Raw genomic sequence first — 70,104 nt, 5'->3', positions numbered from 1 at the left:
GTTATTTTTAAATAAGTATTTGTTATTTTATGTAAATTATAAATAGCATGAGTTGAGATTGAACTTGATAAGTAAATACGAGTAACATATTGTTGTAACAAAATAACACAACATTTAAGCAAAATAACATAAAGTGTACGCAAAATAACTCAAACATATTGTGTAAGGCGTACCATGATCCATAGTACTCTAGTGTCAAAAGAAAAAAAAAAAAAAAAAAAAGATCCATAGTACTAATTGCTTTCTGAGTACATGCTTTGACATGGTAGTAAAAAAAGTTGATTCCAATAGGGGCATTCCGAGAATTGAACTCGGGACCTCTCGCACCCTAAGCGAGAATCATACCACTAGACCAAATGCCCATTTCAATTGCTTATAGTATTTTGTTTTAGGCTGGAAATTTGGGAAGAAAAAATAAGAAATCAATGCATTAAAAAATGGGGCATTCCGAGAATCGAACTCGGGACCTCTCGCACCCGAAGCGAGAATCATACCACTAGACCAAATGCCCACTTGTTGATCGCAATGTTTTTCTTTTATCATTTACTCGTATAAGATTGATATGTTTCATTCACCCAAGTTATACAATACAATTCTGGGGAATTCTTGGGTGAGGAGATTTGGCAACTTGACCACGTAAGAGGTTATGAATTATGATGAACAGATTTCTGCCTTCAGCACAAGTGATTTTACATTAAATATATTAACATACTCGAAAAAAAAATGTGACTACATAGTACATACATGTACATATTGCGTTATTCTATTTATTGGATGAACAAATAAATTGATGTGCAGTGGACATGAGATATTAAATTATTATTAAGAGAATTTTGACAACTAGATGCTTTTGGAATTCACTATGATTCGTATATTTTCAGATGATTTATGACAAATTTAAAATTAAATTAAATGAAGATATTGCTAAAAAGGAGCGATTGTCTTTCTCATTGCTTCCTCATTATTTACAACTAGATTTATCTCCATATAAGTCGACTTAAAATTAAAAGTATTTAAGTTACTTTATAAAAAGAAATTGTTATTAGCAAATCTTACATCAGAAATTGACTTGTTACTACTATTTAGAATAAATGGAATAAAAAAATCATCATTTTATAAAGATTTTATTACTACTAGAATACTTTGGAAACACCCAACTCCCGGAAGCCATTAGGCTACACTCTACAACACCGCCACATATCATTCTTTTCTTTTTCTTTTTTTTTTTTTTGAGCAAAACCGCCAGTCCGCCACATCATTTTTCTTTCTTTCTTTCTTTTTTTTTTTTTTTTATTATTTTTTTAAAGGGTTTTACGAAACCTTAACAGGTGTTTGGTTCACGAAGTTTTTTTCCCATTCACCATTTCTGGTAAGTGTATCGTCTTCTTCCTCGCGCATCCCTTTTCATCTGGTATTTTCTCTCTCTTGATTTGAATATCGTCTTTTTTTTTCTGCATTTTGTTCTGTGTTTGCAGTACTCTTTTTTCATTTTCTTTTGAATTTTGTGAATTTTCCATGTTAGCTGGTTTCTTTATTTCATTTCTCTTATAATTTCTGTTTATACTGTTATTTTATCAATTGAAATTGTTTTGTTGAGACGAATTCGAAATTAGAAGCTTATTGTTTGAAATTATTCACTATGATTTAGATGATTAACATGGAATTTTGATCATTGATCAAAATTGCAGGGTAGGATTATCGTAGATTGGATTCTTGTGATAATGTTGAGATAATTTCTAGTTATTGGGAAGTATTGAAGTAAGGAAGAAGTAGGGTTTTTGGTTTTGGTTAGAGTTAGAGAAATGGCGTCGTTAGACCCGGATATAGCTAAGACTCAGGAGGAGAGGAAGAAGATGGAACAGGAGTTAGCTTCTCTTTCATCTCATACCAATGATACCGAACTTTACGGGAATAGTGCGAGGGAGGATTATGTTCAGTCGATTCCTGTTGATGATGATGAGGATAATGTTGATGCTATGGACAATGAGGTGGCCCGGAAATTGGCTTCGGGTGTTGGGGCTGATTATGAGGATTATTGACCGTGAGGATGATTACCGTCGTAGGAGGCTTGATCGGGTTATTTCTCCTGCTATGGATGTTGGTACGAGGAGTTATGCTGAGGTGATGAGGGAGGAGGCGTTGAGGAGGGAGAAGGAGGAGACGTTGAGGGCGATTGCTAACAAAAAGAAACAAGCGGGGAGCAGAAGAAGGGTCAGGAAGAGGAGAAAGGAGATGGTGCTGGTGTTGCTGCTCAAGCTCAGCCTGCCCAGAAGAGGAGAAATAGGTGGGATCAGCAACCTAAAAAGAGTATTGCAGAGAAGGCTATATCTTCCTCGGACTGGGATATGCCTCATTCTACTCCTGGCATTGGAAGGTGTGATGCCACCCCAACACCAGGTAGAGTTGGTGATGCTACGCCTTCTGCTCGAAGGAATATGTGGGATGAGACACCAACACCTGGCCGTGCAAATGATTCTGATGCCACACCAGCAGCTGCTGCGGTTACTCCTGGTGCCACTCCAGCTGGAACATGGGATGCCACTCCAAAAATCACAGGGATGGCAACACCAACACCAAAGCAACAGAGATCAAGGTGGGATGAGACTCCAGCTACCATGGGTAGTGCAACACCCATGGCTGGGGCTACCCCTTCTGCAGCTATGACCACTGGTGTGACACCTGTTGGTGGGGCCGATATGGCTCACGTACTCCTGGGCAGATTAATTTGGGGGGTCCCATGACTCCTGAACAATATAACCTAATGAAGTGGGAGAAGGATATTGAGGAGAGGAACAGGCCTTCGACTGATGAAGAGCTTGATGCCATGTTCCCATCAGAAGGTTATAAGATTTTGGATCCTCCAGCTTCATATGTGTCCATTAGATGATTAGAACCCCAGCAAGAAAGCTCCTTGCTGCACCCACTCCAATAAGTACTCCGCTTTATCAAATACCAGTGGAAGACAGAAATCAGCAGTTTGATGTAGGGAAGGAGCCTGCTAATGGGTTGCCATTTATGAAACCAGTGGCTTATCAGCATTTTGGAGTGTTGTTGAATGATGAAAATGAGGAAGAGCTATCACCTGAGGAGCAAAAGGAAAGAAAGATTATGAAATTGTTACTTTAAGGGAAAAATGGTACCCCTCCCCAGAGAAAGACTGTGTTACGGCAACTTACTGACAAGGCCAGAAAATTTGGTGCCGGTCCTCTTTTCAACCAGATTTTGCCTTTGCTTATGCAGCCAACACTAGAGGACCAAGAACGCCACCTTCTGGTGAAAGTTATTGACAGGGTGCTTTACAAGCTTGATGAGTTGGTTCGAACTTTTGTGCACAAGATTCTTGTGGTTATTGAGCCACTCTTGATTGATGAAGACTACTATGCACGTGTTGAAGGGAGAGAGATTATTTCAAACTTGAGCAAAGCTGCTGGATTGGCCACTATGATTGCTGCCATGAGGCCAGATATTGATAATATCGATCGATGAGTATGTGAGGAATACGACTGCTAGGGCTTTTAGTGTTGTGGCTTCAGCCCTAGGTATTCCCGCTCTGCTGCCATTCCTGAAGGCCGTGTGTCAAAGTAAGAAGTCATGGCAAGCCAGGCACACAGGTATTAAAATTGTTCAACAGATAGCCATTTTGATTGGTTGTGCCGTGCTGCCACACTTAAGATCTTTGGTAGAGATTATTGAACATGGTCTCAATGATGAGAATCAGCAGGTCAGAACAATTACCGCTGTATCTCTGGCAGCTCTTGCTGAGGCTTCAACTCCATATGGTATTGAGAGTTTTGACTCTGTGTTGAAACCTTTGTGGAAAGGTATCAGATCACACCGTGGAAAGGTCTTGGCTGCATTCCTGAAGGCCATTGGATTTATTATTCCACTGATGGATGCTCTTTATGCTAGCTACTATACAAAAGAAGTTATGTTTATTTTGATTCGAGAGTTTCATGCTAGCTACTATATTAGAAGTGACATTCTTCCAGAGTTCTTTAAGCACTTTTGGGTTAGGAGAATGGCTTTGGACAGGAGATCGAAACTACAAAGAACTTGTGGAGACTACTGTTGAGATAGCCAACAAGGTTGATGTTGCTGACATAGTGGGTAGGATAGTGGAGGATCTAAAAGATGAGAGTGAACCTTATAGGCGTATGGTCATGGAGACGATAGAGAAAGTGGTGACCAACTTAGGGGCATCTGATATTAATGCTCGTTTGGAGGAGCTTCTGATTGATGGTATTCTCTATGCTTTCCAAGAGCAAACTAGTGATGATGCCAATGTGATGCTTAATGGTTTTGGTGCTGTGGTTAATGCCCTCGGCCAAAGGGTCAAACCTTATCTCCCTCAGATATGTGGTACTATTAAGTGGCGTTTGAATAACAAGAGTGCTAAAGTAAGACAGCAGGCTGCTGATTTGATCTCCAGGATTGCTGTGGTAATGAAACAGTGTGGAGAGGAGCAGCTTATGGGTCACCTGGGTGTGGTTTTGTATGAGTACCTTGGAGAGGAGTATCCTGAAGTGCTGGGTTCAATCTTGGGAGCACTCAAAGCCATTGTTAATGTCATCGGTATGACTAAGATGACTCCTCCAATTAAGGATCTGCTCCCAAGATTGACACCAATATTGAAAAACAGGCATGAGAAAGTGCAGGAGAACTGCATTGATCTTGTGGGATGTATTGCCGACCGTGGAGCAGAATTTGTTCCTGCAAGAGAATAGATGAGGATATGATTTGAGCTTCTGGAGATGCTCAAGGCTCACAAGAAAGGCATTCAAAGAGCGTCAAAGCTATCGGACCTTTGGGTACATTGCCAAAGCTATCGGACCTCAAGATGTCTTGGCTACTCTTCTGAACAATCTAAAGGTTCAAGAGCGTCAGAACCGTGTCTGCACAACCGTAGCAATTGCAATTGTTGCAGAGACTTGTTCACCTTTCACTGTTTTGCCAGCACTCATGAATGAATATCGTGTTCCAGAGCTTAACGTACAGAAGGGTGTTTTAAAATCTCTCTCTTTCCTCTTCGAGTATATTGGTGAAATGGGGAAGGATTATATCTATGCTGTTACACCTCTCCTTGAAGATGCTCTTATGGACCGAGACCTCGTTCACAGGCAGACAGCTGCATCCGCTGTGAAACACATGGCTCTTGGTGTTGCAGGATTAGGTTGTGAAGATTCATTGGTGCACCTTATGAATTATGTGTAGCCCAGTATCTTTGAAACCTCACCTCATGTCATCAATGCTGTTACAGAAGCCATTGAAGGGATAAGAGTTGCTTTGGGTGCTGCTGCAGTACTGAACTATTGTCTTCAGAGTTTGTTCCACCCAGCAAGGAAGGTCGGAGAAGTCTACTGGAAGATCTACAATTCTCTTTAAATTGGAGAACAAGATGCTCTCGTAGCTGCTTACCCCACCCTGGAGGATGAAGGAGAGAATGTCTATAGTAGACCTGAGTTGCTGATGTTTGTGTAAAGTTAGATGATGCAGGTCAGATTTGTTATATATCCTATGCTACTTATAAATATCTATGTTAATTACCTTTTACCTATGTTAGTGTAAATGTTGCCTGTTGAATGTGTTGATAATCTGAACTACTATTTTGATTCCCTACATAATTTTACTTCGTTTTTATTCAGGCTTTATTGTTTTTATCTTTTCTGTTGCTTTTGATTAGTATGCTGTGATCACTAAATCTTCACTCTGCATATTTTCCCCTTCAAAGCACTGATTACCTGTCCTCTGGAAATGAACAAGTCGTGGTATACTTCCCCTGTCCAGGATTAACTTATTAAAATTAGTAATATGAACTTAATACAGGTGGAAGTAGTATTGTCTCATTGCTTTTTGATGAAAAATCAACAAGGTCTCAAAATGAGGTGAAGGAAAAAAAAAATAGCCTTCAAGATTATTGATAACAGACCTCTTACTTTTTTATCAGTTGGGTGAAATCTTCCAAAGCTGCTAGCTAATCAATGAAGATTGGAGCCTGCTAGCTGATTTGTAATAACATCCAAATAAATGAGCTGAATAATAAGTTTGCAGGAAAGAAGTGAAATATTCAAGAAAGCTTAACTGAAAGTCAGCTCTCAATCAGCTTGTTTAACTTGAAAAACCAAGTCATCAAGTCTTTACAGCTAAATGGTAAGTCCTAAGAATTTTTATTGAAGAAAGAATGAACCTTAATAATAATAAAAAATAAAAAAATAGAAAAATAAAAAAAGTATCATTTTAAATATAAAAATAATACTCTGTACTGTAATAATGATATTTCATCTTCACATATTGTTATCCTATTCATACAGCCAAATATTTTACAGACAATCCTTTACAGACAATCCTTGCTAATACACTGACCATAAGCAACAATAGATAAGAGGAAACATTAAGTACAACACAAGTACTATACACACAAAAAAAATCCCTAGATAACTGAAGTAATAACAGATTAGAAGCCAGTTGTTTCTCCCTTTTAACTTCCCCTATGACTCTGTGTTGATCTCCTCACTCTTGTCTTCGACCTCCCTCTCCTTCCGAAAGTCTCCATAAACCAGTCATGATGTCGATCAGTTACATAGATTTTCTCGATGATGTAGCCTATTATAAACCCACTTACACACCCAAATGATCTAATGATCCAATCAATCAACTTTGTGTCCTCTTCAATTGCCTCATCATCTGTCGGTGATGGCATAGAGTCTTTCTTGCATTCCTCAAACAATGGAGCTCCGCATAATGCCAAGTTGCCAGCTTAAGAGCTGTTGTCAAAAGTATTAAACTGTTTTCCTTCAGGAATTGGCCCAACAAGACGGTTGTGTGAAACATTAAAGACCCCAAGAAAGGTTAGCTGTGTCAGCTCTCGAGGGATCACTCCCGTAAGCATGTTTTGAGAAAGGTCTAAGGACTCGAGGTCTGTAATGTTGGCCAAAGAAGATGGGATACCACCAACAAGATTATTGTTGGATAAATTTAGTTGCTGAATTCCTTTCAAATTCCCAATAATCTTTGGGATATTGCCAGTGAACTTATTGCTTGAAAAGTCAATTACTCGCAATACGGTCAGTATCTTTGAGTAGAATGTTTCGCTCCCCTTATAGGTCATGGTAGCAACATAATTGTATGGCTCTTCGTGAAATTAGAAGTGACCATAATCATGCATATAATATAGTCGAAAAAAAGAGTTGGTTGAGTTTGACAAGTTTTCAGTTGAAACTGCCATTGCAACCCAACTTTGAAAGTACCTAGATGGTAAGTTACCAGTAAGAAAATTATTAGACAGATCAATAATACGCAAGCAATGAAAATCCTGACCAACCGAACCAGATAATGGGGTTCTTATCCGCCCGTGAATGTTGTTGTGCCTCAAGATAAGAACTTGCAGCTTGGGAATACCTCCTAACCAATAGGGAAAAGTGTCATTAATACGATTACTTCCGACATCAAGTACCTCAAGCAATGTACAATTGACTAATGACTTTGGGAGCCTGCCCTCAAATTGATTTTGGCTTAAATTAATCATGTTCAATTGACATGATTTTGAGAATGTTTCTGGAATGGCACCACCAAATTTGTTGCCTCGTATGTTTAGGACTTGCAAAGAACCACTAAGCTGGTCACCAATGCAGCTTGGAATCTTGCCCATAAGATTGTTTTCAGATAAGTCGAGGTAGACTAAAGAAGTTTGTTAAATACGGGTCTGGGCCGCACCCGTCACGGGAGAGTGCAAGTCCACCACTTTACAAGACCAAGGAGGTTCCACCTCAAAACCATATGGCAATGAGAGGAGTAGCCCCTTAGCCTTATATTGTGGTGGTAACTCTTGAATTCTTTCAATGTGAGATTTCATAACCACTACACTCCTCCTTTAGTGTTTAGTGTGGGACAAGAAGAATGCTCACATGTGGGTTGTTCATGGGCTCAACACTCCCCCTCACATGTGAGCTGTCCATTGTGTTTTTGGCCCAGTATACTTTAGCAAGGCCCCAATCGTGGGCCTGGCTCTGATACCATGACAAATTAGAGAGAAATAGAATATAATGGCTTTTGTATTGCTTGTTTATTATTCATCAATAGGTTGAGTATTTATACAAAACCTAAGAACATAAGATAGGAAACAATCTTCCTAAAAGATATACTTAAATAATATCTTAACATATAATAAACCTAAATATATTATTCTCCTAATAAGATCAATACGGAAAATATATCACACATATATTTTCCGATATTATCTCTAACACATATATTTTCCGATATTATCTCTAACAAAGTTGCACGACATATATGATTGGGAAGAACGTAGAAATGATTATTTGAGACTTGATAAACTTGCATGGAACTTGGAGGAATTGGAAGTGGCCCTCGCAGTTTGTTATCACTAAGATCTAATATTTTCAAATTTTTCCATGGGAGAAAAATCAGAGGTTTTTCAAAACCTGTTAAAAGATTATTAGAAAGGTTTAATGACAAGAGAGACTTTCTAGTTGTGTTCACTAACCATTGTGGGATATCACCTATGATGTTGTTTCCCCAGAGTGAGAGTGTTTCTAACTCATCTTGATATAGTAGGAACTTCGGGAACTCAGTCAAGCTGCATGATTCAAGACCCAGAATGTGCAGCTTCAAAAAAGATGATGAATTGGTGCTTGTATTTGGAGGAAACGTGAGGCGAACTCCGGTCAGCAATAAAACAAGAAGATTTGGGAGCAAAAAAAAGGGGTCAAGCTTGCCAACTGCACCCCTAAAAGATAAACTCAATATGTGAAGATTTTTAAGGTTAGAAATCCAAGTTGGGACTGAACCTTGCAACTGATTACCATATAGTTCTAAGATGTCTAATTGGGTTAGATTCATAAACCAACTCGGAAGTGGACCTGTTAACATGTTGTAAAGAGCCAAAATAGTGAATCTGCTAGAGTTAGACAGAGCAGGCAGGATTTCATTGTCTAAATTCATTTGGGGAAGGACTAATTCAGTGAGTGAATTTAGCTTCGGCAACCAAGATTTCAATATTCCAACAGTCGTAACATTCATCATGTTTGAAAGAGATAAACTAGTAAGGCGCGTTAGGTTCATGATTGAGTGAGGGAGTTCAGTAAAATAATTGTTGGCAAGGCCTAGTACGGTGAGGTCTGTCAAGTTACCTATTGAAGATGGAATTTTTCCAGCGAATTCACACAACTGCAGAACAAGAGCATTCAAGGAAACAAGATTTCCAAGTGAAGCTGGCAACACTCCTGAAAATTTAGTTCCGTAGAGATTTAAAACACGAAGAGGACTATAAGAATGAAATTCAGGAAGATATCCTCCTAATTTGTGATTGTTAAGCAATGAAATTAGTTCAAGATTTGGTAGCCGGAAAAGATTTGTTGGGAATTCACCCAGTAGATTGCAGTAATCAAGGGAGATAGCTTTTAAGGAAGTTCGGTTGCTTAAGATAAGGGGTAACTCAGAAGATATGTCAACTGAGTTAAGATAAAGATGGGTTAAACGACTTAAATTATGAACCAACTTCTCTACACTCAGATCACCAAGTTTCAGATTTGACTTCTCATCGACAACCGTAGGATCTCCATTATGAGAAAGATCAAGAAGAGATAGATATGACAGTCTTGAAAATTCTGGTGGAATTTGACCACTAAAAACTGACTCGGAGAGGTTGAGATGTGTGAGCTTGTACAGATGACCAGTGTCAGAGGGTATTTGAGAATAGTTGAAGTTATTATAAGAAAGATCAAGCTCACGGAGATGATTAAGGCTGAAGAGTGTGCTGTTACGAGGGAAGGTGCCATAAAGGCAGCTGCGGCTGAGGTCAAGGCCAATCACATGACCCGTCTCCGCGTTGCACTTAACACCATCCCACCTGCAGCAATCACTGCTTACAGTTGCATTTTCCAACAGATGATCATCATGCCATGATTTCACCTTAGGATATGCAAAGGCATAAGATGATTCAGAGCAATTAAGAAGAAAGCTTTGCTTGAAACGAAGCAAAGCAGACTTCTCATGATCATGGCACAATTGCTGCAAGGAAGGGAGGTTAGCATTAGCAAGCACAAAGAAATCAATAACAAGTACTGCAAAGGATAAAACTAAAAGGAATATGAATGTAGCAGACCACCCAAAACCCATGGTGATATCAGTGTATATTTGACTCTGTGAAACTTTTTTCTTGACAAGTAGTAACAATAGAGTGATAGTGGAATTTATAATAGTAAATGATCACAATTGAGTCAATAGACACGTCTGACGGGGAAGACGGGGCATAGCAGTTGGCACAAAATATTGGAAACAAAACCATTGGAGATAGGGAAAATTCAAACGAGACAGAAGCTTGTTAGCTCATCTGTAAATAAAGCATACGTGATAAACTGATAATCTCTCATTTTCTCTGGCTAGAGAACAAGAACTGTGACATTTTGGGCATCCTTTGCTCTGAACTAGTCAACATTGTTTTCTTTTAAAACCAATAATAATTCTTTTCGAAAGACCAAAAGTTTCTACTATCCAATTAGCTAATAACATCTTCTGTTGTGTCAAAAGAGATGACAATAAAAAACAGGGCAAAGAATTGTCTTACAACGTCCAATTTCTGTTGGCTACTTGGCCAAATAGTGTTTAATCAAACAGGCAAAGCTGTATGCGTGCGTAGGAGTGTAGGACTTTAAGTTTTGTTTGTTGAAGTACCAAATTATTGATTCCTTGGTGCATTCTATCTCTCGTGTTATTGCATGGTCCAAAACCAAAACCTTATTTTTATCAGATGGCACGTTAACTTTTTCCTAAATGACCATTCTTGATTTAACAAAGTAAATAAGATTTGCAAGTAATCAGAGCCTATAATGGCTATTTTACACTTATTAGGAAAAAAAAAAAAAAAAATCAGTGTTATCTTTTAGCCATTGTAGTGCAAGGAGGGCTTTGCTTATATATGTAATTAAAGAGAGGAACAAATGAATCCTTTTTGAGGTCTGGTTTGCAGAAATCCAACATGAAAATTTTATTTCACTTGTTTGGTGTCTCATTCTAGGCATGTATTTGTATTTATTCTGTATTGATGTGTTAGTCTTAGGAAAATTGCTGTTGTAATACGAATGGAAGAAGTCATGGAACACAGAGAGCTCACTCTGTTAGATAACTTCGTCGAGTTAACTTTTGCATTAAACCTTTTTTTTCCGTTTCCAATGCAGTTGCTAGTAAGTATTAAAGGTAGTCGGAAATTCTATTACTATGACCATTGTGGATCATGGATTTTGTTGGCATATGTATCTTTCATATTATGACAAGTGACATAGATGGATTTTCTAGTCTTTATGTACAATATCATAGTTGCTGGTTGCTGCCTATTAATAGTTCCGTGTTACATTTCTCTGTTTTTCTTTGATGTTGCATGCAGAAGCTCTCAAGCTACTAGACAGGAAAATTCTTGGAAGTGTAGCAGAAGCATATCAACAAAGTAATTCGCTGTGACAGATGAAAAGTATATTATAAGTGGATCGGAAGATCCCAACATGTACTTGTGGGATCTTCCGGGATGTAACTTGATCCAAACAATCGAAAATTGGCAAAAACATCCTCACACATGCTAGAATGGTAGGACTAAAACTATTTGTAAATTTGTTTCAGATATAGTAATTCAATTACTGTAATCAAATTGCTTTACAACGGCAATGTACATCAGAAGTTTTATGCTGAATTCTGCAAGTGGGTACATAAACTATGAAATTGTCACAAACTCATTACTTGGGAGTATTTTAAACAATTCGAATAGAGCAATTTATAAAGAACAGAGGGAGTGAGAATGTATATTTACATGGCCAATAACCAATTGTGGAGATTCAATATTACAAAACAAAATCTTTCTGGCAATAATCGACTACAAGAATGTCACAACTCTCACAAGAGTACTTGTCCTAGCAAAGTCACCTGAATTTAAATTGGATTTTAGAAGTACATAATTCAACTGTACAACACTGTTGTTATGGTGCGATAATTGGACGATTATGACAACAATTCACAACAAATCGAATCTCAAATTATATTCGCAAAGTTTCTGCAGACGAGGAACAAGACCATTCCGACGTTATGTTCTGCCTTATGTCAATAGCCATGTGAAGGATATGCATTTAAGCAACTCATTCGGAACTTAATTCATCCTGATCATCTATCATTTACTCGACCCCCCTGGCCTTTGGTAGGAAACAGGGAGAAAGAAAGAGCCCCTTCTGCTGCGGCGTTGTCCATTGTAATCACTGGTTCTTTGACCATCCATAAGTGTCCTCCGTGCCGCTTTTCACTCTTTTTCTGCGCTCAGCAATCATTTCTGAATATGCCTGAGAGGAAAAGAAAATAATGTTTTTCATTGTGTATTCATATTTATCATTCCCCTTCAAAGCTAGTCAAAACTTGAGTGTTTTCAAGTCCAATACAATGGTTTCTTTAATGTTGGTTAACCTCACATAAAAGGTGTGCAAGAGAGGGTTGCCTAATTCATAAAAGTGCATATCCCATGTTATTTCGAAAATCAGAAAACTTAAAGAGGTATGTTGTGAATTTTGAAGGAGCATAGGGGGCATTTCTGGGTATACTAGGATTGTGAATGGCAAGTTGTGCACGTTATAGTAATAGATTTGGAGTTTCTCAAGTACAAGAAGCACTGAGTAGGAAAAGTTAATCGATCAATCAACAAAGTACTAAACCAGTCTCTGTGCCTTAATTGGAGTTTGACTATTTTAAAGCTAAGAGGAAATAAAAAAAAAATTAAAAAAATTAAAAAAAAAAAATTAAAAAAATTAAAAAAAAAAAGTGGAGCAGTCAGGGGTGTTCTGTTTACAGATCCTTCAAACCCAGTAAAAATATGCTTCACTTTGTATGTCTATTGCAACTGTCAAAAAGTAGTAGTTTTTTTAGAGAAACTTGACAGCATACATCAGCAAAGACTGAAAAGACAAAATAGGACATTCAAATTCTACGGATGAGCATGTTCTGCTTTCATTGAACCAAGCAACAATGGACCAACAGTCTATATTGAGTATTGACCATATGTAATACTGAAGTTGTAAAAGAGGAGGAATCTCAAACCTTAGGGTATGAATATAGGAAGATGTACCACCATGCAAAGATTGCAGAGGAAGCTAAAGCAGTAACAATAACGGAGTGCAGAACCAGCCAGCTGCATGCAATCACCGATACTCCAGTCAGGGCTATTGTCCATGGCTGACACCTACCACAAAATTGTAGAAAACAAATCCATCAACTATAATTGAACAATTTCGAAAATTTAAAAAAATACCAAAAACAGAAAGATAATACATTTGTGGTCACTGGTCAGTATCAAAGATGTAGATCTCAAATTACTCAGTTAACATATTATTTCTTTGTCAAACTTGTAAAGCTGTTTTATACTTGTAAGTTAGTCTGCATCTGAAAGACAATGAACATCAAACTGTATCCTCGTGTGGAGACTAAATGTTTTCTTGCAAACTCTTCAAATCACCGGTATGATGCATGTTTAGACAAAATGTTTTCTTGCATACTCTTCAAATCACTTGTAATTTTCATTACACACAAAATTTTTCGATCAACCACATCTCCCTTATGGATAACTGGCCAACTGGGATGACTGAGGCTGAAGCATAGAGTATAATTGCAGTAATTCTAATAGTTGATCTCTTGTAATAAGTTTCCCTCAAAGGTTAAAAAAGAAGGAAAAAAGAAATTCTCTTGCGATAGGTTATAATATAGTGATATGGAATTATGGAAATATCACAAATTCACAATTGGTGATTTAGGGCCCTTTGAGCTGACAAGAAAATCAAGAGACTAAAGATGGTAACAGGAAATACATAGCGATAAATCATACTTGGTAGATCATAAATTCATAATGCCATCAAAGAGTTCTAAATCCTCCAGATCTAGACTAGACAAAAATGAGAATCAGGACCCCAATTTTTATTGATTCAGCAAAAGGTTTTCTCGTTCAGGAGCTGTGAGTCTATAAGCAGGAGTAAAAATTAAAAAATAATAAAAATAATTAAAAAGTAGCAATGTATTCACTTGCCTACCATCCAATCTACCAACACAGTACTGCAACCTTGTCCATCCAGCAAGACTCCTCGAGATCGTTTGAGTTTGGGCTTTGATTAAACAACTTGCTATGTATAAAAAGGATCAAAGGAATTTTGAGACATTCTGTTTATTCCATTGTAATTCTTTCTCCAATTTAGCATTATATACGTAAAACCAAAAGGATTACAAGGAACACTGTGAAGCCAAAACCAGTACCATCCTCAAATAACCCTATGGGCATACACAAATACATATGGAGTACTTTGAAACCAAAAGGACTTCAAGCTACAAATTGGAAACCACAGGTCTACCACCCTATCCTCCTATAAACAATTAATGAACTAATCATTCAACTGAGCTACACGATAGTACGATACACATTTATAGCCTTTTTACCCTTCTTCATATCCAAGCTCAAATCTCATACTTGTAGAGTTGTACTAGAAACATGTATAATGAACAAATTCTACACTACTCCTGGTACGCCAGACAGGCATCGATTTTCCGGTTTCTCCCCTCACAAACTGTATAGAGGAACTGCTGTGAATCTGTGATCACAATATGTTTGTTCCGACTAATTGGTCAACCATTTATGAGATGAGAGCCTCTTACATCTTACATGGCATTTCATGTTTACAGTATTAAACAGTATATACAAGTATATGGTACATTCTTGTATAATCAAATGTGAATGCTAAAATATACAGTAACAAACAATTCCACAATTTCATCAAACAAACAAGAAAAAGTGCTCAATGACAACAATTGGCATTCACTTAATTAACTAGTTAACACAAAACAATGATTTTTTCAGGAAAATTAACTAGTTATATAATAATTGCAAAAAAAAAAAACTAAAAATTGGATAATTATAAACAAATCAAAGAAATTGCAGCTGAAAAAATGAATTCAAAAATTAAAAAGGTGGGTTACAAACAGAAATAATACCAAGAGGGTTTGGTGTCCCAAACAGAATCATATTCGAGGGAGAGAGAATTGAGGTAACCTTCCATATCATTAACGACGCCATTTTCATCCTTGAACATACGATCAACCTCACCTGGGTCATTGGACTTGCTTCTCAATTTCCTAGTTTTACTGCGGAATTTAACAGATTGAAGAGCACCAGATGAGAATTTAGGGCATGAAATATGATTTTGGAGCTGGGATTTTGATGAGGGCAAGTGAAGAAGATGGGTTTGTAAGGGATGAGCGAGAGAAATCAGTGGAAGAGCAGCCATTTTAAAGCTCTATATTCAAGATTATCTCTTGTCACTCGAATTCCCAATATACAAAGTGCCCACGAAGCCACGCGCCCACGCCTCTAAAATAATCTATATCTATCTATATTTATTATATATTAAAAAGCGTTCCTAAAACAGAATCTGTGTCACGTGTCGACATCTAAAAAATGTCTATAGCAAGACTTGAACTTGAGACCAACAAGTATTACTATGCAAGTCTTACCGCCTTAGCTATCCATATATTGTACAAATTTATCCAACAAAATTATAATTAACTTGGATAAGATGATTAGTCCTTAATTGTACTATTCGTTACATATCATAGGATAATTTAACAACTTCTATTAAATTTTGTTACAAATATTAAATATGGTTCTCTTAAGACAAATCTTTTTTTCAAAATATTAAATTTTGAAGATGATTTTCAATATATTAAGCAAAAATTAATCGAATGTTAATTACAAACTAGCAACTCGGGGCATCCCCCGAGCCACACACTAGTTACGGAGTATACTGTCGTCTGTCCCCTTAAGATTGATCGGCATTACCATTTTGACGTGTTCATTTTATAATTTCCCACTTGAGTTCATTTTCACTAGGCATGACATTTGTTGTATTCAGGCGTTTAGGGGTTTTTGGTGTATTTAAAGGGCTTGTTTGACAATTGGTTGATGGTTGTTGTCTATTGGCTGGTTTGATTGGCTGTTTATATTGGCTTTTTTGTTGATTGTTTGAATTTTTATTAGTCTAAAAACATGTTTGGTAAAATTGGTTGTTAGATGTTATTAGTAACTTAAGTAGCCAAAAGCTACTCCAAGTAGCTTTTTCATTTTGGCTTAAAAGCCAGCTTTTCAACTGGTTGAAAAAGCCATTTACCAAACACAAATTTTAGATGTTTGATCAAATGAAAAAGCCAAAAGTCAATCAAAAAGCCATTTACCAAACAAGCCCAAAGTTCCAAACTATCTTTCATCACTTATTCTCATGCAGTCATGTACACATATAAGCTCGTGGTGATTCATTTACCTCTTAGGCCTCTTACTATCTGCCCTTAATAATTAATATAACATGTCCCTAATACATCTTAAAATCCAAAACTAATCACCTTTATTTGAATATCTTTAATGCTTGTAAGTGTTATCTAGGTCATTTTTGTTAATATTCTAGGCCATATTACCATAAACCTAATATTCACGTGTATGATATTATAATTTTAGATTAAAGCTTTGTTCAGTACTGGTTCCTACCCAAAAATGTCTTGCTTTTTTAATGTTTCTACCATTTTTAAACTTTTATTAATATTGTGTCATCATGTTCATTATATTTTCCTAAATACAAAGGTACCCCAAAACTCAATGAAATAGTCTTATTTATGTCCATCTCGACCTGATTAATGAAGGAGCCTCGGTTTCTCAATTAAGAAACGTGAGATGTTTCATCAATGACATAAATGTAAGTATAAGTACATTTAACGATATTTTTTATATATATTTTTTTTAAAATCAACACTGTTAACTTTCCGTCTTCCTCCTTTTCCCATCTATAAGCTTCATCTCTATCACTCTTCCTCTTACATTTCAGCCAACTCTGTTGAAGGAGCTTGAGCTTTTGTCCACCTACATCTTCTTCATCCTCACCCATCATCCACGGACACCACCATTTCCTACACCTTTCATCTCCACCAACATATCCACTACCATTCGTGTCAACTTCATAGCCAAATTAAGCCAAACCCCTAAGATTAAGGGAGAAATAAAGAGTATGGTCAACCCTAGGGAATAAGGGTGTCATGTCCCTCCATTGAACAAGCTTTCTAAATTCTCAGTCATTATTCACGAAATTAACATTAACTTTTATTATCATTGATATTACAAATTTACCCCCACTTACTAAAAATAACAAAAATACCCCTTTAAAATACTTTTTTTTTCTTTTTTTTTGAAAACCCCTTTAAAATACTTATACTAGTTATGTTAATCAATAAGAGAAACACGCAATTAACCCTGATTGATCGAGAGCCTATTATATACACTCGGGTGTACCGTACACCCGAGGTTATTTACTCATTTAACAAACAAATGAGTGAAAATATTATTTGCTTATTTGTTGATTAAATGAACAAATGACCCAAAATATACGGTATACCCGGGTGTATATAACAAATTCTATGATTGACCGTCAGAAGCCCCAAACACCCTGCACGGCTGCACTCATGTAGCCAATATGCAAGAAAAAGAGAGTGTCATTAAATCAAACTAGTTTTTTTTTTTTTTTTTTTTTTTTTTTGGGTGAAACAAACCAGATGTTCTTTTAACGTTGATTAATTAAATACTTCCTCCGTTTTTTAATATTTGCAACACTTCCGTAAAATGAAAATGTCTCAATACTTACAACACACCTTAAATGAAAAGTTATTTGGGAAAAAGTTAATTATTTCCCTTATTTAAAGCACATGACTCACTATATTACACTCCTAACAACCACTCACCCTATTTTAAAGTGTATTATATCATGTGAAACCTGTATTTCTTAAATACCGTGAAAAAGTGTGTGTTGCAATTATTAAAAAACGGAAGAAATACCTCCTATACGGTTCTTTAAAAAAAAAAAAAAAAACTCCTTTACTGGGCTACTAGACAATGGCAGTTTTCAAAAAAAAAAAAAAAAAAAAAAAAAAAAAAACAATGGCGCAAATACTGGGCTCAAATAACAAGCCCAAAAAAAACAGTGTTTACTAAACCCAAAAGCCCTAAAACCACATAAAAGAAACCCTAGTTAGCTCAAACCTTCTTCTTTTTCCTTCGCTCTCTCATCTTCGCCGTGTAACCTTGAAGTTGGAAATCAGCCGCAAGTTCCCTGCACCAGAGGAGAGAGAAACTAACCGAAAATGGCGGAAAAGGCAGTCACACTCAGAACTCGCAAGTTCATGACTAATCGTCTTCTTTTTAGGAAGCAATTCGTCAGTTTTCATTCCTTGTTTTTAACATTAGATTGTTGAATTTTGATTTCTTAAACCCTAATTTGTTTTTCGTTGCTCGTTTGTTTCATTTCAGGTCATCGATGTTCTTCACCCTGGCCGCGCTAACGTTTCCAAGGTTTGATCTTCTATTCTCGATTCTTTATCGCAATTTATTTCATTTTATTGTTGTTTTTGATTAGCATTCAATCAGTGTTAGGAATTGGAATTATTTTATCACGAACATCAAATTTGTAACTTATACTTAGTTTAGTTGATCAGTATTTGATGAAATTTGCAACTTTAATATACTTAGATTAACTGAATAGTATTTCATTTCTTTTACTCCGTATGATTTATTTTGCTTGAACTGGATGTGCTTCATTGATTTTATTTTATTATTATTTTTTAAAAAAAAATTTCTTTTTTATTTTTAATATTGACATAGTTTATTGAACTTTGGTCCGTATTTCGTTCATATTGCATTGTGGAGATCAATATTAAGAATTGAAACATGTACTAGGTGTAGTGTAGGTGAATTCCAATAGTGTAAATTGCCGCATTACCAGAAATTTGAATTTATTGCGTCATACAAAACCTCTGAAATTTTTGATACAGCAGCTTGTTAATATATACAAGCATAATGTTGCTAGTTTATTGTCGTGTTCATTTCCCCTTTGTAATTTGTATCCTCGTACATGTCTGAATTATGCTTGCTAATTTACTTTTGGCATTAGGAATTTATCGATCTTAGTGAGTGTAAATACTGCCATACCTACCTTTGTATTACAGGATTTCAATTTGCTGTCTTGCTTGTTGCATTTTCAGCGTGTTTCCCTCAATTTTTATGTTTACGTATAAGAATATTGTGTTGATATGAACTTTACTTTGCATTAATGTATTCTGAAGTTGCCGAGAATATTGTACGAATTTGTTGTAGCTTTCAAAACCTTTATTGTAATATGAATCTGTGTTGCCTTTTGCATCTTGTTGCTGAATGTCTTACCATGTTCTTTCCCTTTCTCATAGGCGGAGTTGAAGGAAAAGTTAGCTAGGATGTATGATGTGAATGACCCAAACTCCATCTTCGTCTTCAAGTTCCGTACTCATTTTGGAGGTGGTAAATCAACAGGATTTGGTTTGATTTATGATTCTGTCGATAGTGCGAAGAAGTACGAGCCCAAATACAGGCTGATCAGGGTAAATATATTAGTTCCATATCTCTTCTATTGTCCTATTGAAATGCGGTATGAGCTATTGTGGTTTACTCTCATGCTGTGTATATTTTTCTGATTGCCTACTTTCCTGTGCCTTTTGTTTGGTTCAGAATGGATTGGCCACCAAGGTCGAGAAGTCTAGGAAACAAATGAAGGAGAGAAAGAACAGAGCTAAGAAGATTCGTGGTGTTAAGAAGGTAGGACAATGCACTTGTATTCTCGTCCCTTTGACCTTTCCCCCATATGTTCTGTTGAGCTTTGGCTCTCTGGTTTATTTAACCCTTTCATGCTATGGAGTCTATTCTTTTCAAATTTTAAAGGTGCAGAGTGCTGTACTTGTTTTTTGACCCATGTCATGTTTGTTTTGGCAGACTAAAGCTGCAGAAGCTGGAAAGAAGAAATAAGGAAATAGTTATACCGAGGATGATGTATACACCGATGTTGCAGTTTTCTTTTTGGTGCAGCGTCCTTCGCAACTATCAACAATTTTTTCCTTATCAACTTGTTTTGTTACTTGTCTACTCCAATTAGCGATGATAGCTTTAGTGAAAGATTCTGAGACTTATAGCAGCTTGTATGTTCTACTCTAAAGTATGTCGAGAGTTCTATGAACATTTTTGTTTCGTAATGGTGGAATCGTGATTAATATTTCTTTGACTCTATTTTACACTCTTTGATGCCTGTTATGTTCTGAGAGTTGGAGCTTTTGGTTGTGTTCTCTTTTATTGCGGTGCTACTTCATGAATTGTTTGTTCTAGTGTTGCAAATGAAGTGAAAGACTGAATGCTATAGTTCACAAAGAACTAAAAGAATTATTGTCTTCAGGAGTATACCGGTTGTCTGGTTGCACTCCATGGACTTATGGTGCACAAGTTTTTGACATTTTATTACGGATTTTAGGAGAAGCATTTCATCTTCTGATCCTGTGGCATCAGCTGTGTATAACTTATACAATCCCGGCCTAAATAATTTTGCAGGACTATTATTCTCGAACCATTTGTTGAGTGACTTAATATCAATCCCTGATGCTATTGAATGTATGCCGTTTTCAAATTTGGAGGCTCTCATAAACTCTTATTCTCATTTAAGTAGTTCAGAGATTGTTGAGTCTTTCCACTGTAAGATGCTTGAAGTTGGCATTGTTGTCACTTGTAACGTTGTTTCCTGGACTTCATGACAGTTCTTACCTTATTTTTCTGGTTATAATCATCTGTCTACCACTGATTTTATTTTATCTGCCCAATAAATTTATCGTTTGGAATAACTATTTTTCACCCTTTGTGTTTGCTGTCGTCTTTGCTCTTCGATATCTTTGTTTTTGTAAATTTAGCATTGATACGACTCTAATGAGTGGTATTGTGGTGTCTAATGTTATGGATTCTTCTAAGGTTAGGACCCTGCATCCTGACTGGAGTAGTTGAGTTTGATGGCGGAATATGAGTTTGATGGAGTAGTTCCGAGGAAAAGGCTCTTAACCATGACTTGAATATGGAGGGATGTCTTGGAGAATGATGACAGTTTGCATTCTAATTCCTTCAGTGTCGAGGCCCCATTTTCCAGACTACTGTAGATGGGCAAAAACCAATTGACCAGGCAACGCAAGGAGATGGATAAACTTCTGGAAGTGACTAAGCCAAAATGTAGATGCTGAAGCAGGGCCATCAAGTTTTCAGGCGGTTGGTCAAGCTGTGGAAATTAAACGCCCTGATGTTGAGACAAGTGAAGCTCATGATTTGGGGTCCAATACTGCTGGAGCCGAGTTGCTTACAAAATCTACTGAGTGTTCCGAGTCTAATTCATTAGAAGTGTGCACTAGGGTCGCACAGGTCACTTCTGACTTCTGAGTCCATGTAATCTGAGCTATGCTGCTGGTCAGAGATGAGTTGCTGGTATGTTTCATGGCAGTGGCATTGCTATTTGCTATGGTAGTTCTGCATAACTCACTCTCACACCTAGTTCATAGCTTATGCAGTGTGCATCCGTGCATTTAGTTTGTACGGAGTATTTGTTTGCAGTTCTATCTTCAATTTTCTTCTTTTATCCTTTTCGATCCAATCTGAGAAGCAAAGCATCAAACGAGGAGCACAGACCGAGAATCATTGTACCTCTACCAATGTATATTTTGGTATAGTATTTGCATGTGACATTGACCAGTTTTCAGTATCTTGACAGGAAAGCGGAGAGTCTTAATCCATTAGTACGCACATTCTTTTCTCCGCTGCATTGTTTTTCTTACATACAAGTTGCTGACCATGATTTTACAATACTCATTACTCAACATAATGAAAGTCCAGATGCAATGGTTTTGATTTTTGATATGAAACGTCAGAGATGCTAATATCAGATGATTCAAACATTCATTTGATGGACTTTGGTTGAGTGTATATTCCACGGAAAAATTCTTACAATCTTATGGATCATTTTGTGTAGCTAGGTACATCCTTAACAATTAACATAGGTTTTGAGGGCCATATACAAATAGTCATGTTGAGGATCATGGAGTGGAGGGACGATTTGTCTTTCCATCACCCCTAGGAGTGACATGAGTTCGACTCTCACCCCACCTCTCTGATGATAGGAGGGGCACCCCCGTATCTTACCGTGTAAAACTAAAAAAAAAATAAGAAATACAAATAGTCATGTTATCATTTTATGGTCCCTTGATTTTGGTTTTATTGTAAATGGAATGAAGAAACGGTGAAACAGCAATGAATCAATTTGCTTCCCAGTGTAAGCTGTGAATATTGACTTTACCCCTCTTTAACAGCAAGTCAGCAAGTGCATGTTTTAGGCTGCCAGAGACCCAGAGTTGATGTTCAAACTCCTATATGCGACAATGCAGAGCGAGAGGGATGTTGGAAAATGCGTGAAAAAACAATTTTTGGAGTGTGAAAATCAACTCAGCTTATGTACCCTTTATTAAAAAAATTGTGTCTTGTCAAGTAAAGTAACACACGTATTAACTTATGTAAGCCTCTTTTGACATAAAGTATAGAGGAAAAATGTTTAATCGTTGCAAATAATATGAAACAGAGGTAGTATATATAAATTTAATTTAGATAACCCTATGATTGTGATCTCAATCAACCATTTGCCTTAAAATACAAAACTCTATTTTGAGTTCTTTAACGATTGTTAAAATGGTCGGTTGAACTTTTGATCCAAATAATAATTAACTAAATTGTTGAACAAATCATTACATCATTACTTCCTACTCCGTACTACAATCTACTTTGATTTTTTTTTTTTTTTTTGAAAAGAAATTTTTTTTTGGTTTATAATTAATTGTTGTCTTCCATTAAATGTATTAGATAAGATGGGAGATTAGATGAATGTGGACCTGAATAATGCCCAATTGCCCATAAGTGATTAAGTAATTTGACAATTTAAAGAAAAACATTAAGATTGCATTTTATTGGAATACCAATTATCACTAGAATTATAATTTGAATCCAAAATTATACTCCGTATCATACCAAAAGTGAAATAACGATCACATATCAAAGTTTATTTGACCTAACAGATTAAAACAAATCTATATTAGACATCTAATTAAAATTACAATGAGTACACAAGTTGTGCATTACTTATTCACCATAAGAAGCAAGACATACATATATCATTATATCTCTATACAAAGCCAAGTATTACTCCATTTGTGCACCAATAAAAAAAATTAAAAAGCTTTACAATCTAAAATAGTAATCGTATAGTCGTATATATGTGCCGGTTGATTCACGCTGCCATAGATTATACTTGTAATTTGATTCGAGACAACTAATTTTCAACAACCAGTACTCGTATGTATTGAAGATAATTTGTCTATTACAAATCTTTAGAACTCCAAACAAATCGTGTAATTGGACCACTTGCACTAACATTGATTGATGATAGATAGTGATCAAACAGAGGTGATGTGAATTAGATCACATGAAACCACATGTAAAACATAGTGGCATAACCTTCATTAAGTACTAGTTTATCCTATTTATCATTTAATATACTATTTCCGTTTTATATTATTTACAACTGTAGAGTATTATTTATGAGATATATAATATTAAAAATAATTACAAATATTTTGAAACGAGAGAAGTACTTTGTTTGTATGAAAAATGAATGTATGACCTTCAATAATTACCATTATATTAACGATATAAAATAAATAAATATTCAACATATTTTTTGCACCAAGTTGATTATGAGCATCAAATAATTAATTCCATAATTGGCAAAAAAAAATTACTTTTGGGGCGGGACAAAATTATGCAAAGATCAATTGATAAGATCAATTTTTTTTCTTAAACTATATTTAAAAAGTATTTTATGAATAAAACAACAAAAAACGGGATTCCTGATATTTGTCCAGTGTTTGATGATCTGATTGTATTATTTTTCGATTGCCTTGTCTGGTTACAACATGCACATAATTTGTGTTAGCCAATATTATTCAATTTTAAGTACTAAAACAGTACATAGAACCATAGAAGTATAAAATTATACAAATGGCTGAATCAGATAGATAATTAACTAGTCATATTGGTCAATAACTTATTCAGCAACTTTTTGGTGCAGCAGGCCATACCATACGACAGGACTTATCCGAGTTTTTTTGTTAGGGGTTACCTGAGTTTTTTCAGTCAAGGGTTACTTGAATTTTTCAATCAGAGTTTACTTAAGTTACTTGGTCAGAGGTTACTTGAGTTTTTTAGTCAAGGGTTACTTGAGTTACTCGGTCAGGGGATACTTGAGTTTTTCAGTTAGGGGTTAATTGTGTTAGTCGGTCAGGGGTTACTTGAGGGGATTACTCGGTTAAGAGTTACTCAGGTAGGGGTTACTCGAGTTTCTTACTTAGGGGTTACTCGACTTTCTCGGTCAGGCCGCATTCGAAAAATTGTGACTCGAGTAACCCTTGATCGAGAAACTCAAGTAACCCCGGAAACTCAAATAACCCCTAACCGAGAAACTCAAGTAACCTCGAAAAACTCAAGTAACCCTCTGACCGAGAAACTCAAGTAACCCCGAAAACTCAAGTAACCCCTAACCGAGGAACTCAAGTAACCCCTGCCGCACATAAAATTTGTGTTTAACTTAGGACTTGTTCTCTTCAGCTTAATTTCAGTTCAATTTCTATTTTTTTTTTCTCATAAACAATTCAGTTCAGCTCAGTTCAGTTCAGTTCAGTTCAATTCAGTAAATCAGAACAGATCCTAAGTGGTTTTTACAATTTTGGTGGTTTTATAATACTTTAACAGGTTCAGTGACTGGTTTGAAATTATACCACTTTTCGGTTTAAAACTAATATATATTATTATATCTAAAAATAATACGTATGATTGCAGAGTAATTAATTTAATTATAAAAAGAGCCTCAAATTAAATTTGTCGGATTGAGTTTCTATCAAAGCATAATGATGGTCCAATTTTTAGTTTGAAAATTTCAAATTTCTTTAATTTATTTCAATTTTGATTTGAATTTAGACCAAGAAGCAACTAGGGGCCTGTTCTGATTTACTGAAAACAAGTGAACTGAATCGATTGGAGTTGAATTGAACTGAACTGAGCTGAACTGAACTAATTGAACTGAACTGAAGTTAAGCTGAACAGAACAAGCCCTAGGTCATTAAACCTCGTGAAATATATGATTTTAATTTTAATTAATTACAAATTTAAAAACAATGATGGGACAGTAACTCAACTATCATTAAAAAATGATACTTCGTACTAAAAAATCGCGGTTATTAAGAAACTTGAATAAGAAGAAATAAAAACATGTTGAACAGATAAATTTACATGGGATTTGTAAAAAAAGTAGAGAGATAAAGTATTAAAAATACTTAAAAAAAACAAAATTTTATATAGGGAAGCTAATTTTGCATAAATATTATTGTAAATTGGTGGGTATTTTAATGCAAATAGGTCGATCATTTTGGGACTAAAATTAGGCCAAAAGGGTCGAAATTTTGGGAACGGAAGGAGTAACAAAAATGGGCAATTAGATATTTATTTTAAACTTCACTAATATTTATATCATGTAGAAAATGTATCTAATATTCTAAAACACTTATATGCAAAATTGCATGTAGCATTACCCAACATAGTATTTCAAGAACTATTCTGAAAATGCCTTAGTAATAACAATTAATTGTATGCTCTCATCAGCAATATCATGTTTTAATAATCATCATTGTGAGAAAACAATCAAAACCTCCAAAACAAGGGTTTAGATGAAAACTCCAATAATCACTGCACGTGCTGCTGATTAATTCCTTCGTTTGATTTAATTTGTTTTTATCAAAGTGGTGAATTTTTAAACTATAGCTCATGGTTGTTTAATTGAATGATTGGTTAATTAATCAGACAAAGTTTAACTTTATCTGGGATTGTGTTATGTTGGAAATTGGACCACATAATACATAAATAATTTTAATTTAATTTGCATTTTTTTAGGGATAGGAAATTTTGGAGTGAAGTTAGTTGTTAAAGTAGGTTTTAAATTTGGCATCTCTTTGCATTATACTCCGTATTATATGACACAATCACACAAGCCATGTAATTAAATACATTTGGCCGGTATGGTAGTAATTCTTTTTAAGTGTAGCGTATAGGAACATATGCATCATATATATGGTTGATGAAAACCACGAATTTATTTTCAGTTAGATTTACTATTTTCTGTTGAATTGACATGTTACTTGTCAAATTATACTAATATATATAATGTATGACAATTATTTCCAAATGGATAATGTCATTTACAAATTTACTAATCACTTTTAAGGTTATTCAACCACTTAAAAAAGCTTAATTGTTGAAAAACCTAACTAGAAAGTGATTAGTGATTAGTAAAAAACCTAACTAGATTTACTATTTTCTGTTGAACACCATCAGTGGCTTGTTAGATGAAGAAGGCGTATGGAAATCAGAAGAGGAAGATATTACAAATATAATTAGTGGTTACTTTAAGGGAATCTTCACTTCCTCAAACCCCACTAGTTTTGCTTTTGATCAGGTTCTCCAAAATGTGCCAACTTCTATTTCTAGTGCAATGAATGACATGCTCATGAGACCTTTCACGAAAGAGGATGTCCACATGGCCCTTAAGCAAATGCACCCGAGCAAGGCTCCCGGTCCGGATGGTATGCATGCTATTTTTTATCAACGTTTTGGGCATATTGTTGGTAATGATATAGCAAATTTTGTTACCGGAATTTTAAATGGTGGCTCCTTTCCGGAGAGTGTAAATAAAACAAATATTGCCCTTATCCCGAAAGTTAAATAACCCCAAAAAGTTGTTGAGTTTCGACCTATTAATCTTTGCAATGTAGTTTATAAGCTTGTCTCAAAATGTCTAGTTATCTGGCTAAAAGATGTTCTATGTGAAATTATTTCTGAAAATCAAAGTGCTTTTGTTCCTGGGAGACTTATTACTGATAATACTTTGAGTGCACTGGAGCTATTTCATACTATGAAGAAAAGGAGTAAGGGTCGAAAAGGACATATTGCAATGAAACTAGACATGAGCAAAGCATATGATAGGGTCGAATGGGGTTTTCTTCGGCAATTACTTTTGAAGATGGGTTCTGATGGACGATGGGTGAATTTGGTGATGATGCTTGTTACTTCGGTCAAGTACTCTTTCGTGATAAATGGTGATGTTTGTGGTGCGGTGACTCCCTCTAGAGGTTTACGACAAGGTGACCCCCTCTCTCCTTACTTGTTTATTATTGTGGCTGACGCTTTTTCCCATATGATCTAGAGTAGGGTGACTAGGAGGGAAATTCATGGTGTGAAAGCTTATCGACAGGGTCTGGAAATTTCTCATCTCCTATTTGCAGACGACAGTCTCCTCTTTACTAGGGCAAAAGGAAAGGAATGCTCACGCATTGTTGATATTCTCAACCAGTACGAAGCAGCATTCGGTCAGAAAATTAATTATGAGAAATCGGAGGTGTCCTTAGCAAAGGTGTCAGGGCTGAGAAAATGGAAGAGATTTTAGGTGTTTTGAACATGAAAGAAGTGGACCGTCATGAGAAATCCTTGGTATTCCAAGTATTGTGGGGAGATCAAAGAGGGGAATATTCGAAGCTCTTTTGGATAGAATCTGGAAAAAATTGCAAGGTTGGAAGGAAAAATTGCTATCTCAAGCCGGCAAAGAGATTCTTTTGAAATCAGTTATACAAGCAATTCCGACTTATCTCATGGGAATTTACAAATTTCCTACTGAGGTAACTAGGAAAATTCATGCGACTATGTTGAATTTTTGGTGGGACATAGTGAAGGGAGGAAGCGCATTCACTGGAGGAGTTGGGATTCTTTGTGCACTCTCAAATGCCTTGGGGTATGGGGTTTCATGACTTGGCGGTCTTTAATGATGCACTCCTTGGAAGACAGGCTTGGAGACTCTTAACAAACACGTCCTCCCTGCTAAGTCGGGTGTTCAAGGCAAAATACTATAAGAATTCTGGTTTCATGGGTTCCTTTCTTGGTTATGGGGGCAGCTTCTCATGGAGAAGTATTTGGGGCTTGAAGGCTCTTGTCAAGGAAGGTGTCTTGTGGAGAGTTGGCAATGGTGAAAGCATCAACATATGGGTTGATCCGTGGCTTTGTGATGACGACGGACGATTTGCAACTACTGTCCCCTCGACAGAAATAACGAAGGTCAGTGAGCTCATTAATTATGGGAACTTGGAGTGGGATTATGACTTGCTGCAGGAGTATTTTAATGAGCGTGATATGAAGTGCATCCTTGCAATTCCATTAAGCTCACGAATCCCATTAGATGAGATAACGTGGGCCTTTTCAAAAAATGGAATGTACTCTGTTAAGACTGCATATATGTTGGGTAAAGGATGCAATCTTGATGATTTTCATCGAGCGTGGGTCGAAATATGGAAGATGAATATAATCCCTAAAGCTCGCAACTTTCTCTGGCGTTTTTGCACGGAAATGCTTCCAGTTCGCTGGCTTTTAAAGCATCGTCACCTTGCTGAAGCTGACCTGTGTGCGTGGTGTGAGTGTGAATCAGAGACCTGGCAGCATGTCTTTTTTGAGTGCAGGAGAGTTGGAGATCTCTGGTGGAAGCTAGGATGTGATGATATGAGACTGCGACTGGGTTCTTTATCTGCTTGTGATCTTGTTGAATGCTGGAATGACTTGAGTAATGAGGTAAAAATCAAGGGCGTTTATTTAATGTGGGGTATATGGCAAGATAATAAACCTAAAGGTATTCCAAGGCAAAGACTCTCCTACTGATGTGCTGGCGGCTCGAGTGCTGAGATGGACTGAGGAGAGTACAAACATTGCAAAGTCCCCTGTCATGCTGCTGCTACCAGGCCTTGCTCAAGTCCGAAACAATGGTTTCCTCCCCCTACGGGAACCATAAAGATCAACACTGACGCTTCTCTGAGTGATGAAGGCTGGGTGGGTTTGGGGGTGGTGGCGCACGATGACAAAGGTGATGTCCTATTTGCAGCTACAAGAAGAGTGCGTGTGTGGTGGCCGGTTGAAATTGTTGAGGCAAAAGCGATTGAGTAGACAATAAACCTGGGCTGTAAATTTGGGTACAAGACAACAATCGTGGAGTCTGATTGCCAAATTGTCGTGAATCGGCTGTCAAGAAACGCAACCCACCTCACTGACCTTGATTCTGTGCTGTGCGATGTGATGGCTCAAGTGGTGCACTACTCAAGTATTCAATGGAATCATGTGAGACGATAAGGCAACACTGTGGCACACAACCTTGCAAAGTTTATTCCTTTCAATGCTGAGCAAATTTGGGATCATTATGTTCCAACTGATGTATCCCCCTATGTACTTATGGATGTTTTGGCTCTTTAATTGAATCTTTGCTCCTCGTCAAAAAAAAAAAAAAAGTTTAATAAAGTCCAAAACCAAACCAAAATAAAAAAAAAAAACCTTATTAAAAATCATTAACAATTAAAGTTACAATCAAGATCTAAATGTATTGTCACATTAATAGTTTAAAATACACCGTTCAAATTACACAATCAACGGAATTTTTATGTATATTAGATATTAGAACAAATATTCTCACAAATTGTATTCATCAGATCAGAACATATATTCTCACAAATTGTATTCCCCTTCGGCCCTTCATTCAAATGCTGCACACGCGTATACGAAATGATAATGCACGATTGCATGTGTTAATTAATGCCGCACACCGCAACCCCAAATGCCTAAGGTCACTCGTTTCAAGCGTAGGAAACCTTAGCTTACTGGACCACACTACTTACACTAACTAGGTCAAAACCCACCAAATCTAACACAAACATGTCTCAATTTGGCTCTTACATTTATTTAAAAAAAAAAAAAAAATCTTAGACCCTCTTTATGAGATAACTAATACTTTGATCGTATTAGAGGACCAAAAGATTAAGTTGATGGTTGAGGCCTAAGAATATGTTTTATACTCTATCATGCCACTTGAAAATGGGGAGTTGATGAGATTTAAACCTGTGACCTTTGAGTCATGCTGGCTCCGATACCATGTTAGAGGACCAATTCAACCAAAAACTTAAGCTGATGATTGAGGCCCAAGAATTAATTTTACGGACCGATTATATATTGTCATTCAATTTTCTATTTAACATAACTTAAAGATAAGTCGTATTTAATTTATATAATTAGATAAAATAAAACGTTCATAATTTAAATTGTTACAATTTTGTGCTCATACGTGTATACATATATCAAGACGTATATTAGAAGCGCTAGTGCCGGTGTGCTTAGCTTATTAGTACCTAGTAGAGGCTCCTTACTATTTTGTGGCTTCGTTCCGGACTCCCGGTACGAGTCACCGGTTAGTGGTTGTAGTGTGCAAAATCGTATCATAACACAGTTGTTTAAGAGCACGAGTGCATGACTCTACGTAACCTATGTTGGTAATGATATGTTGTTACTTGCCAAATAGTTCCTGATCTTTCAATAATAGAAATAGCACAACTGTACTCTTGTGTTAGTCAAGGAAACAACCATTTGCTCCTTGGAAGTAGCAAATTTAACTTAATCAACTCATCTAAGGACATATTTCTTGTAGACTTGTAGTATAATTTATTCGTTTTATTAGCATAACTTCATCATTTTTCTCACATACATAATATAGTTAGCATATAAAGTTTATTATCTTATATGATCAAAGTTCATAGCCAATTTTATGGTAAATACTTGTATTTTTTTAATCAAACGGTATAACTTCTTAGATGATTAGACAAATGACGAGAATCGATCACACGATTATATGTTTATCAGAGATCATATATTAACTAAGCCAGTAAGTCCCCAACGACAAGCACATTGACATAAACCTTGTTTGCTAATTAACCTTTTTTGCTATTATATTGCTGAGCTTTTGACAACGTGGTCAAACCGATAAAAAGTTTTGGTAACTGGATGACTTTTTAGTTGGCTTAAAATCCAAATTTAAGCTAGAATGATAAAGTAAGTTGCTTGCTTTCGTGAACTTTTAGGTTATGTTTGTCTAAAGTTGACAATTTGTGTTGAGATGTAGATATTTTGTAAATATCTGTAACAGAATTTGTTGTAAGATTCTGGTATTTATAGCTCATTGTTTTCCTCATTCTGTAACTTTTCTCACTTTTACAGAAATAAAATTCTGATTATTCTCTCTCTACTTTTCCTCTCTTTCTCTCTCTAGTTCTTCTCTAACAAACTCTGGGTTGAGTTTGCACATGGTATCAGAGCTTTTCAGGTTCGATTTCCTGGAAATTTCTTCGAAATTCTTTGATTCTTCTTGTTTCTTGATTGAATTTCTTTGATTCAATCCGTTTTTTCGCTTCGATTTGATTGTTTTCCGCATTTTTCTTGAGTTCAATTGAGGTTTTCGTTTTTGATTGAAATGGCGATTGATGAATCGATTCCTAATTCAACTAATCAGACTAATTCTTCTGGAATTAAGTTCAATGATCCTTATTACCTTAGCAATGGCAATCATCCAGGCATGCAATTGGCTGTGCATGTGTTAACTGGTGCGAATTTCTTGAACTGGAGTAGGACAGTAAAAATGGCGTTGATTGCCAGAAACAAAATGCAGTTTGTTGATGGAACTCTTCCGATTCCTTCCTCTGATTCATCTGATTATCAGAGGTGGATTCGTAATGACTATATGGTGATGTCGTGGATTCTGAATTCGATTGATAAATCGATTGCTGAGAGTTTCATGTTCGTTAATTCTTCTTATCAACTTTGGAAGGAGATTTCAGAACGATTTGGTCATACAACTGCTCCGAGGTTGTTTGAGTTGCATCGTTCCTTAACTTCTACTCAACAGGAGAATGCTTCAATTGCAGAGTATTTTGGTAGATTGAAGGCGATTTGGGATCAATTGCAACTTCTGGAAGGTTTTCCAGATTGTACTTGTGGTGCTATGAAGAATTGTAGCTGTGGTATGTTGAAGAAGGTTCTGGAGAATGATCAGCGCAACAAATTGATGCAGTTGTTGGCTGGTTTGAATAAGCAATATGATCCTGTGATTACTAATCTCTTGAGTACAGATTCTCTTCCTACTGTACATAAAGCCTATTACACATTGCAGCAGGTTGAGCAGCAAAATCGATTGAGTGATGCTAAGAATATTCCTGAAATGAGTGCATTTCAGGTTGTGAAGACTTTTCCTAAGCCTTCTTATCATTTCCAGAAAAAGGATATGAAGAAACCTAAGTCTGATTTGTTCTGTGATCACTGTAAGAGGCGTGGTCATCTTATTGATTCTTGTTTTACTTTGCATGGCTATCCTGATTGGTGGAATAAGGATAAGTCTCAAGCATCTGGTGGTTCTGGTTTTAGTTCTAATGTGCCTGTTTCTAAGTTTGGTGCTAGAATGGCTAATAGTGTTGTTCATGATGGTTCTGGTGTTCTTGGTAAAGCTCCAATGGAGTATGGTGATTCAAGCGGTGGTTCTGTTGATCCTGCTCTTGCATCAGCAGTCTATAATGAAGTGATGAGGATGATGCAGCACAAATCTGTTCCTGATGATAATCCTCTTGCTGCTTCTGTGAACTTTGCTGGTATTGGTTCTATCTCTTCTACAGATAGTTTATTACCTAGCATTGATCATAATAGTTGGATAATTGATACGGGAGCAACTGATCATATGGCATATAATCTGTCCTTATTTGATAACTTGACTCAGCTTAAATCACCAATTAAAGTGTCATTGCCAGATGGAACTGTTAATATGGTTAATCATGTAGGGTCTATCTCTTTGAATTATCTAGTGCTTCTAGAAAATGTGTTTTACATCCCTACTTTCAAACACAATCTCCTGTCAGTTGGAAAATTACTTGATCAAAACAAATTAGTTGCTGTGTTTAAGAAAGATGCCTGTTATTTTCAGGACCTTGCAACTGATCAAGTGCAAGCTGTTGGAGAAAGACATTCAGGTCTATATAGATTTTCTTCTGTTTTTCATAATAATTCTCCTGTTTCTTGCTCTTCCTTAGTGAATAATACCATTACAGCTTCTGTAAAACCTAGTTCTAGTGTTATACATGCTAGACTTGGTCATCCTTCTTTTAGTACAATGAAACATTTAACAGTTCCTGGCAATATTAATAACACTTGTGATTTTAGCTGTGAGTCTTGTGTTTTGGGTAAACATCACAAGTTTCCTTATGTGTCTTCAGTTTCTCATGCTGCTACTATGTTTGAGTTGGTGCACATAGATTTGTGGGGTAAATATTCAAGGCCATCTATCACTGGTGCAATGTATTTTCTGACCATTTTAGATGACCATTCTAGAACTACTAGGACACACTTACTGCATTCTAAGACTCAGGTGTTCTCTACTATTGCTGCATTTTTGGAGTATGTTATTACTCAGTTTGGGGTAAGTGTTAAGGTGATCAGAAGTGATAATGGCACTGAAATCATTCAAGATGCTTGTCAGTTTCTTTTTGCTTCTAAAGGGATTGTACATCAAAGAAGCATTCCTGGAAATCCACAGCAAAATGGAAGAGTGGAACGCAAACATAAGCATCTCCTTGAAACAGCTAGAACTATAAGATTTCATGCTTCTTTGCCATATAAGTTTTGGGGTGATTGCTTATTGGCTGCTACATATTTGATAAATTTGATGCCAAGTTCAGTTTTGAACTGGAAATCTCCTTTTGAGGTTCTTTTTGGGAAGAAACCTGATTACAGTCATTTGAGGATTTTTGGTTGTTTGTGTTTTCCTGCTCAAAGGCTTCCTGATAAGTTTGCACCAAGGGCAAAAAGGTGCATACTCTTGGGTTACCCTTTTGGTCAAAAAGGGTACAAGTTATATGATCTAGAAACTCATAAAATAGTATTGAGTAGAGATGTGGTTTTTGATGAGAATATTTTTCCTTTCAGACAATCAGTTCAGACTTCTGATGTGTCTTTTTCTTCTCCTATTTCCCTTCCTCTGGTTAATCCTGCTTTAGGTAGTGATTTTTCTACTCATCCAAATACACACCATCATGTTTCAGACTAGCCAGAACAGTCTGGAACAGGACAGATTGATCATTCCCCAATTTCTTCTCCTTTTATCCCATCTGACTCTCTTTCTTCTGATAATTCTTCTTCTTCTTCTGATTCAAATCATATTCTTCCTCCTCGTGTTTCTTCTAGACCTGTTAAACTCCCTAATAAATTCAATGATCTTATTCTCACCTTGCCTAAATAAAAATCTGTTACACCAGTTGATTCTGATGGTTCTGCTTCTTTTAATGTGTATTCTGAGCCATCTTTGGCTCATTTACATAGTGAGGCTTTGATTAGTCTTTCAAATGTTCTTCATGCTTTTGAACCCTCATATTTTAATCAAGCAAAAGAGCATCCAGAATGGATTGATGCAATGAATAAAGAGCTTGAGGCTTTGGAAGCAAATGATACATGGACTTTGACTGATTTACCATCAGGGAAGAAGGCTATAGGTTGTAAATGGGTTTATAAAACCAAATTTAAACCTAATGGAGAAATTGAAAGGTGTAAGGGAAGATTGGTTGCAAGGGGAGATAAGCAAATCTCAGGCAAAGACTATAAGCACACTTTTAGCCCTGTTGCTAAGCTTACAACTGTTAGGGTGATTCTGGCATTGGCTGCTGTGAGACAATGGGATATCCAGCAATTGGATATCAATAATGCCTTTTTGCATGGGTTCTTGGAAGAAGAAGTGTATATGACTGCTCCTCCTGGCTATTCTAAGGCTAAACCAGGACAGGTGCTCAAACTAAACAGAAGTTTATATGGTTTGAAGCAGGCTGCAAGGTGTTGGAATAAGGAGCTTTGTAAATTTCTGGTGGACTGGGGTTTTGTGCAGTCCAAACGCGACTATTCCATGTTTGTTTTGAAGAATCAAACATCCTTTCTTGTTGTGGTTGCTTATGTGGATGATCTCCTCATAACTGGTGATGATAGTGTTATGATTACTAAATTGAAAGCTGATTTGCATATAGCTTTCACTATTAAGGATCTGGGGAGTTTGAAATATTTTCTTGGCATTGAGGTATCTAGATCTGATTCTGGTATAATGTTGAATCAAAGGAAGTATATTCTGGATCTTCTCAGGGATCAGAATTTGGAGAATTGTAATCCAGCTCCTTTTCCTATGAGCAGGGGTATGAAGTTAAGTCAGGATGATGGTGATTTACTTCCTAATCCAGAGGTGTATAGAAGAATTATTGGCAAGTTGTTGTATTTGAACATGACTAGACCAGATGTTTCTTATGTGGTTCAGCAACTTAGTCAATTTCTCAGTGCTCCAAGAACTGCTCATCTGACTGCTGTTATCCATGTTCTGAAGTATCTGAAGGGAACTCTTAATCATGGTTTGTTTTATCCTGCTAATTCTAAGTTTGTGCTAAGTGCATACAGTGATGCAGACTGGGGAACGTGTGCTGATTCAGGTAGATCTCTCACTGGTTATTGTGTGTTTTTTGGTAATGCTTTGGTTTCTTGGAAGACTAAGAAGCAAAATGTAGTATCCAAGAGCTCAACAGAGGCTGAGTATAGAAGCATGAGTAAAACTGCAGATGAGATTGTTTGGCTTGAGGGTTTGTTGTCAGAATTATATGTGGAGGTTCCTACTCCTATAGTTCTGCATTGTGACAATATTTCAGCTCAACATATAGCTGAAAACCCTTGTTTTCATGAGAAAACAAAGCACTTGAGGAGTAAACATCATAAAATTGATGTTCATTATGTTAGAGAACAAGTGCAATCTGGTTTCATTAAATTGAAACATGTCAAATCTGCTTTACAATTGGCTGACATCATGACAAAACCTTTGGGAGCTGATCAACATCGTTTCTTGTCTCAGAGGATTGGGTTAGTCAGCCAAGTTCCTGTTCAAGAATGGTCTGGTCTATTACAACCAGTTCATTCTTGAGGGGGGAATGTTGAGATGTAGATATTTTGTAAATATCTGTAACAGAATTTGTTGTAAGATTCTGGTATTTATAGCTCATTGTTTTCCTCATTCTGTAACTTTTCTCACTTTTACAGAAATAAAATTCTGATTATTCTCTCTCACTTCTCTCTCTACTTTTCCTCTCTTTCTCTCTCTAGTTCTTCTCTAACAAACTCTGGGTTGAGTTTGCACAATTTGGTACATATATATACAATGGACCAACATTTAATAATTAGCACGAATTCTTTCTTACTTTTCTCAATTTTGAGAAAATAGTTAGCAGATCATTTTCAGTAGTTCAATCTATGCATTAATTCCAATTAGTTGCCATTATATAAAATGGACCAACATATAGGTCATATGTATTACTGTTGCAATTGCTGGTCCCTTCTTTACATACGTGTTACTTTCTCTTTCTTCCTAATTTTTCCTATTTCCACTTATCTTGGCTTTATATTCAATTTCCAAGATACTAGCTAAAGATGAAAATCTGAATATTTTATATAATCAAAACATATTATAATTAATAAAGTTATATAATAGTCAGCAAGAATAGGCGATAAAAGGACAAAAATTATAAGTAAATTAAAATTAGTTAGACCAATTGATTATAAGAAGCCATATACATATATCTCATTAGTTTTATATCATATGATAAGGACTAAAATGTAGCTATATATATGCTCCAAAATGTCCGTTAGTGTCAATTTTTGTTTAGGTTGTTTGGCTATAATAAGTACTCCGTATATATTGTTTGTAATAGGAATGACTCATCGATCATGTGGTAGTTTTTCGGGAGAAAGTTAATACCCATCATCTTATAAGGTTCGTTATGTTGTCTTTGTCCTTGAATAATTATGCACTACTTACGCACATATACTTATCAAAGTAATTGACTAGTATTACGGAGTAGTATACATAATAAAACATGTTTTTATTTATTTATTTATTTAATTAAGAAGCTACACATGTGTTATTAAAATAAAAATCTCCTTGGTTTCATGGTAAACTTATTACTCCGTATAAATGATTATAACTATATTTTTGTACGAGTAATATTTTGCAATTTTTGTCAATATAGGATTAATAATTACACAGCATATCCGATTTGTAGAGCTATAGAAATCTTGTAATGTGGTGGTAGAAAATTGAAGTTCACGAGCAATTACTAATCATTTATGATTATTGGATGGTATAAATGTTTTTTAAAATGTGTGGGAGATATTGAGTATTGGATTGAGACTGTATGTTTTGAATGTTCCATTTTACGTTTCATCTTATAGTCTTTTCTTTGTTTAAATGTCTCATCTATAGTAATGCATTCAATTTTGTAAGAAGTTGATGTGATAAATCGAAAAATGTATGCTGAAAATTAACATAGGGTAAAGAAAATTAAATAGAGGCCAAGGTTTCTCAAGCTAAGTAAAATTGAGTCCCACTAAACAGTATTTTATAAAAATTTCGTTATTATGTGGTGTTTTAATCTATTTTTACTACAGTTCTCCGTCTATGACATTGTAATATGTAGCTCTAAGAATGTCGATTAGAGAAGTTGAGGATTATTATGGCTTGCTTGAGCACTTAAAAACTATTTATAGTAATTAAGCATTATATTACACTTCCTAACGAATTTCATTTATATATATATGTTTATCACTTCGACCTCTACTTATTACTCTGTATCTTTAATGCACACACAATATATAATAGTAAGTCGTGCAATTCTCTCACAAGTCACAATCTTAGTAATAACGACGCTATAAGAAATAATTAGAAGGCTAGAATTATAATTACGGAGTACAATTGAAACATAATTGTTTACACACCCTTCAGCTAAAAAAACGAAAATAGTTGTACTTGATAATTTGGCTTGTCTAAGAACTGTAGAGGTGTCATATATCTCATTACAAGCCAGCCAACCAATCCGATCTTGTCTCTTAAACCGACCAACCAAATTAGACATTTTCTCCACAATTATTAATTTTTCACATCCAATTATTGATTTATAATCCCAAGTTGTTGAAATCAAGAAATAATGTAGTGGGCCGATGTTAGTAGTTAAAAAGCGGGGGAAAAAAATAATAATAATGTACTCACTAGTAATAATATTAATTAATGACACAATTAATTAATTACATTGAATGATTTAATTAATCATAGCTAGTAATTAACAATAATAACCTATAATAATACATACCTAATACCACCATTAGAGGAAAAAGACGAAGAAGACGAAGACGACGAAGGATGATTAGTAGTATGATTAGTAGGAGTAGACATGAGATTAACAACGAGATCTGTGAAAGCTCCAACAATGTACTTGTGAGTGTTCTTAGGATTCAAAGACAAGTAACTCAAAAGCAACTCTTGTAAATATTCCCAAACTTCTTTAATTTCTAAGTTACCCAACTCACGTGACTCCACCATCTCCTGCATGGATCGCCTGAAGTCCACGTAGGGGTCGGGGGAGTACCTCTGAACGGGTACTCCCCCGGCCACCCGTGCTACAGGGGAGGAAGCGGAGGACTCCTCTGCTTCTGCTTCCGCTTCCTCCCCTACAGGAGAGGAGAATAAATTTGATGAGGAGAGAGAAAGAGAGTCGACAATCGAGTTTGATCGACCAGGGGATGAAATGAAAAACCTACGAGAGGCGTATGCGGCGGTGAGGTCCGGAGTAGAAGGACCTACCGCCGCAGTATTATTATTAGTAGTAGAGATGTTGTAGTCCTCCGTCTCCATGTAGTCAGTGGAGACGGAGGACGGAGAGGCGGAGACGTAGGAGGTGGTGGTGATGGGAGGAGGGACGGAGTCGAAATCTTCGTAAAGCGAGTTGTAATTAGTGTTTAAGGGGTGGGGGTGTTGTGGGCGTTTGAGTAAGGAGAGACATAAGTTGAGGTTTTTGCCTAGTGTGTTTGGCATAGCTTAGTCAGGTTGTGTTTGAGTTGAGTGGAATTTCTCTCACTAGAAATTGTGTTAGTGAGAAGTACAAAGTAAAAGTGTGGGTTGTAGAGAGAGGTGATCGTGTGTGAGCTGTATTTAAGGGTGTTGGTAGTAAGAAGAGAGAGAGAGAGGAAAGTGAGGTGGGGTGAGGCTTAATTATTAGATGATCAAGGTCTCTACTCTAGATCAATTGTGTTCGATCATATAGTAATTATCAAACATGTAGGACAACGTTTTTTATTTTTAATTATATTTCTATAGGGTTGATATTTTAATAAGAGAGAAATCGGTCATCCATATGATCAAAATATTTATGACAGATTAATCTTACTAATAAATTTTGTCACATCGTCTTTTATAAGAATTTATCTTAAGAATACTAATTTTATTACTGTATTATTTTTGGTGTGGTGCGAAATTTAAAGAAGTTACTCAAAGTAATTTAATGTATTGACTTAAGCCGTTTAGAAATTTTCCGTTGAATAATGAGATGTGAGAGGTTCATGACAATATGATTTTCAGATATCAATCAATAATACTCCCTTTGTTCATAATTGAATAATGAGGAGAAGATACAAAAGAGACAATCATAAGTGGAAAGTGTATGATTTTTCTTCAGTCATGCCTTCTTTTCTCAATCAAGAAAACACTTGAATTTTATTTGTGGAGTATATTGTAAATTTATTATAGAAATGGGTAATAAGTTGAGCTTGAGGACTAATATTTCAGTTTGCCATATCTTGCGGTGGTTAGTGGAAAAAGTATGGGCCCAAAATTCCATTCAAAGTGGAGTTTGTAATCTCCAATTTTCCATTCCATTTATTGATTTTCATCCAAAGTGGAGTAGTGCTAATTATTTGTGTGGACTATTGTCTTTGTCAACACCAATTGCACGTTACACTGCAACAATTTCTTACATCACGAAATGACCCTAATCTAGGAATCTAATTAACCATACTTAAGAATAATATCGTTGTTAGTAACTCCCTCACCTCACTCAAAAGAGGTTATTAGAGAGCTACAAGCGAAAATAATAATGTTTTAAGATATACTTCGTATAATTCTAACATAAACTTAACTAATATAAACTTAGTTAATTTTCATACTCATCGTAGTTTTAATTGGCTTAGTGACTCGTTTAACTTGAATAATCATGCAATGACCTCACGAGTTGTTGGTGTTTTGTGTATGGTCATAAAATATCTACAATCAATATCATCAATTCCCATTGTAATTTCACTATTCACTTTCTTTTCTAATACGGTAAGATTTTGTGTTTTTACCATTTTCTCAATTCAAAGCAACTTTTTATTTTTGACTCACCTTTGAATCTTCAATCATTATACGTACACTATTTGAGATCAGAGATGAATAGGTGGTCTTATAGCTTAGGTAGGAGTAATCGATTTACAATATAATGATGTATAAAGTTAATTTTATGTACCTTCTAGTTGAAATCCATTATTATCTTTTTAACCTTTTAGCTTTCACCTAAATGAGAATTGAACCTTCTACACCACAAAGCAGGAAAAAAATAGATGTATATACAGATATATGTATCTTAGCTTCATGATTCTAATAAATAGACATATTGATTGTTTAATTGCTTCTATCATACATGCCTTTTACATTAAAGTATCAGCCCACCTAATCATATAATAAAATTAATGCTAATCGCTAATTTAAGAGAAAATAGTTCATACTTCACAGTACACACCAACTCACCTAAAGATTACAATGCAACTAACGCTCCATATTTTGATCAATTTGACAAAAACAACTGATAATTTACCTTCAACTACGTATTTTCCATTTATAACTTATTCACTTAGCTACAAGTTACTATCATTACAACGACTCCTGTCCAAATCAGATATATTTATGATTGTTTACTACTCTATACCACTATACCAGCTTTTAAATAGAGTTCCTAAAATATGCACAGCAAAATAGTAAATTGAATAAGCAAGCCAGCTTATTTTCTAAATTTAGCTTAGAGAATAGCTTAAATTGGACGTAAAAATATGCAAGGATATCATATTTATTAACCGTTAATTAGAGAAAACAAAAAAAGACGTTTTACGTACTACGGATTACATAATATACTATCTCTATTTCTTTTTGATATTCATGTTTTAATTTTGGATATTTCTCAATGCATATTTTTGTTCGTTAATATCTACCACTAGTTATATATGTTAATAAATATTATGGAGTATAAAAATTTGATATTTTTGAAGTACTTATTAAGATCTTATATATTGAGATTATTTAGAGTATTCTCTCAAATCGTGAATCATTGCAAGATTTGTAACAAAATTAAAATGAAATAATGGAAAGTGTAGTATTAATTATATGAGCAACAAATTAATGAAGGTATAAAAAAATGGAGCACATGGTGGGGAGAGTCCAAATAGGTCCACATTTTATTAACTTGTACATATATATTTCCAACTAACATGGTTTACAATCAATTCATCGATCACAACTAATTAAAAGCGCCAGTAGTTCAGATAATCCTATTGCAACTATCACGATCATGATTTGTGGCCTTCCTTCTATCACAAATGTTGGGAGTACTAATATAATTATTTTAAATATAATAAAGAACGTTAAATGTGAGTTTTCCTACATCCTAGGTTTTTTTTTTTTTTTTTTTTTTTTTTTTTTACGGAGTAAACGATTCTATCTCTAGCTAAATTTTATGTGCATTTTCAATCGAAAATGCTTTGTGGATACATATCCAGTTCATTAGTACGAGTACAATTATGTACTCTATTTTAATTAAGACCATAATTGGTGTAATTCTATAATCCCTTAATTAATTTGTTCATTATATAAAGTTTTGGAAACAACCGTTTTAATAATAACTAGTGTGTGGCCCAGGCGATGCCCCGGGTTGCTAGTTTGTGTTTGTTGGTTTTGAATTTAAGTCTTGCTATAAACATTTTTTAGTTGCCAAACTCAATCATTACATAAATGGAAACAAATAGTATAATAAACCACCAATTAACTCATCTAAGTTAACTACTCTATAATTTTGTTGGATAAAAAAAAACACAAGTAATAAATGACTAAGATGGTAAGACTTGTAAATTAAAGACTTGTTGGTCTTGAGTTCAAGTCTTGTTAAAAGCATTTTTTGGATGCAAACCTAATACATGTTGTGATTATAGTGACATGTGGCACATATTACTGACATGACGAACATAAAAAGGTAACACGTGGAACATAATCTCTTTTAGGAACGCTTTTTAATATATAAGTATAGATGTCAATTAGCTTTCACTTTTTCTTGATTAGTAGGTGTTTTCAATTTCGTTTGTAAGTTTTTCTTCTTCTTAAAATTAAACTTCACAATCTACAAGGTCACTTTCAATGTCCTAGAAGAATTCAGGTTTTTATGAGTATTACTTTCTAATGGTCACAATATTCTCTAGAAAAGCTAATAATGTGAATAATAACCTTTTGAAATAGGTCATTTGATCTTTAAAATAAAGATCGGAGTTTGCTGATACTAATTAATGTTATAATGCTTATAACTTATAACGAACATAATCTAATTTTAAATTCATCGCTATAAATATTGTAAGGGTCCACCTTTAAAAAAAAAGGATTATGAGTAATTTCCTACGGAGTAATGCACTTGATAACTTTGGCCTTGAAATTTCGGGGATAGGATTTGTACACAATACAAGATCTAAAATTAAAATTTCTTGTTCTACTCCGTATTGTTAATTAAGTATTAATAAAAGCATGCAACAAGAATCAATTAATAACATGTTTCTAATATTTCAAAATTTAGCACATAATTATTACAGTAGTTCAGTAGTAGTCTGGTATGGGAAAATAATAAAGGTATTAATTTAATTTATTCCTATTTTCAAATGGACAAAACTGAAAAGTCCAAACTAGCTAATTAATATTTGAAGAAAGAAATCAATTGAAATATTATAGTCGTGATCAAGAATTCAAGAGAAAAATTTTACCACTCGACTTGTTGACTTGTTTATCAATTAATCAATTAATTTTAGTTGACTTGTATGAAGAATTTAATGTCACGATCATAGTTGACTATCTAGTGTGTTTGCAAATTTAGCGACCTTCAAAAATAAAAGGAATAAATGCACCTCTAATTCTAGGCATTTAAATCTCATCAATAATTATCTACTAGTGCTCAAATCCTTCCGTTCTTTATATTTACGCTTTGTATTTTACTTTCTTCAATGCAAATCTTTGACTACGCTATTAATATAAAAAAAATCTCTTTTGAATCACTATCCTTTGAGACTCACTCTACACGACTACAAACATTAGCATATACTCCTATATATTTGTTTATGATATCAATGCATAAACTATATATGACATGTTAACATGCATGCATATATACCAATGTTCAATGTATTAACTAATTAATGACCTTATCTATTCTAAAAACTAGTGTATTGTTTTGAAAAGTGACAATTATTAGGAAACAATATAATGAGGACATCATGCAAGACAATTTTGGGCAAACAAAATAGTTTAATAACTAATTGAACGTGCCCTTTTGCGTGACTGGTGAATATGGTCCAAAATGCAAGAATTGATGAAGTACATTCATATGATTGTCCTCCAAACTCGAATTGTCTATATCGTTATAACAACTATTATGAACATTTGATTAAAACCATTCATTTTAATGTAAAAGTTAATCAAAAAAAAAAAAAAAAATAGTAACATACATATGCATGTAATAAGATAATAATGTACAACATATATGTTGTATAAATTACTGTTATGATGTAATTCAGGTGGGACTATCTTATCCCATGCACATGAAGGTTCCTGCATGGGGTTAGCTAAGCAACAATATAAAGGTACCAAAACGGACCCTATATTATTTATGTAGGTAAAAGCTACTTTAGTTTATAATTATTTTTTCAAATATAAAGCCAAATTTTTTGTCCAATATCACCCGATTGGACACTGGTCTAGTAATAATAATCCAAACATATGGGATGTTTGAGTGATTTGAAAATTTTGAACCTTATCATATACTACTACCCAAATTCTTTTTGTTTTTACGTTTATTATTTACGTATGTAGTCAAAGCCAAGTAAGAGTTGTCGAAACAAAACAACCCCCCACCACCACCACCAAAATATATATATATATATATATATATATATATATATATATATATATATATATATATATATATATATATATATATATATATATATAATTTTTAATCATTCATAATATACAAGTACATATTTATATAGATGATAGAATGCCATAAAATATGAAACAAGCGAAGAAATTAAATTACATAAAATTTAAGATTTTTTTTTCCCCCATCACTACAAGTGACAAATATTAACCGTCAAAGTTAAAAATTAAGTGCGTTTGTGAGATTAGATCATGAGGTTTACTAAATTGTCAGGGATAGATAAGAATATATGCAAGTTCCAAGATTGATTTCTATTGAAACTAGCAATTAACTATAGTGGCTCCACGAACCAATATCAAAAATATTACAAGGATTCGATTATATATCATGATGAAGCTTCATGTATATACACATTTTAGATTTGCATGCCCAACATAAACACACACACCGTCGTTAGGAACTATCCTTTACATTTTTTTAATTTTTTTTATTAAATCATGAGTAATATAACAATCAATATGGTCACGTATACCTATAACATCATATCATACATTTGATAATATTGTAAGACCACACGTTGAAAATTATTTTAAAGAACAACAACCTCTTCAACTAATTAGCTAGGAGGGTGTACGGAAACTACCTAAAGTTAAAGAGGTTAGCTAATAATATGATTAAGTATCCAATTATGGAGTGATTATCTAGGCCAAATAACATAGCTTGAAAGCGAGGCGATTATGACCCTAATGAATATATATAACGTTTATCAAAGGAGTATAATAATATTTGTAGTAACAGACATTAAGATACAGAGGTTCATTTGGTAAGTAGAGACAGCAAAACTATGTATTATTGATGAATGCACGAAGATTCAGAGCATATTGTCTTAGTGTATTGTGGATTTTGTTTTTTGTTTGGAAACGTACACAGTGGGATCCCAACATCCTTAGTTGTCTTGTATTTTTTATAATTAATAAGGTCAGACATCAGTCATATATACATGAATGGTTTTGGCTGTTTTCTTCAATTATTAATTATAATGCATGGTTGAACGTTCAATGTTACATATATATCAATGCTCTTATTTAATTTTTCCTCATACTTGCTACTCCATATGTATATATACAATAAGTGTAATTACAAGTCGTGTGAGGATCCTTTATCCCTCTCCCGCTTTCAAGTGTCTGGCTCGTATAATAGATTATAAGAGTTAGTCCCATTACTTTTAAGAAAATAAAAAAATTAAAAGCCTATCAATTCTTGGCTAATTACATACACTGTTTATTTACTAGCTATAGATTTTAATTTACATTACACGATTCTGTTCAACCATGTTTTAGTTCCAATCCAACAAATTCATAGGTGTTGATCATGATCATATATGTGCAAAATACATATTCTCAAAACATGTTTAGTGTTGTGACTTGAAGTAGTTACTACTCGTAGTATGTAGGAAGCTCTAGATCACTTCATGTACATTAAACGTAGTATTTGTTATTAAGGGCAACTCGGCTTGACTCGACTTCGCTTATACGACTCATTTGAGTTCCACTTAGCTTGGTCTATACTACATATACTTCGTACGTAGTTACAACCAAGCTTAGCTTCTTCAATATTATCACACGCACGAACCATTTTATGAACTTGGACTCTTCTCTATAATGGACCTACAATATGAGAAATCAATCCAACTAACTATTCAAGACTGATTCATTTTTCTCTTGTAATGATATTTTCTTGTATGTATCAAAAATCTATCATAATATATTGTCTCTTTATGAGCAGTAAATATTTTTGGAATAGTAGATAAAACATATACATTCAAGTGGGGCAAAAGAACCATTTTCCATTGTATAAATATGATATATGTCCCACATCAACCATAAAAAGTGGCTAATAAGTTCCAAGCTTGATGCTAGCTTATATGAGAGTAACAACACACACACCAAAACTGAACACAATGAAAGTAAGGCTCATTGCTAACATTTATATTATTTATATACACTTACGTATTCACTTATCATCTCGGCAGATTAGAATTAATATATGTACACGAGAGTGTAGGATGAGTGTCCATTATAGGTACAGGTTTACCCGAATGTATGATGCTTTTGTATTTAATTTGTACATGTAACGCGATATATATATATAATATATATAATATAGCATTTAATGACGCAACACTAGGTATTTATTCCTAGGATTCGGGAATATTTAAACTTGCAGCTGCAGACATCATCTCACCCACTCCACCAGCAGTAATAGCATTGGCTGGATCATTCTTGGCCTCAGCTTCTAATATTTCTTTGGCATCTTCATGCGTTACAGGCTTATCATGTGACAATTTATCACTAGCATCCTACATTTTTGTATACAAATAATCATAGTATATAAATTAATTAATTAATTGAATTAAACTGTATGATAGCTAGTTAACTTTGAATTAAATGTATAAATTCACCAAAAAAAGAAACAATATAGTTATTTTCATTCATATATAAAATAAAAGTGTGGTACGTACCCTAAGGATGTCATCCATAGTAGTCCTAAATTCATATCCCAATGTTTTAGCATTCCAAGCGGCTACATTGTAAGCCTCCTCAGCGAGCCCTCCGTGTGGCATGGTGTCGACGCCAAGAGCTCTCTTCTCGGCAGCCTCTATAGCAGCTGCATCGGCCTTATCGACTGGGTGGTCACCAGCTGAAAGTGCCACAGCCTCCAAGGCCTCACCAATTGTGACTGACTCCCTCTCTTGGGCTTGTTCTGCTGGAGAAGTTGCACTTGGACCGGTAAAGTTTGGTTCAACATATTGCCCTACTACCTGTTTATGCAATTGATCAAGCATTTCAACACTATACTAGCAATCAATTGTTTTGGCAAAATTTCCAAAGATAAATTAGCACAACATAGATTAAAATCTCAAGATAAAGTTATTTTTTGGTCCCTTATGAAAAAGGTACTATAATTGGTAGCAATATCTTGTTAAAAACATATGGAGTAATTTGGACCTCTAGCCCATAATCTACTAATAATTGGCCCAATTCATTTAGACTATAGATCAAGTTTAAAAATTCGTCTCAACGTCTAATTAAAAAATGTTACGTAATACTTCGTATAATTGACAAGTAAAGGAAGAGAACCTCTTCACTAACAGATTCCGTGATGATTCGAATCCCATTCATATCGGACTCTGTCACCTGAACCCCTTCATGGGTTGGATTTGAATCCGGGTCACAATAACCCGATTGCACATTAATAGAGGCGGCGGATTGCATAACGGATGCTGGGCCAAAAAGTGGGCTTTGGCCCATAACGTTACGCTCACCGGCCTCCATGGCAGCGGCATCTTCCGGTAAGATGGGCTTATTCGCAACTTGGCCCGATACAATGAACACGTCGCCGTATTTGATGGGCTCCCCATATGGACCCATTACTTCGGGTGGGTGTTGCTCTTCGGTCATCATGTAAACAAAATCTACTCCCTTAATGTGTAGGACCTTGCCATAAAATTGTATGCAAAAACAAAAAGAAGAGATCAATCTTATTAAGGGTTGATCAATTTATATACGTTAGAAATTAATTATGCAAGTGTTCTAAAATTTTGACAACTTAGCTTTATTTACGCTTCTAATAAATTGCCGTGAAAAGTGCAAGCAAATGTCTTCTATTCTATTATTCAAACTCAAAAATGTTTTCTTTTCTTTCTTAAATTAATAATACGGAGTATTTTCTTTTTCTAAAATGATTCATTTTTAGAAATATACAATACCTGTAAGGCTGTAACAACTTTAAGATGAGTATTGTACGATTTTGTTCATCCATGTTTTATCCTACGAAATAGTATTGTACTTCCTCCATTTTTAAATACTTGCTCCACTTTTTATTTTCGGCCGTTTTTAAATACTTACTCAACTTCCTTATTTGAAAAGCTTTTACAATATTTAATCCATTTCTCTCAACTAGTGGACTCAATATAAATCATATTTTATTAATTTTATATTCTCTCCTCCAATCCTATCAACTGTTTACCCCATTACCTCTATATTTCGCATAGAAAAATAGAACGGGTATTTAAAAACAGAGGGGTACATGATTATGAGATTGTCAAACGACTTTAAACATATATTAACGTCTTGAACTATCAAATGATATGTTACAACTTACGAGTAAACAACACAAAATACAGGTACAAAATTCCAAAATCTACTCGAAATGAGATATGACTTTATTTATCAAGCTAATAAAACCATTATTCCTAAAGAAAAAGAAAAAGGCTAGAAATTGGAAGAAGCTAGCACGGTAGTCAAAAGGTACTAGTAGAATAAGGAAACACCTCGTCTTCAACAACTTGGTTTACAACACTGGCCCAACTTCTACTGTCTGTTTTTCTCTCCTCTCCATTTTTATTATTGGCAGCTTCCAATTCATCTTGCCTTACACTTGCACCAGGTTTCTGAGCAGATGCTTCAACTTTCAAATTCATGGGCTTTTTCGCTTCATCTCCCACTTCTTGGATTTGCCCTCTTTGCTGTTGATTCCCTTTTGATGCCATTTTCACAACAAATTTATGGATTGCCTCTTTTCTTTACTCATGCTTCAGCCATTTTATATGCGGGTTTTGTATGTACTTGCCTTATAAATTTATGACATTTTTTTTATTATTATTTTCTTCATCTGTTTATTGGTATAAGGAGAAGTAGGGAACTATTGTATAATTTGGACACCTAGTCAAGAATGTCGGGCAAGTGTCAATATAATGAGTATTGATTCTAATTCGGATCGGTGCTATATCCTACTCCCTCCGTGTTTTAATGAGTATTACACTTTAATCGGCACATAATTTTAGGGAATTTAATTGAGTTGAATAAAATAATAAGTGTGGTAATTGGAGTATTAAAAAATTGTAAAAGAAAGACCGTGGGGTTAATATTTCATTGAAAAGTAATAAATGTGAGAGGAAAAAAAATATATAGATTTAGGTGGGGATCGTGAAAGAGAAAGATACAATATTAAAATGTAGATTTTTGCAAAAAAAAAAAAGAAGTGTAACACTTATTAAAACACGGTCGTGGATTTGTTCTGATTGACTGAATTGAGCTGAACTGAACTGAACTTATTGGAGTTGAACTGAACTGAATATTTTATGAGAGAAGGAAATTATGAACTGAATTGAAAATAATCTGAAGAGAACAAGCCCGTATTTGCTAAATGTAACACTTATTAAAACACAGAGAGAGTAATTGTTTTGATTGTACAAAATAAATATTACGTACGTAAGTAAAGATGCAGTCGTATATGTGATTCTCTTACCTTTTTCCTCTACTTTTAAATGCTTAGTCCGTATAACAATCAAAAATTGTGAGGGATAAGTGTTGAGGTTATTCACCCCAAGTCCCACATAGGAGTAAGGAGGTGAAGAGTTCCTTATAAGCGAGTGCAGACTCCATTAATATAAGACTTTTTGAAAAGGTACCCCAGAATAGGGAGATTAAGGGACAATTTGTGTTGTTGGTGATTGTTTACATGTGATAATATACAACACTTACATTACAAACATGAATAGTTTGTTTAAATCTATCAATCAACACATCACATCAGCACACATGTGAATAGTAATATGATTATCCATAGTTACTATTGTCAAATCAATCATCACATCATATTAAGTGTTGGCTATATGACATCATTTTACTTATATGACATCAATTATATAACATAATTACTATCTTCGTTTTATATAATTTGCAATCATATTGTGATATCACATTACTATAAATATAATTACAAATTTTTTTTATTATTTTTTTTTTTTTAGAGTTTAGAGAGCCACAAAAGCGGGAGTGAGAATCGATCAAAGGATCTCTTGAGATCGAGAGGAAAGCTCTAACCACTTGAACTATCCCTCACTCTCATAATTACATAATATGACGTCATTAGATTTATATGACATCATTATAGTAAAGTCACATCAATTCAATATACTTTTATGACATCATTATATTCAAGTCAAATCACATTATTACACTTATATGGCATCATTATATTTCTTAAACTTTAAAATAGAATCAAAACTCATTCTTGATACTTTATAAACATCTTATTGGTGTCTTATGGTTTTTAAACCATCTTATATGACCCTAGGAGTCAAGAATCATCCCTTGCATTTAGTTTAATTTTTGAAAAACATATCAAAGATTGACTCGAAATCGTGTATAGCCTTTAACTTTGGATAATTTTCTACTTTTTTGACCCGAAATTAAAAATTGTCGAGATGCTTACCATGGACCATAATATACTCCGGGAGTCCATTTAGGTAGGTAAAATCATCCAATGTGCCTTTAAACGATCAATTTACCCGCTTATAACTTACATCGAATTCATAAACTCAAGCCTACCATAGACTTTTATGGCAACATATAATGATCATATATGGTACCAAACGGCATTATATGACCCTGGAATGTATCCCCTAATATCTCAAGACTTTTCGACATCGGGTTTCAAAACCTCCAAAAATGCTCAAAAAACATGAATAATAGCCTTCAAATTTGGAAATTTTTGACTTTTTATTGTCCGAAAATAAAAATTGCCAAGATATTTACCATGGACCCTAATACCCTTTGGGAGTCCAATTGGGTGGGTGAAACCATCTCATTTGCTTTTAAACGGTCAATTTACCCGTTTATAACTTGCACCGATTTCATAAACTAAAGCCTACCACGGACATTTATGACAACATATAATGATCATATATGGTTCCAAACGGCATTATATAACCTTAGGATGTATCCCCTAATATCTCAAAACTTTTCGACACCAGGGCCCGAAACCTCCAAAATTGCTTAAAAAGCATGCATAATAGCCTTCAATTTTTTAAAATTTTGACTTTTTCTGGCCCGAAAATAAAATTGTCAAGATGTTTACCATGGATCCTAATATCCTTTAGGATTCCAATTGGGTGGGTTAAACCATCCCATTTGCCTTTAAACGGTCAATTTACCTATTTATAACTAGTACCGATTTCATAAACTCAAGTCTACCACGTACATTTATGACAACATATAATGATCATATATGGTTCCAAACGGCATTATATGACCCTGAAATGTATCCCCTAATATCTCAAAAAATTTCGACACCGGATCCCGAAACCTTCAAAATTGCTTAAAAAGCATGGATAATAGCCTTTAATTTTGAAATTTTTTAACTTTTTCTGTCCTGAAAATAAAAATTACCGAGATATTTACCATGGATCCTAATACCCTTTAGAAGTCCAATTGGGTGGGTGAAATCATCCCATTTGTTTTTAAACGGTCAATTTGCCCGTTTACAACTTGCACCGGTTTCATAAACTCAAGCCAACCCCAGACGTTTATGACAACATATAATGATCATATATGGTTCCAAATGGCATTATATGACCCCGAAATGTATCCTATATTATCTCAAGACTTTTCGACAACGAGTCCAAAAATCTCCAAAATTCCTTAAAAACTATGGATTATAACCTTTAATTTTGGAAAATTTTGACTTATTTTGCTCGGAAATACAAAGTACCGAAATGTTTACTATGGTCCCTGATACCCTTTGAGAGTCCAATTGAGTGGGTGGAACCATCCAATTTGCCTTTAAACATCCAATTTATCCATTTTCGTACTCGTCTTTTGTATTGGCAGCTTTCATGTGGCCTTTACATAGCCGAATAATGGTCATATATGGTCAAAACAATATTATATGACCACGGGATGCATCCTATAGTGTTCTGTTAATTTCTAATACTGGGCCCCGACACCTTCTAAATTGATCCAATTTCGTGTATTATAGCCTTTATATTTGGCTTTCGTATATCATTTTTTCACCCGATAAAATTATGCACTTAGATACTTCCATAGGTTCCCAAAAGGCTTTGGGAGTCATAAATAGTATCTGGAACCATATCATTCATCCTTAATCATCACGTCTTAAGGAAAAATCGACATACTATCAAATGACAAAAATATTTTCATGCCTTGTCCTTGGGTGTACATGTCTTGTGCACATGCCATATGCCCCCTTGCACCATCTAACATCCCAACACTTAGAATTTGCGACTTGTCTTAGTCCCGTACTTAGCATTTTTGGTATATAAGATGCACCTCTAACCTCGAAAAAACCCCAAAACAGACAATATTATACTAATGTGGAGCAGAATGTGCGTGCGACTCGTCAAGATGGGTGACCCGGGCTCAATAAGTGGTATCAGAGCAGATGGTTCGGCGGGACAAAAACGGGTGCTATAAATGTAAGGACATTCCCTCAAATGTGTGACCTCGCGATTGTGGTGGCTTACGTCGAAAGTCCTCCTGATGTTGTGGCTCAAAGCGGTGTGTCCCATGGTAATAGCAGCGGTGCAAGATAGTTTCAATAGAGGGGAGGCCATGAGTTATATAGTTATTGGTCTGAGGGAAAGTTCGTTAGGGTTGTTCATCCCAAGTCGCACATGGAAGGAGTAAGGAGTGAAAAGCTCATTATAAGTGAGTGCACACTCCATTAGTATGTGGCGTTTTGGAAATGTGTCCAAAAACAAATCTGTGCGGGTTAGGCTCAAAGCGGACAATATCATACAAATGTGGAGTGGAGTGTACGCGCGACGCCGAGACCCGTCAATTTAGGTGATCTGTGCTTAATAATAAGGTATGATAACCATTGTAGATCACACAAGATTGAGTAATTAGAAAAGAATAGAAATTTAAACTGAGAAAGGAGGTATTAACATAGAGATTGGATAAGAGCTTTATGTATGTAACAATTGATAGTTGATCATGGGTTTTGCAAGGGAGGAAAGTATGGGCATGAATTGAAGTAGCTGAAATCCCGTTGTAATTCACTTGTGATTTGCCCCATACTGTATAAAAGAGGAGAAAAAAAACCATCTGAAATTATCGTTACAAACTGGTTATAGTACAGAAACCTCATTTGGGCGTAATTGACCCAAACTTTGAGGGATATACCTCAAAAAGACATCTAGTCTTAAACATGTGATAATTTTTTAGGAGAACTTACAGATATTAATAATGTTGGCACAATAACATGCCAATAAGCCTTTAGTGTGATGGGTTTATGTTTTGACTCATTATCGACGTTTTTGTCACTCTTCATATGAAAACTTGGTAGTTGGTAGTTGATACTTTAACAAGGAGCCCTACAACGTATAATGTAAATTCTCTCAAAAAAAGCAGGAAGTTCTAAAGGATCATACATGGTACAATCACACGTTCCTTAAACAGCTGAAAGACATCGAGACTTACAATTAGTTAGAGAGTAGTTTGCAGCTATTTTGCACAGCTCAAAAAGCTTACCCTTATATTGAATTAAACTTGTTTTACATAGTTTATTACAATACTTATCATAATGCTTAATTTACTGAATTACTAGTTCAACTTTTGTTGGTTCATCCTTGCTGCTACAGCCACAGACTCGCCGACTCCCCCAAGGTTGGTTGCCAAATTTGGGTCATTTCTCACCTCGGCTGCTATCACCCTTTCTGCATCCTGAATAGTTACTGGTTTATCATCTGATAATCTAGTTGCTGCATCCTATAACAAGTAACAAAGTTTTTATCAACCAAAACATGAACTATTATTACACCTATAATATGAAACAAAAGACAGTTGGAAAATGTTACTGTAAGAACATCTCCAAGAGTGATCTTGTTTTCATAAGATATAATTTGTTCATTCCTAGTTGCAGCAGACTGAGCCTCTGCTCCAAGGCCACCAGGGGGAGTGTTGCCGCAGCCTGTGACCCACATTTCGGCTGCTTGAATGGCAGCAGCATCAGTTTGGGTAATGGGTTTGTCCCCTGCAGATATTGTAGATGTCTCTATGGCTTCTCCTATGGTAACTGCATCACTGTCCACTGCCGATGGTGGAGCCACCATCTTGTCCGCGGTTGGGTTTGGATTCGGGTTTGCACATCTCACTATGACCTCTATGTATATCATATCCGTTTTATGCATCAATGTATATCAACTCTACAACCCTGTTTACTATCACATCATCTATAGTCCTGACCAATTACATATACTTCCTTTCTCCAATAATTATATTGAATGAATTCTAGCTAGGATTTGCCATTTTAAACGTATTATTAGGGGTACATTTGAATCCATGATGTCCATTATGTAAAGTGTTAGAACAATTAAGACTTTTTAATAGATTAAACAGAATATACTTTTGTAACTTAACACATGCTAGTATAATGATAGAATAACTTATTAATACATTGTTGCATAGTTAAATGAAAGAGTATAATGATTGAACAATAGATATACCTGGTCACCAATAGACTGGGTAATGAAACGCTGACCATCAACTATGGTCTCAGTAACATTCATGCCTAGGTCTGTACCAACATCTGAGGCTGAACATTGAGGGGTAACTCCGGCTCGAACGTTCTTGGCCGCGGCTGCCTGCATAAGGGCAGCCGGACCACCTTTTTGAGATTGGCCCATGATTTGGTTCTCAGCAGACTGCATAGCAGCGGCGTCTAGTGGTGCAATGGGCTTATTAGCAATCTCCTCAGACACCAAGAAAACATCTCCATATTTGATAGGCTGCTGACGTTGCTCTTGCTCTTGAGCCATTTCGATTAGTTTTATGATCTTTATTTCGAATTTAATTTGATGATTATGATTGCTTCAGTTTTCATTAGTTTTATACGTAATTAGTTTTATGTATTAAATACGTAGCAGTATCGAAGTATTAAGCGGTGAACATAGCATGATGTGGAGATTTGGATGCAAAAGTTGATATGCTAGCATGACACATGCCAAGATTTTAGCGTTAAGTGGCAGATCTTCTTCTGCCATGGCGGCGCGCACGTTGTCTGGAGGATAGAGATGGTCTAATTCATAGGAATATAAGATAATGTAGATCAACACATTTAAACTTATCTTGAAAACGTGTTGATATTACCATGTATTTTTTGTTGTTGAACTCGATAGCCCTTTTAGGCTACCAACGATGTCCATGCTTAGATACAAAATCATACCATGGTAAATACACATGTATATATTGTGCAACAATCTTAAGCGAATTGCGTTTCAAGATAACTCTTTGATCCACCAATGATAGTTACTAATGTTGAGTTTAGTCTCAACTCTCAAGGCTTATAGCAAATATTCAAAACAAGCGTTGTAGTATGTCATTAAGAGGAAGGTACACCCGGGCCTCGTGTATATAAGAATGTACCTTTCCCATGCCAAAGGACCAATGTACTCATTCACCATGTCAACCATGTAAAAAACATCTCAACTCCTGGGATAACAAATTGAAGACAACCATGAACATAAGAAAATCCCTCCACCAATGTAAACAAAAACAAAAACAAATAACAGAGGATTTATAAGAACAAAAACAATGGAAGAAGACTCCAAACCATGTACATGTAAGAACATAATTAAGAGAACTACACACGAGTTTGCTTTAAGAAGGAGGTTGATTAATATTAGCAGCAGTGGCTAATGCCTCAGCAACACCACCGGGAGTCACCGATTCCTTAGGAGCGTCTGTATGATCGCTTTCGAGGCCGTCCACATCCCCTTGCAGCTCCGCTGCTCTCACCTTCTCAGCATCCCTCACTGTCACTGGCTTGTCACTCTCTAACTTCTCAGTTGCATCCTACACATTACACAGTACAACCCCAAGATTTAGCACATAAATACAAATTTTGACCGCATTCTAATCAAAGATAAAATTGTGTGACGAATTCATAAACTCAATCATATTTCCCTCTATGTTTGCATAACGAAGGTAGTATTCAGTATTCACAACCTAGATCCCTAATTTCAGTTTAGGGTGGCATACAAATAACACAATACCAACCTAAAACAATGAGTAATTTGAATCAAAAGGAGTACTGTTACTGCCTATTCCTTTAATTCACAACTTAAAAACACATCTTAAATCTCATTTATGTCATTGTCCTTCGTGCCTCTATGTTACGAAAATCGTCTTTTCAGTTTATAATGGCTACATATAACAATGTGGACTTTAGTTCCGTCTATAATTCACAAGATCAAATGATCAACCCTATTAATTCCCACAAATCGCAACATAATAACAGATCAAACAACAAGCAAACTAAAACCCCAAATAAACCTAATTAAAAAATTACAACTTGCAATTATTAACAAACTTAATCAAATCAAATAAAATAAATTATGGGAAAGAAAGACAAACCCCAATAACTTCAGCAAGGGTAGTTTTATCCTCATCATAAATTCTTCTAGCATTGACCATAGCAGCAGATTGAGCTTGAAAGCCGATACCATCAATAGGAGGAGAGGTGGCGCCGGTGGCCCTCATCTCGGCGGCTTGTATGGCGGCGGCATCGCTGTCGTCGACGGGTTTATTTCCGACGATAGAGGCAACCACTTCTAGCGCTTCTCCTATTGTTATCGCCGCTCTTGGTTCTTCGTTTGCCATTTCTTTTTTAATTTTTAACAAGCAATTCAAAGTCCGTATTATTTGGCTAGAAAATGGGGTGTTTTAAGTTGAGTTATTTGGAACGTGGACAAATCAGGTTTCAAGAAATATGTTTTATGTTGGTGTTTGTTTAGACTATTTACTATGAATTGACAAGTGTACTCTCTAGATTGTTACAGGTTTACAAGTGTCCACTTTTATCACTCCCCCAATTGCTTAACGGCTCTACGTATTTTTTTTTTTTTAAGAATTTCTAATACCATCTAAAACGTTGTATTATTTATAACGATTTGACATAAAATGTGAGTTGAAAATGTTTAAACGTTACAAATAATATGAAATGTAGATAGTACTTCGGAATGGAAGATTGGAAGAGTAAATGACGTGAATGTTACAATTATTCAAGAAATTATGCAAATAACTTTGTTGAGTTTATCTATAATTGAGAAGTATCTATTGTTTGGATTCTATTCCCAAATAAATTAATTTTTCTATGATTAGGAACATCTAACATAAAGGTTTGTGGTGGCGTTTGGCCAAGAAGAGGGAGACAGACAATGATACAAAGACAGTTAGAGATTGTGTTAAAGAAAGCGTACAATTTCAATCACTTAAATGTCCTCCTAGAATGTTTTTGAGTTTCATGAGAAACACCCCAACCTCTTTCTTTTCCGGATTATTTGTGCTATTTTGAATCTATGTTGCATTGGACATTGGTAGTGAAGAGGTCATTTGTGCTATTTTGAAATTATGTTGCATTGGTAGTAAAGACTTGCAAAATATGGAGTATACTTATTTATGCAACCAATTCGTCATCTCAGCCTCTCAAGGTCCTATAGAAAGGTATGGAGTTCTTTATCTTCATTGGTGTTGACGTGTTATTGATTTATTCTCAATCATTATTTGCTATAACATTCCATTGTGATGTTGATTTAATATTATAACATTATACTATCGTAACATATTCGTGTTGTTTGTTACTCAACACCAATGTAGACTGTATTTTAGCTTATATACATCATAGCAAAATCACATATTATAAGTTTCTTCATTCAATTTTTGGTCACTCATGAAACCTAATTTTAGTGATATATTATCATAGTTATATGCACAACAGATTCAATTATATAAATCACACTTGGCTCCCAACAGCATGGAGGATCTTCCTCCAAGTGCACACATGCATAGGCTAGGCAGTGCTCATACGATTCTGATTTTCATGGTCAAGGATTGACATAGTAACATAATTTGTTTACAACATTTCATATAAAACAACTTATTTATGCATCGCTTAAATCATAAGATCAGAAGAATATATGGGGCATACAGAATTACAAGATAACATCTTAATTGATAGTGATAAGTGGGACACATGAAAAAAAATCTGTCACACAAAACCATGCCCTGTTTAAGATGAGATCCCACATTACACCACATTCACAGCACGTGTGGAAAACAAAGCTCAAAAAAGTTGGAAAGAAAAATAGACAGCATTCAGGTATGTATATTTAGCCGATACGTAATAAGTCACATTCATTTCTCAGGTTGGTTAATCCTAGCCGCAGTCTCCACAGCCTCTGCCACTCCACCAGGAGTAGTGGTCTGTTTTACACCACAGAGATGGAGCGAATCTTCTGCACTAGCCCCTCCAGAATGACCTCGCAGCTCAGCCGCTTTTATGCGTTCAGCATCCAACTTTGTTGCTACCTTGTCATCTGTGAGCATATTTGTCGCTTCCTGAGTGTCATCAGAGGTTAGTTACCACAAACATATATACACGCAATAGATCCTGAATTGTTAAGGGATGCATTCATCAGTTAATTTAATTTTTTGTTTGGGGAGGGGAGTGTTAGTAAGAAACACATAACAAATAATTGAACACTGTTTACAAGTCATAAAAAAAATACTTGTAAAAAATTCTAAAGAAAAGGAACTGCCGCTAACTTATTTACCTATCAGCAAATCACTAGTCATATCTATATTTCAGTTAGGAATATTGACTTTTAAACTTCTCTGAATCGTTTTCAAGAATAAGTACTCCCTCTAGCTCATTTTACTATCCCTGTCTGGCCCAAAAGGTTCTCACAAACGCATGGTCAGTTGGGAAAAGTGAGACTAGGAGAATATGTAAGTTCCCTTTAGCATTATCTTCAAATTGATAGCATGTCAGTTTTATGCATAATTGTTGTTGGTAGGAAACTGGGAACAAGTTATTATCATTGATGAAAATTATATAGATAATACTCGTACTAATTAGGAAAAATTACACATTGTGATGATACTCAGAAATAATACAAGATAAGATGTATACCTCGAGGACTTGAGAGAGCTTGGTTTTCTCCTCATCATACATCATTTGGGCATTATTAGTGGCAGCAGCCTGAGCTTCAGCGCCTAAGCCAGAACCAAAACCAGCATTATATCCAGTCGCGATCATCTCTGCAGCTTGTATTGCAGCAGCATCACATCGATCTACAGGTTTGTCCCCTACAGCCTCAGCAGCTGCCTCCAGTGCTTCTCCAATTGTTACCCCTGCAGCACCCGATCCCATTCCCTCCACTGACATAGCCGATTCCATTTGCTCATGTGACAGTTGAGAATCATGCCATGGGTTGTCCTCCACCTTATGCACGAACCAGAAACTAAGTAAGCATCAAAATTCAAATGTATGTGACTCAGCAGCACTAGCCATATTTCATTTTCTTCTCATCCATAGGCAAGTTGAAGTATGCACCAACATCTACTGCCCCACCAACATCTACCGCCCCTTTTTGAAATAAATTATCTAGAGACTAATTTTGAAACCCCATTAAATCTATCATCCTGGTAAGGATAGTTAAGATTGCTAATTAGGTCATATCCTATTGGGCTATTGGTAATTAAGGACAAGGGCAATGTGCACATTACTCATAAATTCAATAGAACAACCATTGATGTTCATGGACATTGTCAGGGATTGATCTCACTATTGTTTTGCCCTGCTGCCTATACACATTTCAGGATAAGAAGCATAAGATATTATGTTCTAACACCAAACAAAATGCAAATCGAGCAATCCTGTTTTCGCCATCCAATGCAATCAGTATTTCTAGACTACACAAGCACTAATAAACCAATGACATAAACTTTGTTATAAAACACTAAGAAATCTTTCATCATAAAATTCTCACAATACTAGGCATACAGCACTTAATGTATCATTCACTTTCAAATTTCATTTATCAACAAACCCTAGCTCAACAACTATTAGCAAGACTTGGCATGTTCCAATTCAGTAATTATTCTTCATATCATTGTATCAAAAGCAGATCTAGACAACCAAATTTAACCTGCATAACAAATATATACACATTAGACATTACACAATCAGAAATTCATAATCATTCAAACATTACCAAATTCAGGATACATTAAAACTTAACAAGTACCCGTGACACTAACATCAATCCATAAAATCATGTTCGTATCTTGAAATTACGAGAGGTTAAGACAACGTGACATCGAATATCAAACAAACGAAAATAGATCTACACAAATAACAAAGCTAGATAAACAAAAGAGTAAATAAATACCAGATTTTGATCAGAAGAAAGAGTATCATCAGGCACAACAACACCAGCTTTAACATTCTTAGCAGCAGCTTCAAGCATAAGAGAAGCAGGACCACCTTTGATAGTCTTCCCAAATGCCCGAGTCTCAGCCGACCGCATCGCCGCCGCATCCCTCGGAGAAATAGGCTGCTCCGCCAATTCCCCCGACATCTCAAACACATCACCGTACTTTATTGCTCCCATTTCTCCTCGTTGTTCTTGTTCATACGCCATTATCCTAGATATATTTTCTGGGATTTTCAAGTCTTTGATCAAGAAAACCAGATTTTTGTGCACAAAACTAAAGTGTAATGATGTAATGTATGCTAGAATATGGCATGTGTTGTGTTTGTTTGACGGGTGGCACTATATATTGTGTGCTTAGTGTCCAAATTTCGAGGTGTAATTATTTGTGATTATATTTTTATGTACACGTGTTAGTTCCTTATTGAGGGTGATCTTCTGTCGAAAATTCACCACTTACAAGGTTACAACGCTTGTGTGTGCATGTCAACGATTGGATCTATGTGCTCGAGTTTCGAGCCTTATCCGTTCTGATATATATAGACTTTGTTTGGTAATTAAATATTGGTGTTGATCGGACCACGTAAATGTTAGATTAGTTAATGCTATTAGCGGTATTACCTTTTGGTAAAATCTTACTACTCCGTATTGTTTTTGCTTATGTACTTTTTTAAGTTTTGCCAATTAACAAGTCTTTGTCACATACAAAGGTTACTCGCTGTTTGATGCTATCGAAATACATTCAAAATTCACTTGCAAAATATCCTTTACAAGGTAAAATCTACTTGTATAAATGATTGGATGTAGCCCTATAAATGCATTATTTGGTGTAGTAAAATTAAAGGTCAATCCGGCATTAATTTTACAATTTTAGAATTATCTTAAACAAGTCTGTTTTTATACAAGGAACAAGGCAATTCATAATAGATAAGGTAAAAGCGTAAATGTAAGTTAAGATAAATTTAGATAAAAGAAGTTATAACACAGTTCATGCAAAAAAATGTTAAAAAGTTCAAATATGACGGAGTAACATTAATAGTTTAAATGAGACAAATTCACCAGAGCAAAACACTTACTACACCAGATATCTAATGTTCTCTTCATAGGTTTAGAAAAATTTTATGCTCAATTTCCTAACAAAATTAGAATTATACTTATTGCAAATTATAATAGTAAGTGCTTTCACTACTTTGTATATACACTCCAATCAAGAAGCTTCTCATATAAAAAAAAGAACTTCACTACTTGATTCCCTTCTATAGCAATAACAGCTAGTTAAAGGCGTTGAAGCTGTTATATGGTTGCTCGAGTACTTAATTGACATTTGTAGATGCCAACTAACTTAGACATACAACTCATATTGAACCATTACACTTGTATTCAATGCTGATGATTATTCGTTAATTTAACCTGTTGAATTCGTCATGAACTCATGATTTTAGCCAAGCTAAGATAATACTACAATTTATAACCCCATCCCTCCACCCTACCACCAAAACCACATCTGTTCCACTCAGCCCCAAATGCTTGCACAATGCATACAAACGGACAAACCAATCAAAGGCGCAAAGTCGCTAACAGTCATTGCTTGTCCAACAGAGGAAAAAAACAGAACAAGGAAGATGCCAATGCAATGTCAGAGAGAAGCATAAATCACAATGGTACAATGCATCATACCATCAGATGCAAAGTTTTCTCCCAATATCCTTCAGACCCATTACAGAATCTGATCCCCCCATGCTTTGATTATGTCCAGATCTCAAAAGGCTTTAACTCAAAAAACATTTAGCAAAACATATGGAGTAGTTTGTTTCATCAACCCCATACCCGGACCCAAGATTAAATAATGCTTAATACTCCGTACGAATTATGAAGTGCACTTTTAAAGGATGACCACACACATAAACAATAAGCCCCTGTTATGTCACAGAGGTGAGAAGAGCCAAGCAAGGTTCACTAAACCAGCATCATCACTAAAGACCTAATTCAATATTCAAGAACCCAGAAAGATGTACAATTTGACAGGTAACAATACCAAATTTGTCGAAATGAAATTTAAAAAAATAATAAATAAATAAAAATAATAATAATAATAATAATAATAAAAAATAAAAAACTACTTGCTAGTACATACGAAGCTAAAGTAAGGTGTCACCACAAACAGAATGATGTTAAACACTTACTCTTTTCTACCGTTAGGCACAGACTTTCCCAACTTTTGCCTATTATCCAATGCAAAAAATGACATCGAACATATTCAACTTAAAGACCTCTCAAAAAAAAAAAAAAAAAAAAAAAAAAAAAAACTAAAAATACTTAAAAGAGAAAAATTAGCATTGTTGACTAAACTAAGACGGCATAAAGTGGCAAAACCGCAGGAATATAGCTAGAAATTTGCTAACCTAACTTTCCATCAAAAAGGATCAAGAAGCAAACAAAAAGACAATCTTGACTCATATTTAAACATCACAAGAATTAAGCAAATGTTTAACAAATTAAACGATAATAAAATGAGGGTCCCAGAAAAAGAAGCATTGATGCCACACACACAGTAAGAAGCAGCCAAGGAATGCAACTTCTGAGAAACTGTTCCTAGAATGCTCCACAGCATATGGACTCAAGGAATGAAATGCCAAAATACTTTAAAATAAATTTTTTTTTTAAAAATGAAGATTTATTTCATGTATGGTGTGCTTTCAAAAGAAGATCAGGTAAAATTCAAGTTATATGTGATGGCGAAAGATAAACACAAGTGGGTCAGGGAATGTAGCTTACTGTAGCAGAAAATAGTGCATTTGCAAACCAGGACCACCCTCCACTCCACCTCCACTTTATTTCAATTGTCACCGGGTCGCATAGCATAAAAGGCGGTGCCCGTTGAGGCATGTGCTACAGAACCATTGCTGCTCCAGCACTACTGCATTAGTCACCAAGATGAACAAACTCGAAGCATAGGAGAGAGGAAGAACCTTGAGACATTTGGTAAAGTAAGGTATCATAGAATTTTTAAAAGCATGAAGTGAGCGAAACTAAACACGAAGTCAAGAACTCCCCACAATTATGACAAAGAATGGTCACAAAGTTTGGGATTAAAGCGTTTCATAAAAGGCAATCTTTTCTTATACAACATAAAGCAAGTCCCAAATCATGACGCTACAATTGAGAAGTTTAATAATTTGCTTTATGAAAAAGATAATCCAGCAATAGAAAAGGATAATACAAACTAGCTTTTAACATGAACAAGTGCAAATCACCAAATACCAAGCTTTTCTTGGCTTAGTTTTCAAGGTTTATTTCTTGTAACCTTGAAGTCATGGGATCAAATCCCAACTAGGATATCTAGAGGATGGGAGGATTCCCTTTCATTCCTCTACCCTGAAAATTTTGATATTTCCAAGTATATTAGATTTTCAACTACTTACAAGAGTTACTACAATAACCATACTAAGAATAACACTCATAGAAAGCACAAAAACAGGCTATTGTGTACACACCAACAATTGGAAGAAAATTAGCAAGTTTGCATTAAGCAACTCAAGTTCTCCGATCCACCATGTACAAAATGCTTTGAAATCAATCACCACAACAGAGATACAGAAGAGGCAACAAATTCCTTGACCACACACAACTACACAAGTAACACTTCTATGTTACAAGAATCAGCGGGAAAGTGAGTACTCTAAGGGGAATCTTCAATCTAACCATAAACACAAATCAAAACAAATGCCTCACCGATAATTTACAGCATCATGAACAATAATGCAGCACTAAAAACAGAGGACATTGGATGTATAGAGTGAAACAAAGATGGAATTCCGACAGAGAATAGCATCTAACTAGAAACCTATTCAGCTACTCCTATACAAAATAGATGAATAGCCTTTTACCATAAACTATAGATAAGATATGTGCGACCTCACTTCCAAGGTCCACAATTAATCAGAAGCAACTTTAAATGCAAATCGAGTGTACTATTCAATAAAACATACACCATATCACCATCAAAGGCCCATGCCAGGCAATACAAGTCGAACAGTCCTAGTGTCCAAACGCAACTACAACAATATCTAATAACATGCCACCGTGATCACACTATTACCATGAACGAGTAACAGGACTCGCCCCGTTATGTTTTCAATGCTTGTCTGGTGAGAGGGGATACAAGATGTAACAGGATGAATTCTGAATTCTCATCTCCCACAAGTAAAATGAAGCTTTACCAGCTATAACAACATGGTATAGTAGTATCAACATCACCATCGATGGTCTCTAAATGAAGTTCAAACTAACACTAACATTTTCACCCCCATCAAAACACCTAAAGCTTCCTAACAATGCTTCTACAGACAATGTAAGCTCAACCCATCATTCCACTAAAAAGCCTTCAACTTTATAATCATAATCATATTAATCAATCACAAAAAATGAAATACCCAACTTTTGAACATCCCAAAAAAAAAAATGCACATCATAACACTATACTAAAAGAAAATTCACAAAACCCAGCATCAAATTACTCAATATAATAATATTAAATCAAGAACATAATTGAACATTGATCAACTACATCGAAAGCATAAGAAGCCCAAAATAGCATTGCAAACCTTTTTGTTTCCCACATTACCTATGATTCAACTATAGAAACATAATTAAAAACGAGGGAAACTAACCAAAACAAGAAAAATTAAAACTAAAAAATAAAAATAAAAAGAAAAAGCTTTGATTTAAGCTCTCTCACCAGTCATCAATTTCACTGTACAATGACAAGATTGCCCTCACCCCAAACAACCTCTCTCCCATTTTCTCTCTCCTCTTCATCCTTCGGAACCACCACCACCAAATCGCCACCGTCATACGTGGCCGTCGCTAATTCCGGGCGAGTACAATCCGGCAACCGAAACCGCCATAAATCGAGCTCAAGCCCCGTCATCGCCACGTCAGCAATCGAATTACTTCGGACCACTATCTTCGTGACACCTGGGTGAATCTCAACCGTATCCGCCACCACATCGGACGCCACATCCGTGTCAAACACCGTGAATTTGAAGAAATCAACGGTTTCTTCGATGTCCACGTCGGCGTCTGAGCAAAAGGGTAGTTCTAGAACCTTCGCGAAGATGTGGGGAAGTCTTCGAAGCTTCTTTTGACCTCTGCAAGGTGTTGTTGAAGACGATGATGATACGATGTCGTATCGTAGAGCTATGTTTCGCTTCTTCGGTGCTGGGTGGACCTTCATTTGGGACGAATTGGAAACCAAACCCTAATTCGTGGGAAATTTTTAAGGAATTTGAAGAAATTGAAATGAAATTAATTAGGGTTTTTGATTGAAGATCGGAAATTCAAAAGGGGGGAAAGAAGAGTTACAGTAAATGTATGTGTGGTTGAAGATTTGGGGATTTCTTTTCTGGAGTTTTTTCTTTGTAACTGAATTTTTTAGGAGATAAGAAAAAAAAAATGATTTATATATATACTTGGTAAATATGGTAATTAAACGGGTTACACACACTACTGTATAATTTAAGTGAGGTTTTTTAATTCTTGTGATTATCTTGATTTGATCATCATTTTGGAAGTTTGAGTTGGTGGGACCTTAATTATGTGCATTCATGCAATATCATAGATTCAAAGCCAAACCAAATCTTTGTGTTATGAGCTCATGATCAATGCTATTCCATATGTTTCTAGTGTTTATTACTATTTCGTATTATGTGTGGAAAATAGATTGTAGGGTTTCTTAACCTCTATTTCGTATTATGTGTGGCAAATGGTTTGAGTATGACTCGAAATTTTTAGAGACCGGACATTACTGAGGGACTGTTTGGTTCATCTAATGGAAAGGGAAATGACTTAAACAATTGGAAAGGAGAAAAATATCCTATAACTCCCTTTGATTTACAATGTTGTTTGTTTTAAACAAAAAAAGTAATCACAACCACCAATTCACATATCTTTCCCTTTTTCTCCGACCATCGTGAAAATCAAACCACCCAACCCTCCGCCGCACCTCCCCCACCTTTGCCACCCCTCCCGAACCACCTTCTCCTTTTCCAGAATCCCTCTCTTGAGAAAAACCCTAAAAAAAAACTCTCCCCACCCTCGAAAACCCCCAACCGCCTCCCCCCCCCCCCACCCCAAAATCGTGCGACAAGGGGTTGGAGGGAGGTGGTTCGGTGGTGGGGTTATGATAGAAGGGTGATGGTGCGGTGGTGGCTAAGGAAGGGTAATGGAAAACCTAGTGGGTGTGGGAATCAACTTGTAAGACTTTGGGGGAATGAAGAAGGAAAACGGAATGGAAAAAAAAAAAAGTCTAACAAACAATATCAAAGAGAATAAAGGCAATTGATTTCCTTACCCTTTGATGAATATCCTCATACCGTTTTTTGCTCAGTCGATGGGTGTGCTTCCGCTTCAAATCTTCTTCCTTCGTTTTCTTTGCTTAGTCTGTTTTGGTCGAGGAGAAAATCAAGACAAACCGGGCACTATGGTGAGACGTGCAACGGCCCCTAAGCTTGACTTGGAGAACTTGTGAAGTATTCTCATTAAGTTAAAGCATTGGAATCCTAAACTTCATTTGTTTCTTGGCAATAATGAAAAATTAGGCAGCCACAAGCTAAGTTTCATCGTGACTTTAAATAAAGGGCAAATTATAGGAACATTAATATTTCGTTAAGCTAGATTATCATTGGTATGAAGGACATTATGAAGTAATTGCCAATGTAATAACTTCAATTTAAGAGAAGTATATATCTGTACTTCAAATCCAATTAAATTCTCTTCTTATCGAGAGACATTATTACAAGTCTTGTAACTAGTCAAGTATGTCGTGTCTAGTTCAACCATTAGCTCTTCACTATCGAAAATAACCCTATAAAGTTTATTATCCATAATTAATTATTGAATGAAGTACCTCATAGCCTCATAGGGCATTACATAACACGTACATGGACGCATCACTTCATTTGTTATCCACATTTTGTAGCTTATGATAAAGCCATAATATTATTGCTGCAATTACATCGTACCTTCAGCTCTTCATACCTTCACATGTAACAACAGATGATCATAAAGCTTGTGAATTGTGACTTGTCTCGAATTTTGGGCCACTTTTCCCCCCACTTTTAATCAGCACATTCAGCAATTAAGTCATAATCATCGATCTCAAAATGCCATGTCATTTTTTGTAGTTGTATTAATCACCTTCTTGTCTTCTTATCAAAACTTTGGTCAATATTTAAAGGCATGAGTTTCTTCACACAAATAGAGCAGTATTCATTTCAATCTTTCATACTCGGTAAAGAATAAGAGATTTTTAAGAAATTGCCAAAAAAGATTGAACTACAAATTTAAAAACTTTTGACTGGGTAGATTAATACAACGATACCACATTATTATGTAATAAGTAAATGATAAGCAATAACCTTGCTTCTCAAGGTTGTCAATAGACAAAGTCATACCTTTTCATTTTGATTATAAAATAATTAGTCACAAAATTTTCGAAAGGGATAGGGTTACTCATGAGCTTAAAAATAGAGTTACTTACGTTGTTATATATGTAAACTAGCCAAGCAAAATTAAGTCCAAGCCATCGTAAACTCCAAACTGAGACAAAGCTATCTAGCTTAATGAATATAATTGCATTCTCAAGACTCAAATACGAGACCTCTAATCTTGAAGCAACTTACTTTTGAGTTGTCTACATGATCGGAGTACTTATTGGTAATTTTTATGTAATAATTACGGAGTAGATATTTTAGAAATATCCCTCATGAGAAGGGTTTTTAAATGATTTTTTTTATCTTATTACCACTTGAAAAATAATTGCGATGGAGTGTGAGTTATGCCCGATATGCAAATTAGTTATGATTTTGATTGTAAAAATTATGGTATTTTCTCTAGATATGTGGTTTACAAATCTTTATTATTGTTGTAGATGCCGTATGACTATTTATTAATGACAATATTCTTCTACTTGTCAAAAAAAAAAATAAAAAAAAAAAATTGTGGAGTAGATACTTGTAACAAACAAATACTAGTGCAATCGCAAATTCGTAGCTACACTCTTGTGTAGCTAAGCTAGCTGCACCAGTGCATCTATATATGAACATATATTAATCTAAAAATGAATATTTTTTTCCCCTCTTTATATCTTAACTCTCTCTCTTCTACTTTCTTACCTTTATTAATTTTCTCTCTCCTCTGTTTTCTACTCAATCTGAAATTTTCTCTCTCCTCTTCCCCCCCCCCCCTTTTTTTTTAAGTTAATTTTTTTTTTACCCCACTTTCTTTCAATCTTTATACTTCTTTGTCCTTCTAATTTGGATATTCTCCAATTCATCACCATTGTAGCATTCTCCATTATCATCGTCATCATCTTCGTCACAATCGTGAAAGTTGAGGTAATTTTGAGTTTTTTTTTATTTATTAATTATAAATATATGAATGTGTAAAATTGTTGATTTTTATCAATTTTGCATGTGTGATTCCTAATCTATTAGGTTATAGATCGATAATTATTGTCTCTATGATAAACTAAGATTAGATTTAAGGTGGATATTCAAATTTTTAGAGTTAAAATAATTACAATCGAATTTGTGTTCTGTAAATAAAAAAATATGAACATACAGTACTTAAAAATTAAACATTTTGTACAAAATGAACATTTAGTACACTAAAAATGAACATTTGTATATAAAATATGAGCATAATTTAATGATATATTTTATCTTTATTTTTTGTTAATTATTATATACAATGATTTTAAACTCATATGAATATACGAAAATCATGTTCATTTTTAATATACTAAATATTCATAATTTTTTTAAACGCGTTCATTTGTTTATGTGTTTATTTTTTTATACTAAATGTTCATTTTATATAATGTATGCATATATTTTTATGAAATGATCATTTTATTAGGTATGATTCAGCTATTTAATGATTGTATGATAAATGTTCATTTTTACTATACTAAATGTTCATATTTTTTTAACATGTTCATTTTTTATTACTAAATATTCATTTTTTTTTTTACGTGTTTATTTTTTTATTACTAAATGATCATTTATTTTTGCATGTTCAATTTTATTTTATTTTTTTTTACTAAATGTTCATCTTTAAGGCCATGGCCCATCAATTTTATGATTATATGATAATCATGTTCACTTTTAATATACTAAATAACCTAACATATTCGCTTTTTAATGCTAAATGTTCGTTTTTATTTTACGTGTTCATTATTTTATTACTAAATGTTTATTTTTTTTTACGTGTTTATATTTTTTTTACTAAATGTTCATATTACATGACATGTTGCAGATATCCTAACTGCATTAGAGTGCAGCCAAGATAATTGGTATACACTAGACCCTAGTGTAGGTACCACACCCTACACCACCCTCTAAATGTTTAACAATCTCCCTCATATACCCACTTTCTATAATTGTACAGTAAAAATCAAACCACCATTTATCTTTTTTCACTTTCACTCTCCTCACCCATTTACTGCATTTTCTCACTCTACACCCATTTTCAGCATTTTCTAATCCAAAATTTTCAACAAACTTTGCGACAAATTATCCAAAAAAGCTGTTCAACTGCTACATATTTCAACATATCAAGGTCGAAATTCAAAGGAATAAGTGATTTTGTTCATATTTAATTCGAAAAAGAGTATGAACCCTAATTTTTATAATTTATTGTTGCAATTGTGTTACAGGAACATTTACTATTTTTAGTTTTAAAACTAGTAATTTGAACAAGTACATTTTGAATTTTGAGTATGAAGTATTTCATTTTTTTTATTGCAGTATGAAGGAAATAGCTTCAGAGAAGAACATCAAAAAAAATCTGGAGAAAAATAAGCATTAATTAAATTAGTTCGTAGTGGTTTTTTTTATTATAAATGTTCATTTATATATTAGTATACAATCATTCACATGTTAATAAATGATTAATACAAATATTTATTTATATATTACTACATAGTCATTGTAAAAATCTCCTATTGTAGATCAAGAACTTTT

The 70,104-nt window shown here is 35.0% G+C and overlaps 8 protein-coding genes, 2 non-coding genes and 1 pseudogene across 11 annotated transcripts; 2 read left to right on the top strand and 9 right to left on the bottom strand.

Annotated features, from left to right (window-relative positions):
- Window positions 1–290: 290 nt before the first annotated feature.
- TRNAP-AGG (transfer RNA proline (anticodon AGG)) lies at window positions 291–362 on the bottom strand. The gene has a single exon. It is a non-coding gene; the product is annotated as a tRNA-Pro (tRNA).
- A 77-nt stretch (window positions 363–439) lies between these two features.
- TRNAP-CGG (transfer RNA proline (anticodon CGG)) lies at window positions 440–511 on the bottom strand. Its single transcript has one exon. It is a non-coding gene; the product is annotated as a tRNA-Pro (tRNA).
- A 657-nt stretch (window positions 512–1,168) lies between these two features.
- LOC145568241 (uncharacterized) lies at window positions 1,169–5,478 on the top strand (annotated as a pseudogene). The gene is made up of 2 exons (XR_014095794.1): window positions 1,169–1,411; window positions 1,689–5,478. The product of XR_014095794.1 is annotated as an uncharacterized LOC145568241 (transcript).
- A 1,276-nt stretch (window positions 5,479–6,754) lies between these two features.
- Window positions 6,755–10,134, bottom strand: LOC145566071 (receptor-like protein 6). The gene is made up of 4 exons (XM_081625616.1): window positions 8,323–10,134; window positions 7,938–8,003; window positions 7,261–7,636; window positions 6,755–7,128 (listed from the first exon to the last, which is right to left on the bottom strand). Exons 1-4 carry the CDS (start codon window positions 10,132–10,134, stop codon window positions 6,755–6,757), a joined length of 2,628 nt encoding a protein of 875 aa, XP_081481742.1.
- A 1,611-nt stretch (window positions 10,135–11,745) lies between these two features.
- LOC145567173 (uncharacterized) lies at window positions 11,746–15,354 on the bottom strand. Its single transcript, XM_081626407.1, has 3 exons — window positions 15,019–15,354; window positions 13,084–13,225; window positions 11,746–12,335 (listed from the first exon to the last, which is right to left on the bottom strand). The coding sequence occupies exons 1-3, from the start codon at window positions 15,309–15,311 to the stop codon at window positions 12,252–12,254; spliced, it is 519 nt and encodes a 172-aa protein (XP_081482533.1). The 5' UTR covers window positions 15,312–15,354; the 3' UTR covers window positions 11,746–12,251.
- Window positions 15,355–18,115: 2,761 nt separating this feature from the next.
- LOC145568240 (small ribosomal subunit protein eS24z-like) lies at window positions 18,116–20,149 on the top strand. Its single transcript, XM_081627671.1, has 5 exons — window positions 18,116–18,273; window positions 18,368–18,409; window positions 19,300–19,470; window positions 19,598–19,684; window positions 19,859–20,149. Exons 1-5 carry the CDS (start codon window positions 18,202–18,204, stop codon window positions 19,889–19,891), a joined length of 405 nt encoding a protein of 134 aa, XP_081483797.1. The 5' UTR covers window positions 18,116–18,201; the 3' UTR covers window positions 19,892–20,149.
- A 17,830-nt stretch (window positions 20,150–37,979) lies between these two features.
- Window positions 37,980–38,897, bottom strand: LOC145568239 (transcription repressor OFP16-like). The gene has a single exon (XM_081627670.1). The coding sequence runs from the start codon at window positions 38,817–38,819 to the stop codon at window positions 38,082–38,084; it is 738 nt and encodes a 245-aa protein (XP_081483796.1). The 5' UTR covers window positions 38,820–38,897; the 3' UTR covers window positions 37,980–38,081.
- A 7,298-nt stretch (window positions 38,898–46,195) lies between these two features.
- Window positions 46,196–47,487, bottom strand: LOC145568089 (late embryogenesis abundant protein D-34-like). The gene is made up of 3 exons (XM_081627522.1): window positions 47,139–47,487; window positions 46,520–46,819; window positions 46,196–46,357 (listed from the first exon to the last, which is right to left on the bottom strand). Exons 1-3 carry the CDS (start codon window positions 47,460–47,462, stop codon window positions 46,196–46,198), a joined length of 786 nt encoding a protein of 261 aa, XP_081483648.1. The 5' UTR covers window positions 47,463–47,487.
- A 5,921-nt stretch (window positions 47,488–53,408) lies between these two features.
- LOC145568088 (late embryogenesis abundant protein D-34-like) lies at window positions 53,409–54,622 on the bottom strand. Its single transcript, XM_081627521.1, has 3 exons — window positions 54,311–54,622; window positions 53,663–53,965; window positions 53,409–53,573 (listed from the first exon to the last, which is right to left on the bottom strand). Exons 1-3 carry the CDS (start codon window positions 54,620–54,622, stop codon window positions 53,409–53,411), a joined length of 780 nt encoding a protein of 259 aa, XP_081483647.1.
- A 655-nt stretch (window positions 54,623–55,277) lies between these two features.
- Window positions 55,278–56,494, bottom strand: LOC145568238 (late embryogenesis abundant protein 47-like). Its single transcript, XM_081627668.1, has 2 exons — window positions 56,220–56,494; window positions 55,278–55,658 (listed from the first exon to the last, which is right to left on the bottom strand). Exons 1-2 carry the CDS (start codon window positions 56,463–56,465, stop codon window positions 55,464–55,466), a joined length of 441 nt encoding a protein of 146 aa, XP_081483794.1. The 5' UTR covers window positions 56,466–56,494; the 3' UTR covers window positions 55,278–55,463.
- Window positions 56,495–57,850: 1,356 nt separating this feature from the next.
- Window positions 57,851–60,413, bottom strand: LOC145568237 (late embryogenesis abundant protein 31-like). Its single transcript, XM_081627667.1, has 3 exons — window positions 60,038–60,413; window positions 58,777–59,088; window positions 57,851–58,202 (listed from the first exon to the last, which is right to left on the bottom strand). The coding sequence occupies exons 1-3, from the start codon at window positions 60,287–60,289 to the stop codon at window positions 57,999–58,001; spliced, it is 768 nt and encodes a 255-aa protein (XP_081483793.1). The 5' UTR covers window positions 60,290–60,413; the 3' UTR covers window positions 57,851–57,998.
- Window positions 60,414–70,104: the final 9,691 nt, after the last annotated feature.

Source organism: Chenopodium album, chromosome 11 (genome assembly GCF_948465745.1).
Source record: "Chenopodium album chromosome 11, dcCheAlbu1.1, whole genome shotgun sequence".
Taxonomy (NCBI): domain Eukaryota; kingdom Viridiplantae; phylum Streptophyta; class Magnoliopsida; order Caryophyllales; family Amaranthaceae; genus Chenopodium; species Chenopodium album.
The sequence above is the reverse complement of the archived record's forward strand: the minus strand, read 5'-3'. Positions and strand labels throughout refer to the sequence as shown.

Excerpts from the sequence above, each read along its gene's own strand:
- LOC145566071 (XM_081625616.1), bottom strand. The coding sequence starts at position 10,134 with ATGGGTTTTGGGTGGTCTGCTACATTCATATTCCTTTTAGTTTTATCC. Across the intron at positions 8,004-8,322 it reads GTTCCATGCAAGTTTATCAA|AGCCAGGCCCACGATTGGGG; the intron begins GTCTCAAATAAT and ends TCATGGTATCAG. Across the intron at positions 7,637-7,937 it reads ACACAATGGACAGCTCACAT|ATTCCAAGCTGCATTGGTGA; the intron begins GTGAGGGGGAGT and ends CTTATGGGCAAG.
- LOC145567173 (XM_081626407.1), bottom strand. The coding sequence starts at position 15,311 with ATGGCTGCTCTTCCACTGATTTCTCTCGCTCATCCCTTACAAACCCAT. Across the intron at positions 13,226-15,018 it reads TGGGACACCAAACCCTCTTG|GTGTCAGCCATGGACAATAG; the intron begins GTATTATTTCTG and ends ATTTTGTGGTAG. Across the intron at positions 12,336-13,083 it reads TCCTATATTCATACCCTAAG|GCATATTCAGAAATGATTGC; the intron begins GTTTGAGATTCC and ends TTTTCCTCTCAG.
- LOC145568240 (XM_081627671.1), top strand. The coding sequence starts at position 18,202 with ATGGCGGAAAAGGCAGTCACACTCAGAACTCGCAAGTTCATGACTAAT. Across the intron at positions 19,471-19,597 it reads CCAAATACAGGCTGATCAGG|AATGGATTGGCCACCAAGGT; the intron begins GTAAATATATTA and ends TGTTTGGTTCAG. Across the intron at positions 19,685-19,858 it reads AGATTCGTGGTGTTAAGAAG|ACTAAAGCTGCAGAAGCTGG; the intron begins GTAGGACAATGC and ends TTGTTTTGGCAG.
- LOC145568239 (XM_081627670.1), bottom strand. The coding sequence starts at position 38,819 with ATGCCAAACACACTAGGCAAAAACCTCAACTTATGTCTCTCCTTACTC.
- LOC145568089 (XM_081627522.1), bottom strand. The coding sequence starts at position 47,462 with ATGATGACCGAAGAGCAACACCCACCCGAAGTAATGGGTCCATATGGG. Across the intron at positions 46,820-47,138 it reads CGGAATCTGTTAGTGAAGAG|GTAGTAGGGCAATATGTTGA; the intron begins GTTCTCTTCCTT and ends TTGCATAAACAG. Across the intron at positions 46,358-46,519 it reads CTATGGATGACATCCTTAGG|GATGCTAGTGATAAATTGTC; the intron begins GTACGTACCACA and ends ACAAAAATGTAG.
- LOC145568088 (XM_081627521.1), bottom strand. The coding sequence starts at position 54,622 with ATGGCTCAAGAGCAAGAGCAACGTCAGCAGCCTATCAAATATGGAGAT. Across the intron at positions 53,966-54,310 it reads CCCAGTCTATTGGTGACCAG|GTCATAGTGAGATGTGCAAA; the intron begins GTATATCTATTG and ends ATATACATAGAG. Across the intron at positions 53,574-53,662 it reads CTCTTGGAGATGTTCTTACA|GATGCAGCAACTAGATTATC; the intron begins GTAACATTTTCC and ends TACTTGTTATAG.
- LOC145568238 (XM_081627668.1), bottom strand. The coding sequence starts at position 56,465 with ATGGCAAACGAAGAACCAAGAGCGGCGATAACAATAGGAGAAGCGCTA. Across the intron at positions 55,659-56,219 it reads CCCTTGCTGAAGTTATTGGG|GATGCAACTGAGAAGTTAGA; the intron begins GTTTGTCTTTCT and ends TGTAATGTGTAG.
- LOC145568237 (XM_081627667.1), bottom strand. The coding sequence starts at position 60,289 with ATGGCGTATGAACAAGAACAACGAGGAGAAATGGGAGCAATAAAGTAC. Across the intron at positions 59,089-60,037 it reads TTTCTTCTGATCAAAATCTG|GTGGAGGACAACCCATGGCA; the intron begins GTATTTATTTAC and ends TTCGTGCATAAG. Across the intron at positions 58,203-58,776 it reads AGCTCTCTCAAGTCCTCGAG|GAAGCGACAAATATGCTCAC; the intron begins GTATACATCTTA and ends GATGACACTCAG.